Here is a 72,089-nt window from a genome sequence, read left to right on the forward strand (position 1 = left end):
TAAATTTCAACATGAATATCCAGAATCATAGCTATCAGTTTTCAGAAAAGATACATGTCAGTCTCTCCCAATCCTAATTTTAAGCTGGTGTGTCCAATATTGGCTAAATCATCCATTGTTTTATGAGGAAGGTTCTCAAAATAGTTTAGATGCTTTTTTTAAGAGACATGCAAAGCAATCCCAAAAGAAAAGTGCTACACAGCCCTGAAGCAGGGATCTACACAGGTGCAAAGGGTGGGAGCAGAGATAAAAGTAATGAGATGAGGACAACCTCCCCCACCACAGCAGAAACAGGCACTTATCCTGGTCTGGCTTTGTGTGTAAGCAGAGCTGCATGACTACCAGAAGAAGGAAACTACAAGAAGAGAGGTGAAATAAAATCAGAAGAAGGAAGATGGGTATCCCGTGCAATTGCCTGGACTTTCCTGATTCTTTTTAATATCATCGTTGCATTAAATGTCTCATGGGCCAAGGATAGTCTGCCAACTTGGAAGAGAAATTGCCCTCAGAAGAACCAAAAGGACAGAAGGGCATCACCTTTTGTCAAAGAAGACAAGAAGAGTTTATTATTGCCCATCCCCAAGCATTCAAAGGTCATGCTCAAGCTCCAAATAATATGAGACTGGCTTGAAACTCACAAGATTGAATGAAAGGTTAGATTTATTATATTTACTACCTGATTTCTGAGCCTGGTAGTAAGAAGGCATTTGTGTTATATTTTCAAATTTCCCAGTGACCATTAGGGTTGGACCTTGTGGCTGTCTTTTTTTCTTTTAACAAAAGGAGCTGAGATTGGCACTGAGTCACCTATCTCCAGAGGTAAATTTCCAGTGATAAACCATAAACTATTGCAAGAATCAATGAGATACTGACAGTTTTCAGCACTGGGTATACTAAAAAGTGGCAGTAATCTGAATTCAGCTTTGCAGAAATAAATAATACAAAGTGCAATTTCAAAGCAAGCAGGACTGGGGGCAAGAAAGGCTTTTGTCGGATTCATGTTTTCATTTCCCTATGGCTCTCTCCCACTGCCGAGATGGCTGCATCTCCAAATGCCTCTCTTAAACTTTTCTACTGGTCACAGGATTTTTAGGGTAGTTTGAAGAATAATATTATCCTTTGTCAGCAAGTTTTTCTTGCCAGGTGTCTTTCGCTGAGGAATTTTTGTAATCTAAAAGTTTCTCTGAGTCTACAGAAGCTATCTTACAGAGGAAGATGTTTGGGCTTAATTTGTTATCTAGTAATACAATAACAATGACATTTCACAGCCTCTAGGACAGAAGGCTGCCCTGACAGTGTGACACTTTTTTCTGTCCCCATTACTTGCCAGATATGGGCCAAGGTCTATTTTCAATGAAGGTGGTCTGAGCCCAAAACAGTTTTGCTGAAGTGAAATGCAGTGATGCGCTGGTGTGAAGGAAGGCATTTCAACTCACTTCCCATTCATCTATTAATGTCTTATTTTTACATTTCTTTGTTTTATTCTTTTTGGATGCTTGTCAAGCATGACTGTGGCCCTCGCAGAGTCCTGCTGATGCACCACAGTGGGAGTTTCACCTGAGCAGTAGCTCTGCATGGTGGAGCCCGGCGAGGCGCCGAGGTCCGCCCGCGTGCCGGCAGCGACACCGGCTGAGCTCCCCTCTGCCCGGCTGCCGCAGATGGGGTCAGTCAAAGGGCAGGGTTGAGACAAAAGGTTTATTAAAGTTTAAACAACCCGGCTGCTGTGAAGATATCTTTAATTTGTTCTGACATCTCCACTGTCAGCAGGAACGACAAAGTGTTCATCACTCACCTGCTTTCTCTAGGGCTGACGGAAATGGAAATCGGGAAGGGTTTAGTTGGGGCATCCGGTCAAGAAGAGCTGCAGGATTTGATGGTGTTATGGCAAATGTTAATGAACAGGTAGGGCAAGGGTTGCCAAGAGGAAGCTTAAAGGACACCAAGACTCCGTCACCACTGATGTCCCCAAGGTGCCCTTGTTAGGGAAACTTTGCGGCATGTGGTGAGGGCCTCCAAGCAAGAATCCTTTTTGGACCTGCAGGAGAGAACGAGCTCTCCAAAAGTCAACCCGGTCCCTAATTCTTTCTGAAACCTGTGGCTCTGAGGATCAAGACATGAATTCTCAGCACTAGGAGAACTTGCAAAAGGCTGACTGCAACTGTGACAGTATAAAACAACATTGTTTTCTTCATGTCCTTTTTATGCTTCCCCAAATTCTCAGTTACCCTGGTGTTACCTCATTCTCATCCAGTTCCTCGCCAATAGGTTTCCTGAGGTGCTCAAACACATTCGTCAAGCTTTCTGAGGCAGAAATATAAAACTGAGTGTCATCAGGATGCCCTTTAGGCCATGTATCCTCTGAACTAAGTTGAGCATTTGTAAAAGAGAAATTAATCTGCCTTTCCATTAAGGTTAGGAGCTGCAGAGGAATTGTCCTGCCTTACCCTCAGGCTTTCTCTCTTCACAGATTTGCAAGTCAGTAAGCACCACATCACTCCTAGCCCCAAAGTTTTTGCTAGATCAAAGCAAGGACATCCAAGGACTAATAGGAGTTTCCTTGTCTCTAGCAAGTGATGCTTCTCACTCCCCGTCACAGAAAGCAGCTGTCAAAAACATGTAGCTTCAGTAGATGGCCATCCAAATGCAGACATCAGAGACTGGGACTTGTAAGGCAGAGATCTTCGTTATGGGCTGCTTTTCTCTTGTTTCTCACTAAATGTCAGGAGTGAAACTACAGCCTTAAATTGATCGATATTTTGCCATCACCTTGAGGAAAGTAAAGATTTCACCTGCAGAGTTTGAGACCTTTCTTCTCTGCTAATGTGTGCAGAGAGGCCAAGGGTAGGCTTCCTGGGGAACCAAAGTGAAGAAAGTCTCTCCGTTAAAAATAAAACAGCTTCATTTTATAAAGCTAATTTTAGTCTGCTGTTTCATACCCTGTCCAGGGAAAGGACAAAGCAGTGACTACTGTCTGCTTAGTGTTGCTAGTTTAGAACTGAAATAACTTTTGTTAGAAGTAAGTGACTGTAGGCAGGGATTTTTCTAGTGATAACAGTGTATGTACTAGTTATTTGGGATGTCTTACAAGTAGATCAGACAAAGTTAGGATAATCTTGGATCTTGACCCTAGTTATTTGGTATTGTAAGAGTTAAAAACTTTAATACTTTTTTTTTTATTCTGTTCTAATAAATAACTAATATTTTGTATTGTGCCGCAGTTACTGTATAAGCATTGTAGATGACCTTTTATTTTTCTTCATTAAGACACTGGTCGTATTTGACTGTAACTTACTTGAGATCAATAAATGCTTGATGTGTTAACTTCTCAGTCTAATTTTATCTGACGCCTTGCTGAGCCAGCAAAAGTAATGGAGGACAGATTGGGATGTGCAGTTATATCTGAGAAGTATTTATATACAACAGCTATGGATTTGTGGCGTGTTTTCTAGGATTATTAAACTATGTTCATGTTGGTAAGTCCTCTAACTACCTGTCCGTAAAATGAAGAAAGGGTCATCTTGCAGTTCAAATGCAGAACTGGGTTTCAATAGATCAGGATTTCATTCCTGTCCATGCCCTAGGTTTTGACTGTGACCTTGGACGAATCACTTATCTCCCTGCCTCTCGCTTCTCTGTAAGCTGAAGTAGGGATAATAACTCCTTAAAGGTGAGAATAAATATGTCAGTGTTCATGTGGCACTCACACTGTTATTCAGCTCAGGGTCCTACCTCTGCCTTGAGCTGAGATGGAGTTGATCAAATTGTATTTCACCAACAGTTTGTTCCCAAGTGGATTTCTTGCTCTTTTAATGTTTAGACACAGTCACAGATGGTGACTGGGCTGAGACTGTTCCCAAAATGTTCAGTCTGTACTCTGATAGATTTGAAGACTTTTGTTCACCCTGTCTTTGGTGCGGAGTCCCTTCTCCTTTCCCAAACATTAAGCCAGATTCTGCCTTGATCTAACTCATTTCAGAAGCTGAAGGCTTTCTGGGTACCCAGCATTGCCACGTAGCCAGTAGTAGGACCTCATTTCATCAATGTAACAAGGCACAGTTGGAAGGGAAAGAAGACCCTGGATAAAGAATTTGTTGTTTTTTCTTCTATGATGTATGTAATTTATACATTGATAATGATATACATAATTCAGCCTGGTCTACAGCATGCTAGGGGGCATGAGTTTCTGCCTATCTGTGCAGCAGTTAGCTAAGGTAGCCAGCAAACATGTAACTCAGTTATGTTTTGTTAACAATGAAGATGTAATCATCTTCCAGAACACTCTGGATGCCCAAAGGTTTGCTGTTGAAAAGATTATCAAAAGGCCTTTGTATAATTGTGGTGTGTTATACATAATCACTAGGATGCATTCAGTGCTGTGGTGTGGTTCTTTGCCATTTAGGGCTGTTGTGGGCTCATCTATCTCCCCTTTACTCAAAGTAATCTTCATGATCTATGCATCTGACACAGGAGTTGTTTAGTGTCAGTATGTCACAGGGCATGGAGGAGACCTAGGAAGGTCATAGCTGTGCCCTTCTCTCCCTTTCTTCCCCCATACTTGACAAATGGCTCATACAGATTGCTTCTTTTTCCTTCCCCAATGGACACGTTCCAAGCGACATTTGGGTAAAATCAGCAACATTTCTCCCTGGCGCCAGAATCCTAAACCCCCACCACATGATAGCTACATGGTATAAGCCACAGGAAAACCCTAGATTTGCCATATGCCATTGCCTATCAGTGATGGTAAGATGCAGTGATAAAGCAAATAATATTAAGTGTTCTACATTTAAAATCCCAGAAAGCATCCAAGGCAGCAGAAAAGATGCTGCTCTGACTATGTGAACAAAGTAATTGGCATCTCCTCTCCATCACAAATGCCAAACCACTCTGGTTACCCATTGGGTCAACCCTCATGCTACCTGAGGTGCTAGCAATTAAAATCACCACACTCTGAACTGAAGTGAAGTTGCCTTTCTCTTAATGCCAGAAAAAAGAAAAAAAAAAAAAGCAAAAGTCATACTGAATCCGCCAGCCAGCCTTTGAATACAAGTACACAGAAAATTCCCAGTAGACATGGGATCAGTGCAGAAAGCAGCACTGGAATTACTGAATAAAGCTTGCAAACTATAAAAAAGAAAAATAGGAACCAGTTCTGTCTGTGTATCTCAGATGAAACCGTCTTTTCTACTGGAGAAACTCACTATCTTAAAATGAAAACAAAGATAAAAAAAGATATATTGCGCAAGAAATGGGCACCATTCTTTTAAGTTTTGTCAAGTGCACTTCATCCTGAAATGGGAACCGTGATAGATAATTGTTTGTTACTGGCAGCTTAAGTTTTTAAATTAGAATAAAAATCCCATTTTGTTGGATTCATAAAGGGAAACAGAGGGCTTAGAGCTGTCCTGAGGCACTGCTGTGGTCTAGAGTGCCTCAGGGGAAGTCTTTAAAAGTGCCCTTAAAATTAAAGAGAAAAATATTTCCACAGAGAGGGGTTTTTATGTAGAAGGGGACAAAGGGCATGTTGAAACTGTTCAGATTTACAGAATGCAGTGTAAAAGAAAAGGTCATGAAAACCAAATATGAACTAATAAGCCCAGCTCACCAAGGGTGAACTAGATGTTTGGTCAGCTCCAGCCTGTGCCAGGACCCTCAGAGAGGCAATCCCTACCTCCTTTTGTGTTTCTGAAGCCGTAACACATAAGGTTGACTTTGCTACTTGCATGTAAGATGTACATTGATGAAATTGCTAATGGTATTAGTAAGAAAAGTCAAAACTGCATCTTCTGAAAAAGTACTCTTCAGAATCAGCCTGTGCCTTACAAAAGCAGACCCAGCATGCACGCTGCGTCAGGCCCCTTTTAGCCCCTCCAGTAAATTTGTGGCTGGAAAAGACTCTGCCCTCATCTGCGAATAGGCTGCCTCAGTTAAGCTTGGAAGAATAGAGATAATGAAGCTCTGCATGCATGTTGTGTCCCCTGAGGGAGAAGGACTGATTCCCATAAGAGGATTAGAGAAACGACTTCAGTGAATTTATGTGGGTTACATTCATCTTTATATTAAACTTTATATTAAGGCCCTAATTCAATCACAGTCACAGGCCTTGGTTCTCATGGGGGACTTCAATCACCCTGATATCTGCTGGGAAGGCTACACAGCCAGGCATGTACAGTCCAGGAGGTTCCTCCAGTGTATTGATGATAATTTCTTGACTCAGGTCGTGGAGGAGCCAACAAGGAGAGGTGTACTGCTGGACCTAGTACTGACGAACAAAGGGGGACTGGTGGAGGACATTGAGGTTAGGGGCAGCCTTGGCTGTAGTGATCATGAGAAGATAGAGTTTAGGATCATGTGCAGTATGCACAACACGACAAGTAGGATTGCAACCTTGGACTTCAGGAGGGCTAACTTTGATCTCCTCAAGGAACTGCTTGGAGAAATCCCATGGGTTAGGGCTCTAGAGGGTAGGGGGGGCTCAAGAGAGCTGAGTGATATTCAAGTCCCACTTCCTCCAAGCTCAGAATTGGTGTATCCCTAAGAGCAAGGAATCAGGCAAGGGAAGCAGGAGACCTGCATGGTTGAGCAGGGAGCTTCCGAAAAAGCTCAAGTGGAAGAAGGTAGTTTACAGTACGTGGAAGAAGGGACTGACCACTTGGGAAGATTACAAGAATGCTGTCAGAGTATGCAGGGATGAAACGAGGAAAGCCAAGGCCTCCTTGGAATTAAACCTGGCAAGGGATGTCAAGGTCAACAGGAAGGGTTTCTTCAAGTACATTGGAGGCAAAAGGAAACCTAGAGAAAATGCGGGCCTGCTGTTGAATGAGACAGGTGCCACAGTGACAGATGATGCAGAGGAGGTGGAGTTACTGAATTCCTTCTTTGCTTCAGTCTTTACTGCTCCAGCCAGCCCTTAGACTTTGGACGTAACAGAGAAAGACTGGAGGAAGAAAGACTTTCCCTTGGTTGAGGAGGATCAAGTTAGAGGACCATTTAAGTAAACTGGACATCCTGAAGTCCATAGGTCCTGATGGGATGCACCTGCGAGTGCTGAGGGAGCTGGCAGAAGTCATTGCTGGGCCACTCTCCATCATCTCTGAAAGGTCCTGGAGAACAGGCGAGGTGCCTGAGGACTGGAGGAAAGCCAATGTCACTCCAGTCTTCAAAAAGGGCATGAAAGAAGACCCAGCAGACTACAGGCCAGTCAGCCTCACCTCTGTCCCTGGAAAGGTGATGGAACCGCTCGTTCTGGGCATCATCTCAAAGCATCTGGAGGAAAAGAAGGTTATCAGAAGTAGTCAACATGGATTCACCAAGGGGAAGTCATGTCTGACCAATCTGATAGCCTTCTGTGATGGCATGGCTGGATGGACAGATGAGGGGAGGGCAGTAGATGTTGTCTACCTTGACTTCAGCAAGGCTTTTGACACCGTCTCCCACATCATCCTCATAGGCAAGCTTTGGAAGTGTGGGTTAGATGAATGGGCAGTGGGGTGGATTGAAAACTGGCTGATAGCTAGAGCTCAGAAGGTTGTGATTAGTGGCACAGAGTCTCGTTGGAGGTCTGTAACAAGTGGTGTTCCCCAGAGGTCAGTGACCCCCTCTACTCTGCCCTGGTGAGGCCACATCTGGAGTACTTTGCCCAGTTCTGGGCTCCCCAGTTCAAGAAGGACAGGGAACTGCTGGAGAGGGTACAGCAAAGGGCTACGAAGATGATTAGGGGACTGGAACATCTTTCTTATGAGGAAAGGCTGAGGGACTTGGGTCTTTTTAGTCTGGAGAAGAGAAGACTGAGGGGGGATCTTATCAATGCTTATAAATACTTCAGGGGTGGGTGCCAGGAGGATGGGGCAGTCTTTTTTCAGTGGTGCCCAGTGACAGGACAAGAGGTAACGGGCACAAACTTGGTCATAGGAAGTTCCATCTAAACATGAGGAGGAACTTCTTTCCTTTGAGGGTAGTAGAGCACTGGAACAGGCTACCCAGAGAGGTTGTGGAGTCTCCTTCTCTGGAGGTATTCAAAACTCTCCTGGACCCATTCCTGTGCAACCTACTCTAGATGAACCTGCTCTGGCAGAGGGGTTGGACTAGATGATCTCCAGAGGTCCCTTCCAACCCCTATCATTCTGTGATTCTGTGATTCTGTAATTTCAGTTCCCAATGAGAATTCATGGGTAAGGTTGGTGTTTGTTGAAAGGCTGTACTCCAAGGTAACAAACATTCATCTTAATCTGTAAAGATCTTAGTGCTAGATGGATATGTCCTGATATAAGATTAAAGAAAATTTTGACACAGGGCCCTAAAGTTCCTGCTGAAATTTCATTATTCTTTAATGGCTGATTCCTTTAGTCAAGGACTTGTTTGTGATTATGATTTCAGACTCCTCAGTACGAGAAAGGCATTCACAGACTGGAGCAATTCCATGGACAGACCACCAAGATGGTCAGGGGCTGGAGCATATGACATAGCAAAAGAGATTGAGTATTGGGTTTGTTCAGCCTGAAGAGGAGATGGCTCAGGGAGATCTTATTGCTGTCTGCAACTGCCTAACAGAGAAGACAGAGTCAGGTCCTTGTTTGAGCTGTGTAGGGACAGGATCAGAGGGCAACAGACCCAATATGAAATTTGGGAAATTCCTCTTTGATATAAAGAAAAGTTTTTCTGTGACAGTGATCAAATATTGGAATAAGTTGCCTGGAGAGGTTGTGCAACATCCATCCTTGGGGAGATCTAAAACTCAACCAGAGTTGAGCAGCCTACTCTAATTAGGCCTGCATTGAGCAGTAGGTTGGACTAGGTGACCTCCACAAGTCCCTTCCAATGTAAATTATTGTGTGAGTTTATGAGTCAGGTCAACAAGATGTTTTCATTGGTTGATTCAATGGCTTGTGGTTTCCACACTTTGAGATACTCTCTTTCTGAAGTGTCCGCAGAGAGAAAATCAGAGGGGGAAGAAGCAAGCCTTACTCCCAGCTTCTTCTACTGTGAGTACCATCATGACCTGCTTGGGTCTTCATAGTCCTGAGCAATACCCAGACCATACTCAGAAGGAAGCACCATTGGTGATGGCTAAATCCAGCATTTGGAGCATAAATGCTTTGTTTCTGTGCTATGGTCCTTAAGGGTTTTTTTTTTTCAAGTGAAAGGATAAGGTCTTTGGAGGTCTTGGGAAATGCCATGTGTTTCAGCTGCAGCTGCTGGTTCAGGCCCTTAAGAGGAGCAGAGAAACTGATTAAGGCCATTTGGTGCAACCATAATAAAATAAAAAATTATAAAAACTCTGCTGTGACCAAGCCTACTTCTTCTGATTTCTGAGGGAAATATATCAGTGAGGTAAATGGGAGTAGATAAGGCCTGAGAGCATTTCATTGGTGTTTTCCTTTAAGAACTAAGTACTACTCTGTTCTTCAGGTTAATCTCAGTGCTTTATCTCATTTCACACTGGCATGCTTGCAGCTGAAGGAAATATTTATACAGCAGAATAATTCACAGCACTCTTTTCCCTCCTATATGAACCTACTTCTTATTTTATTCTTTTTCTCCACACTCCCCATACACATTCACCAGCCCAAATTGTGTTTATTACATAAGCTGCCAAGTTATCTGTGTAACGTGGTGTTAGGGATTTAGCTAGAGAAACAAATTCCCTTGGTGTGTGAGTAAGATTAGAACAGCATGTGTATGTGATGGATTTGTGGACTGAAAACTCATTCAATTTTAGTTTAATTATGAAGGCAAGGTTAAATATGAACAATATTAGCAGAAGTATAGGTCTCACTCTTCAAAAACCCATGAACTTTAAAATCTCTGCAAAACTGTGTTTGGTGCAGCAACATCCCATTAAAATTGGCATGTCCTTCCTCTCTAGTTTCTATTTCTTCTCTTAAGCAACTAAAATTGCTAAATACTTCAGTAATCAGCTTTCCTAGTCCCACTTATTTTTCTTGAAGCCAAATCTTCTGGATGCCCTCACAAGAAGAGTACTGCCACGTTCATGTGCACTTTTTGGAAGACTAGAGAGAGCAAGACAAAACTCTCACTGATGCAACAACTTGGTGTTGGTGATACCATTGCCACAGAATCACATAGAAACATCCCCAGGAGTGTTCCATGCTCTCCTGTCTAGTCTGGACGTGGCAAAAACACAGGCTGGTGCAAGAAGCCCTGCAGTAACAGTGCATCTGAAGCTCACTGAAAATGCCCCCCAGCCCCTGACTCCTCTCTCTGCCTTTGGAGCAGTCAGGAAACACAAGCTAGGGAGGACAGGCTTAATTTCACGTTTCCACTGTGAGATTTGTTACCCACAGCCATCCCCAGACCAAAGGCATCCTGAGCATTGAGAGGCTACTCAGGTCAGCTGTGAATGGGACATGTAAGACTGGGTGAAACACACTTCCCATGCAAATGTCATGTCTATAAAGGAGATCAGTGTAATCATTGAAGCTGCCACACTGTATTTCATGGTGTATTCAGACTCAGAAACAAGTCAGCTGGGGTGGTCTCCTAAGCCTAAATTCCCCATGAGTCTGCTGATGAACTGACTAAAATTAGAGGAAAGTCTGGATTTGATTTCACTGTAGAAAGAAGTAGGTATGGATAGGTCATTTTAAAGAGACCCTTTCACATAACCAGCATGTCTGCCGGCTGTTGTTGCTTAAGTTACTTTCTGCTAGGTATTTACCTCCAAATAGCAGTATGCATTTCTCTGTTGGAGAGCAACACTACCACTGAAATGGACTTCAAACATCTTTCATATATGCCATTACAAGGAAAGTGAGTAAATCAATCAGTGCTTATGACCTGACAGTGGCCCATTGCCTTTCCTGTGTGTACTTCCGTTAATGGTCAACAGAATGACGGAAAAAAATTAGCAAGCAAACTGAGTCTTGAAGTCTTCTCCCTGCAAACCTTCTCCCCTAGGTTTCTGTGAGAACTAGACACACAAACACTGCATTGAGCTCTTCGGCTGTTGGAATAAAAGCCAATATCATTAGCAGTGGCACTTCCAACCACACCAGTCAGAGGAGTCAGAGAAGTTGGCATGACTGCAGTGAAAGGTTATATCTGTTATACCTCTTTTATCTCCGGCTCTTGTGGTGCAAGGAATTGTTTGTAAACTGGAATTGAACATTGGCAGACCCAAAATTTCTGCCCAGTATGCTAAGTTCTTTGCCTCATTATCTGAGGCAGAGATTTCAATCTCCCTCACTCGTCAGAAAGTTCGGTTGTCTGCAGAGAGGGAAAGACATGATGCACACTTCAGTGTGGATTTACTGTTATTTCATGTCACAAAGCGCTGTGTTTTGAAATACCACCTATTGGTCCTGGAGGTTAAGGGCAGATTCGCAGGCTTTCATACTAAAGATTGTGCCTAGGTAAAGCAGCTTTGTTAAACACAATATTTTAGCAGAGAACGTATGATTTGTGACTACTACAGCTGTTCTAGTAAGTGGGGTAAGTGTTAAGCATCAAGGGAGAAAAGCCTGAACTGAAGCAACAGCCTGTCCTCTGGCATCAGTGGGTGCAAGAGATGCAAGTTCCTTCAAGTTCTGTTATTCACTTGGGAGATGCTAAAAGCAAGAGAAAGCTCTGCCTGATGTCTCAGGTACTGGCAATTGCAAGACAGGCAAAACAGATTTTCCAGGTCATCTGACTGAACACTAAAAGGTAGCTTGACACATAACTTGAAGCTTCAGCATCATCAAAAGTGAAGCTACAAAATCATCAGTTAGAGCAAATGAAGATCTAGAACCCAACCTTCCTCATCAGTATGGTTTTTCCTCATTACTAGCAAAACTCAGAGCTAGTTCCTGCTATAAACTGGTCAAAGTTTAAGAAATGTTGAAAACTCAACAGCTATTCAAGATGCTAGTGTATAAATCATAACAAATTGGCCACGACATTTTCAGTCTCTTCTAGTCAGCCTCATATTCTAGTAAGAGTATCAGAATTCAAGGACTCATCAGCAGAGCCTTTTGACGGCACGCCAGGGTTGTTGAATACCTGTATTTTTGAGTAGTATGACAGAACTCAGAGACACAGGCTACTTTTTGTTTAAGAAATAAAAGCAGTATTAGGTTGTGCTTTCTCAGTTTATCAGAGGGTTTCTACACCCCAGAGAATTAAAGGCAGAGGTGTTGCTGGAATGCAGCAGACTTTTGTCCTTATCATTTGTTTTAATATAACAAAGCAAAGCCACAATTTAAGCTAAAACTGCAAGTAAAAAATATCTCCCCCTTATTTAACCAAAGGTGCCTCTTCTGGTACTAGCAATCTTATAATCCTGTTTGTTCTCTGGTGAGTTTACTTTGTAGGTTCTTTCACAGAAAAAGACTTTTCTAAAATAAAACCCAGAGGGAAAAATCCACCTTTTTATTCCCTAAACAAAGAAGATAAAAACCCAGACTTCTCCCCTTTTGCCAATCCTCTTTGAAATAACCCAATGAATTCAAATGGTCTAATGGTTCAAACTGAAAACAAACATATATGCAGTTACTCTTTTGAATGAACATGTAAAACATAGAGCTACAGTGATAAGGTAAGGTTACTGAGGCACTTCGTACTTACCAGAGCTTTAGCCTCTATTACTTGATGGACTCCTACCCAAGTTTGACTTTTCATTGACTTTCCTCACCTTTAATTTAAGACTTCATTGACTTTTCCTGTCACCTTAATCCATTTCTAGCATTAAATTGCTGCACAGCTAGCTATAATGCTACTCAGTATTGATTATATTCTTTCCTCTCAATAATGTTTTGTTACATAAATTGAAAAATAATCAAAGAAGCTTCCTAGTGCTTTGCTGCTTTTTAGTAGTTAATAATTCCACTGATTTTTTAAAAAATGTTTTCTTCAGTGTTTCATTGCTCACTTAACCCAGGTCAGTGTTTTGGAGAAGGGAAATATGTAAATGAGATGTGGTGCAGTGGTTATGCAGAACGTATTTGATCGCAGGGGTTCACTGTAAATGACAGCTACATGAGAAGAAATCCTTACCAGGTCCCGGTGGTGGCTTTCCAAGAAGCTGAAATCTCATTACATAGCTGATGCCCAAGTTATTTCCAAGCATGGCCAGCATGGAAGAGTGGGGTGACAAGGAGGAATGAAAACTGCCTCGGTCTCAGGACTTCCCAACTGTATAACCCACCAACGGGGAAACACAACACCCCTGGGGATTTGGGGTTCATACTTAAGACAGTCTAAGCACCCTCCACTAATGACCACCTACAGATGAGCTCCTCAGGGACACAGCAACACTAGAGAAGCAAGATCTGTCCATGTGTAAGGTTTGCACAGACAGCACCTGGAAAGCCAGGACTACTTTCCTGCATGCCCTTGCCCTAAAATGGTGGCAATAATTCCCTTTCATGCAGCTTTCCCTTGCAGGGAATGTGGGATTTTATGCCAAGGTTCTCAGTAGCGGGTGACCTCCATTACAATAACCCAGGCCTGATTAAAAGGTATTTCTATGTTACAAAAGAATTGGAAATGCAGAAGTGAAAAGGCGAAACAAACTATAGTATTCTACAGGCAAATACTGTATGGAATAACACTGTGTTAGCTGAGGCTTAAAATACTCTGGGGAAATTTAAAAGTTGCTTGAAGAATTACATAAGGAAAGGTAAAATCTTTTTTTCCAGTCTCAGGATTTAAGTTTGAATTTATTGTTCCATGGCAGGGTGTCTCCTCTCACCATTTAGTAGATCAGAAAAAGAAAACATAATTTTTCTTGTTTCTAGTAAAAAAAAGTTACTAGTGCTTGTAGCCCAGGCTCAGTAATGTGCCTGGCTGGCTAGGTCTTCAATACTTTTTTTGGTAGAGAAGGGAAGGTACATATCCATAATAAATATAAGATGTTTTTTATATTGTTTGGATGAAGACAAGTACTGTGCTCATTCCTGTCTGTCTCCTTGACTAACCATGTTGTCCCTATGCGTGCTCACTCCCTTGCTTGGACATTACACAGGAGATGTAACACAGGGCTTATGGAAAGCAAATCTCTTCTCCCCATAAGACTGCCTTATATCCCAAGGCAAAAAGACACACCTTTGGTTGTCCTTGAAGTCAGACTGCTTAAGTGGACACATCACTAAAAAATAAATTATAGAGTTTAAAGAAAATTAAGGTGATGCATTCCAATACGCACTTCTAAGAGCAGCTTTAAAAGAAGCTTTTTATTTGTTTTTTTTTCTCCTTGTGTCTTGTGTTTGGTATCTTTTTTTGTTAAGGATGGATCCTCTCTGATTTTCCTTTCTTCTTTCCCATAATATTAAAGTAGCTATTTAATGCAACGCAGTCTGTACAGGTAAGTGCTAACAGGTGTATTATTGTGTGGCTATTCCTGGCAGGGCATTAAAGCACACACAGAGAAAGCTGGTTTGTGTAACAGCCTCCACCACAGACCTAGATGTGACCTCAGAAAAATCACTCTGATTTTCCCCATCGTGTTACCTCTCCCGACGCTGGTCTGTCCAGTCCTGGTAGAGAAGAGCTTTCCGGAGACAGAGAGCATCTCTTTCCATAGGAACCTGAGCTATGCCTGCTACAAACTCCACGTGCTAGGAGAATACAAATTAATGACATTAAACTACTGTTGTAAAGCCTTATTGACTCATGTCTTTTAGACATTATTAAAGCCTATATAGTTCTTAAGCCTCTCTGTCACAGTTATTACCAGCTTTCAGTCATATCTTTGCAGTTGAAACTCAGCTGGGGACTAATGGATGACCAACTATTTTCTGCTAATATAAAGTAGAAATGAGTGTGCCTGATCAATTCTTAAAAACACTCACAGTGAAGACAGTACTCAGAGAAAGTCAAAACTCTATTCTTTTTAAGAGAACATTTTTTTTAATGATCCCTGATTCTGCATTTAATTCTGTAAGTGTAGTTTAAAGGGCAGAGTGAGTTGTTAAATTTCATTTCACATTCACATGATTCTCCCGTTGGCACTCCTGTGGAATTGTTACTGCTGGTCATGCATATTGAGGGGGGATGCACCCCTTGGCAGGCAGAGTACAGGTCTGCAGCTCATTCCCAGCCATTTCCCAGATGCTCGTCACTGTGATAGCGTTGAAACCCACAGGATTTCCCATTTATGCCCTTATCATTTTTTCTTACTTCCTACAAAGGATCTGCTTTTGCAAAAACTGTCCCTATGGCAGAGGAGGGCTGGATGCGACATCCTCATAAGCTCATCAGCAGTTTCTGCTGCTCCTTCAAAGCACATCACATCCTTGGAAGCACAACACATCCTTCAAAGCACTTTTAAAGCTTGCCTGTCAGCAAATGAGAAAGCAGGGCAGGATCCAAAAGTTAAAGATCCAGGTTGCACACTGCTGATGGGAAGTGCACCGGTTCCAAGTGTTTTGACATCAGAATTACTGCCTAGACCAGGAGCCAGGCCAGAGTGCCTTGCGCCTCTTTGTGGATTAGCAGGTTGTGGCATGATTAATGAATTCCTGCTTTCTCATTTAGACAGAAACTACACAAACTGTTCCAGTCAGCTTCAGTCTCCAAGAAGAAAATTAATACAGAATATAACTACACAGCAGGAAAAAAGAAGTCAGTGCTTCACCAAAGCCTGGATGATCATTCTGCCCATGCAATTCAGGAGGAGTCCCCATAGCTGAGAAGCTTATAGCTATAGCATGCATATGGCATGTGCAGGACACCTTTCACTGCATGCCATGGCAGTTTCTGTGGTGTGCGGTAAGGAGACGCAGCACATCATGGCAGAGCATGTGGCAGTGCAGTTGGGGAGACAAAGCTACAGAGCTCTGCAGTTAGAGAAGAGTGCAAGCCATGGGGTAAAATGCCTCTGACGCCACCAGGAATATTTCACAATACAACCCTTCTAACTTCTGTTCATTCATCTTTTTTTTTTTTAAATCAAAAGGCAAACCCCAAGATTGTAGTGAAAAGCAGACATGTTTCTCATCAACATAACACCTGGGATGGAAAATACTGAATGTGCACTAGTAACCATGTAAAAAACCCCTCTGTTGTGCTTCCATTCCAGCCACTGTTCTCACTGGGCTGCTCTCCAAAGCTTCCTCTGCTGCAGTGCGTCCTTGCTAGACACTGACTGTCTGACACAAAGTCCAAGCAGAGAGAAGTTGAAGGAGGCATTTAAGCAACTGGATGTCTCTAATTCCTTTCTTGCTTAAACTGTGTGTAGTCAGGTGGGAAAGGATTTTATTTTTCTTAGCTGAAAGAGGTTATCAGCAGGCTTGAGAACATGAAAGAGTACCCTAAGCTGGAGCTATCTCAGATAATTTTTTGGCTGTGAAAGTTCTAAATAACTTTAATACAAAGTAAATACATAGCAGTGCTTGACATAGGCCAATATGTGATGTCTGGAATAGCTGCTGTTCTTTGTTTTTATTAAGTCCCTGTGATTGTGCTTACAATAGAGTCAACCAAAAAAAAATGGTTCATTATACTATGTTTTCAACAAACATGGTGCAAAAGGTTGTTTCTTTCTGAGGAGCTTTTATTTAACCACACAGGTTGAAGAGGAATGGGAAGGGCTGTAAGCAGAAAGGATACATGAGAAATATCATGCTGGCATTGAAATTTGAATAGGCAGCCAGTTGAGGCATCGCTGAAAAAAGACAAAGGGGGAAAAATAGAAGACCAGAGACTAGGAGGGGACAACAGTTGAAGGGGATGAAAAAGGAGGAAGAGCACATCTGCTACGGCTGAGGGGAAGGCATGAGGAAGGTGTGTTGGAGCATGCTAGCTTTTACAACAGAGAAAACACTCAAAGCCAAAATGGTTTGATATAACCTCTTGACGCTGGTAAGAATGATATTGCAGACCTACACAGTCCCTGTTGCTTAGGCCACCATTTGCTGCCATGGACAGGACTGGGACATCTTGTTTGGCCTTCCTCTCTTCCTCTAGAGATGGTGAATTACTGTCGTGATGTCTCACACTAGGTGGGCAATATAATCCTCAACTGCATATCCAATTCTCATAATCACTTCACATTTCAGACAGGAGAACACAGAACGATGTCTACAACTATAGTTACAGTAAGGGAATATTCCATTGATGCTAATGACAGATTTGTGCCTTAACTGTTTCCGGTTTGAATAATTATAAATATTTCCGTCATTGTTTGATGGTCATCTTAGCATAACATTGGCACTTAAGACCTTTGTCAGTGCTGAATGAGGGAAGTTTAGCTTTGCACTTACCCATTCCATGGTTTCTACTCCAAAAAGTCTTTAGCTTCTACAAACTCTTTATCCTCAAGCTCTGCTCAATGTGTTAGATTTTGGTTGTGGAAAGTAAAGAAGAGTGCTTTTTGGGTAATGGAGAACTATATAATTTACAAGCTGCAAAATGACTACATTAAAATTTAGAGGAAGATGAATATACTTATGTACATAAAATTTCAGTGCTAGCCAGTAAAGCCATGTACTTGCCTACGTGAACTGAACTCCACCAAAAAACAGTCAGATGTGGAAAACAGACCACTTACATGACAAATACTTTTCTGTTTCACAGTAGTTCCAAGAATGATTTAGAGATAGTGATTTTTTGTCAATTTTCTTATAGTTATCCTGCAGACAATCAAAAGGATGTAAAGTTAATAAAAGCAGAGAAGTCTAGAAATTGTCTCTGAATGTCTCAGCCCTGGCCTCTGTATTTTGCAGTAGCATTTCTGCAGAAATCCTCCCCAGCCAGTCAGACAGTATACTGAAAACAACCTTGTACCAAGATAATATCCCTGAGGATCAGACTAGACAGGGATGAAGAACAAATATACATTTTCCATTCATATACATAGTGGGAGCATTAAAGATTCGGCTCCTTATAGCAATATTCATAACTACAGGTAAATATTTGCTCTAAATTCATCTTCAATCTATCATATTTAGGTTAAATTTCCTTAGGTTTTCATAAGCCATTGTGTTACTTTTGCTACAGTGGTCTGCTAGAGTAAATTCCACAACAGAAAGTCAAGACAATTGCACTGTCTCTAGCTTTTGCTAAAGATATGTGGTTAAATTCTTTCACCTGAAATACAAGGTCTACTGCTGCTTAACAAACCCATACTTCTCCTCTCCCTCCCCATTCCTGCCCTGACCTTTACTACTCACATACCCAGGCTACCATTCTGAGGGTCTGATGCATCATCAGGATTACTGTGGATGGCAGCTGCTACCTCACGTCCTTCTTAAACTTTCTTATTTACAACTTTCCCCCACTCCCTTTCATTAAGGATCATTATTTTGAATTAACTCCTTCTTTCCTCATGTCTCTATATTTCACTGCTCCTTTTTCCAAAATGTAATTAAAGACTTCCCCATCCTTTCAATTCATTTGGACAATAGGCTCATCATTCCTGGTCCCAGCTGCTGAATCTACTCTTTTTCAGCCCCTCTTCTGTTGTTTCCATCTAGCTTTTCCACAGCTATGCTACCCAGCGTAACTTTCTTAGTAGACCATGTCATTTGTCTGTTTAAATTTTTTCCAAGATGAACACTTGCTCTTAAACTTCTGGCCTTTATGTCCATCTCAACCTAAATCTCAGAACTGAATCTGTGGCCTATATGGATGCTTCTGTCACCCACTCATTATCGTTTACATTGTCCTTGACCGTAAAACTGTTGCCCAAAATTCTCTATTATATCCAGGTCTGTGTCCTCATCTTATTCAAAAAGTTTTGAAAGACATTTTTTCCATATGAAGGCCACACTATTAACTTGTCCTCCCCGACTAATGAAAAGGATGGTCAGGTTACTTAACAAGCACAGCTGAGTTGCCTTTGGTAGGAGGCAACTATGCTAAATTATACCAGCAGAGAAACTGGCCAAAATACAAGTTAATTTCTTCATTTAGAGTTTCTTACTGTGCTTTGATTTATCTGTGTCTTATCTTCTGGAGTTTCAGCTGTAAAGGGCAAGAATTGTCTTTATCACTGTGCTGAATACCACTGCTATGTTCTCAGTTCTTTCAAGCCAGTAAATAATGAGATACTCATGAAATTCTTAGTGGGTGTTGTGTTTTAATACCTTATCTGATTTCAGTGGGAGGTTTACCTGGCTAAGGTCTTCTAGGATGCCTCCATAAAGCGGAATAATTTCTTGTTCCCCCTACCAGGTAACAAATGCCAGCTTAATACATCAATCTATCACCACATAGTTATATATTATCCATAGCCAAAAGTCCCTAATAATAAATTCTAATCTCCTTAGGATGATAAAGTAGAAAACTAATGTGAACCTGTTGCAAATAAAACTGAATTCTCTAAAAAGCAAGGCCTCTTTATACCTTAATAACACAGCACTCCTTCCAGCTGTCAGCCTAGAAACTCAGTACCACTCGGTATCGCATACTTTATTCTGTTCTAACACACCTGTTAATAAAAGGAGCCCTACAGCTGTGGGACTGAGGACTGTGGGGTGGGAATACATTACCTCTAGTTCTGCATGGGAAGTAAAGCTGCACTATTATGGCCAAGGGCAAAATTGAAGCTGTTCTGTGAAGAAGCAGTTGAGCATGCATTTTGAAGGGCAACCCTTGTTTTTGCTAACAGGTGAGAGTTTAATTCAGTTGATTGGACAAAAATGGAGGTACTGCAGCAAGATCTGACTCATTGTTCCCAGTTCTGCAGTAAGCATTGCCAGGTATGCAGAAGAGGAAGATTGAACACATCCTGTTAAGGAATCTGGGAATTAGCTGCCTGAAGGAGAGGTATGTCCCTTCCCTGTACAGGGAACGGCTGTGTGATATGCCGAAAGGTTTTTAATTATCTGATATAACTTCAGGGATGTAGCATTACTGGGTAACACGCCACAGGTCATACTATGAAGGACACTAGACGTAATGTTCACAACAGCCCACAGTCTTTCCTTGTCCTAATTATTTTTTCCTTTTCTAGGAGCACCTGGTCTGTTTTATTGTCACGACCCAGTGGTACGTTGTGACACGGGCAACCAAAAATCCACTACAAATCCATCACAACTATCATGATGCAGCCCAATGAGTTGTGGGTTGTCTTGATAGTAGAGAATGCTGCCCATGTCTGGCAGAAAAGAGTTTGGCTGAGGGCTAGCTGAAAATTAGATAGGGCTAGCTAAAAACCTAAGAGCTATTTGCCAAATGTGGGTGGAGTGAATCCTCTTGTGATCCACTCTGCAGAACATGGTGCATATCTGATACTTCCCTTAATATGCAGAAAGAGGAGTGTCTGCCAAAAGGCAGGGAAAGCACATGCCACCATCTCTTTCCTTCTCAGATCTCTTCATCCCTTGTGCTAATTTAAATTTTCTCTTTTATCCTGAGTAAGTGTTGAGCTTTGCTAACACCAAGCTTACATTTTATTACATTTTGTGATAATTGGCCTGCTGGTAATTTGAAGGTTGATTATTTTTTTGTTACCTGTGATTACAAACAGGCACTCTTAAATGTTGCTTTAGTGCCAATCTGCCGCTCTGGTCAAGAATAATTTAGATACTTTCTCTTGTAATTGAAAGTAACCACTGATGGACAGGTAATCTAGCTGATGGATGAACATAATATGTGTTGTCTCCTGGTAGATGGTACCAACAAATAAAGGTCCATGCACTGCTCGCAGTGGCAGAGCTTTTTAGTTCAGTTAATTACCATTTGTTGTTAATCAATTACATACAACCAGCACATATATTCTCCATTGACCTGTAAGAGGGGTGTTTGTTATTTCGCATAGCATACTGCTTCCTTTAATCCCGGGGCTCTTGACAGAAGGTGCAGTCTTGTTTCTGATCATCTCCCGATTCAATCTGAATGGTGATGGAGTGGAAGCTGTAGTGCTCAAATAAGGCTTGAGTGATAGCTCTCAAAATCTTCTGGCTGTCCGCTGTGTCTGCTATAGATAACAAGCAGAAAGTAATCGAAATGCATATAATATAATACTTTAAAGAAAAGGAAGTGTTTATTGACAGAAATGATTTGCAAACTTCTAACAAGAAGTTTGTTTTGAGAAGTGTTTCTTGTCCTTTTTATCCTCCTTTCAGGAACCTGCATGTCAGCAAAAGTTTGTTCGTTCAAATGTGGTTGGAATATGCAATTTTGGCAAGAGCTGAGCTAAGAGTAATCACCAATGAAATTCAGTTTGGCAGAAGACTGGAGGAAAGCAGGAATACTTAATAAAGATTAGTTCATCCTGTCAGGGAGTAGCAACAGTGGCAAGTGATTCAGGTGGCTGATAGACCCACTCTTTTTGGGAAACAGGGACTCCATGGAGGACTTAATCTCTGAACCTGTTCTTGGCCAAACACAGGTGGAATATTTTTCTTAAATAAACCTTAACAAAGCAAACAGATAAACAAGAAAATAGTTCTGGGTAGTGGACAATTTGTCTATAGGGATAAGGACTACATTTAAAAAAATATTTTTAAAGATTAACTGTTCCCCTGGAGTTACCTCTACACTCCAATCTATGTTTTAAAGATTGTTTTACAGCTAGAGATGCATCAGGAATGCAGAATTGCCCTGTACGTTTTTCTTACAGGAATCAATAGTTCTCAAATTTGACAAATGCACTCCAAAATCTATTTGATACTGTGAGAAAAATCCAGCCTGGGTCTAATTCTTCTAATTTATTTAAAATATCTTGTAGTTTACTTCCTTGCTCCACAACCTCTGCAGTTTTCAAGTTTTGGGCTAAGTAGAGGTCCCTGTTGTTTTGGCAAGATTTCTGGGAGGAGGATTTGAGAGCTGCTGTTGTTGTTGTTATTTTTCCAACAAAATGATGACATTTGTTTTAACAAGCAACAGATATACAGTCAGTTGTATCCCAATCAGGAGAGACTGATCTTTACTACGCAGCAGCTGAATACTTGCTCCCTGTTTACAGAAAGTTACTGACCTGTGGCAATATGAGCAGATAGAATAGTTTGATTCATTGTCAGAGACCAAAGATGAAGGTTGTGAACAGACTCCACTTTCTCAACTGCTAGAATTCTTGCTTTCACTGCATCATAAGCAAAACCTTTTGATGTTCCTTAAAAGGAGAAATTGGTGGAAAAAATATATTTTGAAGAGATAAGAATGATGATCATTAGAGGAAAATGCATCACAAACCTTTATTCAGTTAGATGTACGATTTTTATAAAAATATTTAATGCTTTGGAAAGCCAGTCTATTTCAGAGTTCAGTGTGAAATTTAATCCTCTCCCTTGTTTTATACTTCTCCGTGGAAGAATGAGACTTATGCATGTCTTAGGAGATACTCTGAGGGCCCAGTTTACATAGGGAAGTGAGCTGTTTAGCCAGATCATGTCCTAGTTTTGCACCAACACCTTTTGTGAGTGCAGATTTTATGGCATCACCTGAGCAGCTCTGAGGGATTCTGTCCTCAAAACATTTACACAATAGAGAAGCATCTGTTTAGCAGAGAGGGAAAGGCAAACATAAAGATTAAAATGGTTTGACTCAGGAATCTTAGATGAGATTCGATCCTAGGCCTAGTTATTGAGTAGATCAGGGATTGTTTTCCTAGATGGGTCTTCTTACAAAAGATGATGATGGTGATGACCCTCATTCAGAGTGAGGACAATTGTGGTACGGTGAGTTGCAACATGAAATTCAGAGTTTAATCTAAATCCAGATTTGACCAAGGAATTTTACTACAGATTGTCCCTGGAGTGAGACCTGGGAGTTTGGAAATGCACCGCTATGCCCATGTGAACAGCTACGCTCATCATGCTTCACTTGGATCAGTAAACTGAAAAATATTTTTAATGCCACCAGTTATGAAGTATAATAATGATAAGCACAGTATTAGTTAATTTTGTCTTTCATACCATAACTGATAATTATTTGTAATTGTTAATGACCTTGGTGTGGTATGCTTTGTCCTATCTGTTTATTACAAGAATGATATGCTATATGGAGTACTGGCTTAGTAGAATATGATGCTGACATGCACATGCTCTTTAGGGAAAACCATGGACAGTCAGTGCCTGCATGACACAGTCAGTCGCAGGGGCTGTGGGGCTGACAGCCCGGGACAGACTGAATGCATGGGGTAAGAGCCACCTCCAATACCAGCTCCAGCATTCGGTTTCTCTTTAGAAAATGCTGGGCAGAATATGCTACTTAGGAGGTAGGAGATTGGCTTCAGAGACCCCCCCAGGAGGACAGCGTAAAAGGGCCTGCTGCTGCAGAGGGGAACGGAGCATTGCCAATTTTGGCATGTCAGCACTGCTTAGGGAAGCTGGGAATCACTGCTGTGGGAAAGAGACCCCTGAGCGTCAAGGGCTGCCAGGCCTTCCTGGTAGTTTCATTTTTTTTCAGTAATCAAGAGATCTTCTGATTTTTTGGCAGCCAAGATACAGACAGTTGCTGCACTCTGTCTAGGTACACTTCTACACAAATGTATCTCTATCTCACAATCACTAAAAGCAAACCAACCAAATGGCGCTCCACTGTAAAACAATATTGGAAATTGACTATCTTGAAACAGAATTAGGTGCAAAGTGAAAGAGAGGATTAAATAGCCATGCAGACAGTCATACCGAGTAACTCATATCCATTCAAAACCTACACTGTTAGAGTTACTTTTCCCTTTAATCCTTACGTCTTCTTAGCTGAGAAAGAGGCTGCATTATATTCTTCAGTGTAAGGAAGGCAAAAACATGCATCTATGACTGCTCAAGTCATTTGCAAATCAAATGTTCAGGCCCATAGCTGAGTGGATTAAACATTGCTAAGCCTAGCTCTTCTTGCTGCTGATGTGCTGAGAATTGTCTGTTCCCTTGCACCTGAATGCGACTGGAAAGCTCCATCGGCTTGCTTTTCTGGACTGGCACAACTAAAAATCCTTTAAACTTCTGCCTCTTGCACTCAGCCTATTTCACAGACACAGTTCAAAGCACAATCTCTTTTCTTTGGGTTTTTTTTGGCAAAGACTTGTATTTCACATGGGTAAAAGAATTACACAATGAACAAAGTGAGCAGAGAACTCATATGCCAAAGGGGTGATAAAAAGCGATGTTACACATACAACAAACAAAAGCAACTCAGTTTTAGGAACACATTGGGAGTTCATTAGCAAAACACCAGTACACAGATTTTTACGAAAGCTGGCATATGTATAAATCTTCTAGTGCAATGGTAGAAAACAGTTTTGATTAAAATTGTAATTAGGTTTAAAGTATGATTGGAAATGGATACAGAAGTGTGCTATTATACTTTGTCAGCAAGTGTAAGTGTTACGGAGAAAGAGAGAGAAAAATCTCAAAATATAGCTGTATTGATTCTGGAATCAGGTCCTACCTTCCATTAACACAATCAAAATATCCCTTAAAATGGTGATGGTGGTTGCCAAAACAAAGATGGAAAACACAAATGTGCAGATTGGGTCAGCTATTTTGTATTCTGGCTAGAAAAATATGAACACATCACTTTGTTAATTTCATTATTGTTGGTTATTGCCATTTTTAACTAGTTAATCTCAAAGAGTAATATATTCCATCCATCTAGTACAGAATGAGTGCTGACCTCCTTTGCCAGTGAGGGAGCCTCAGCACAGGGAATGAAGGTGCTGCAGTCGAAGAAAGGGAGAGACACCAAAGTATCCTCCTTGCAGTTGAAACGTCAAGAGGCAAGTGTTACACTCTCAAGTCATTTCAGTTCCCAAGAATAAGTATAATTGTCTTTGACTAAATTACAATGTATATCATTAAGACACAGAAAATATTTACATAGTACCTAGTGTCACAGTGCTATGAAAATAATTGTTATCCTTAATTGCAAGGAAGGTAAGTGAACTAATAAAACTAACCTTAAAGAAGATGATAAGTGCGCTAATTAGCACACTAATACTCTGAAATAGGTCTCCGATGGCATGCACAAAGGCTGCCCGCAGACTGGCATTGCTCAGAGCTGCCTTTTCCAGAGGAGCCAACCCATGTTCCCTGGCTTGTGCCCCATGGCTGTGCCCATGGCCGGCCTGGTGCAGAATCAGGCTTAGTCTGCAAGAGATGTAAAGCTGCAAATATCAGTGGTGTTATTGCATCTCTGAAAGCAGTGATGTCACACACATCATCAATCCTCTCACTTCTGAATGCTGAACAGTAAAATCAGACACATTAGGTGAAAATACAGAGTGGCTAAGCAGATAATTCCTAGGTGATTCAGTATTTTTTATACAAACAAGAAAGTCTGTGAACAGGGGAATTAATGAGGCCTCATTTTCTATAGAGTTCTTGAATGTTCTGACACCTAATAAAAAGTGAAATGGAGATTAATCTTTTCCTGGAGTTTGTGCATTTATAATTTCCCTTCCCAGTGTGGCAGCTAACAGAAAGGAGAGAAGCAGGATCTCTCTTCTCTATCCCTTTCCATATTCTCATGAAACTCATAAACACTTAATATTTTTGCGGCAAATATCTCTCTATCATTTTTTACTGAAATACAGCAGCAGGCTCAAGGTTCAAAAGTTATATGAAGAGGAAAACAAAGTAACTTACAGGATGTTGGCGAGCACAGCACAAGCAGAGGTAACAAGCATCACTGTAGCATCAATATCATAATCAGGGTGTAGCAGCCTCATGCTAGCCAAATACGTCAACACACCAGTCACCATCCAAATGACTATCATAGACATCAAAGCTCCCAGAATTTCTAGGAATTAAAAAAAAATCTGAATTTAACAAGAGTCATAATAGAAACACAAGAAATTTTAAGGGATTGATGGTAATGTTTCCAGGTTTGTGAGCTTTACAGCCAGCAGAGTTACTTTTTGTGTATTGGCAGCCTTGGTGCTCACAAAAAACGGGCCAAAACCCTTTCTGGTCATAGCAAATCCAGTGGCTGCCCAGGGCAGCACTGTGCATGTGGTGGCCTAACCCTGTTCTACCTGCTCCTACTTTTGTGCCCATTCCAGTGTTGAGTTCATGCGGAATTTGGAGAAATTGGAGAGATGAAAAAGATAGTTTGGGGAGTTTTGGGAGGAGCAAAAGGAGTTGTAAAGGTAAGGAAGGATAAAAGAGCAATTCTTTTACACCTTACATAGCTGCCTGGCCCTGCCAGTATGGTTTGAATGCCCCAGGAACCAGCCCTCCTCCCCCAACAAGATTATCTTGGTCAGGGGAGCAGAGGTTGGAGGGAAGGAGGGAGGCACGGCTCACCCAAACGCACCGGCAGACATAATCCCCCTTCAATAGGCTCTCTTGTTTCTGCACACCTCTCGTCACTTCACACTTCAGAAAGGCAGCGACAGCCCCCGATGAGGTCCTGCCAGCAAAACCTCTCCTTCCTCTCTCCAGGGACTCATCCTGCCAATGCCACAAAATCATTTTTGTGCCACCAGCGGCGATGAGGACAAAAGAAGTTATTTTTTCCCTGGGGCAGCAAAATTTAATTTTGTCTCTATTGGCTCTGAGTTGGGCTCAAATAAATCCAGTCTCCAAGGCCACCTTTTATTGCACTGCCATAGGCGAGGTCCGGGGATGTTTGTTTGAACGTGCAGCATGGTTTTAATAGGATGTGGGACTAGTAATTGCCACTTGGCTTGAATGGGTAAATATGGCACTTTATGAGCACAACTGAGACACCACCAGGGAAAATGAAAGTTCACAGTAAAGTGAAAGGCAGTAGATAGCCAGAAAGACCACTCGCACGGACCTCCACTGTCAGCTCATGAAAACAGCTGAAACTCAGCTTATGATTTTGAATATATTTTTATGAGGGTCACACGTTTTGCAGCAGTCCAGGCCCCAGACTCTTATCAAAATAACCATTTTGCCTGAAACTGCCAAACAACGAATGAAAGTGCACTGACAGGGAAATCTAGTTTTGAATAAAAGTACATAGACAGAAGCTAACATAAAGCCCGTGGGAAGGACCCACGTTGGAGAAGTTCATGGAGGACTGTCTCCCATGGGAGGGACCCCACGCTGGAGCAGGGGAAGAGTGTGAAGAGGAAGGAGCGGCAGAAACAACGTGTGATGAACTGACCACAACCCCCATTCCCTGTCCCCCTGTGCCACTTGGCAGGAGGAGGCAGAGAAATTGGGAGTGAAGTTGAGCCTGGGAAGAAGGGAGGGGTGGGGGGAAGGTATTTTTAAGATTTGGTTTTATTTCTCATTACCCTACTCTGATTTGATTGGTAATAAATTAAACTAATTTCCCCAAGTCGAGTGTGTTTTGCCCATGACGGTAACTGGTGTGTGATCTCGCTGTCCTTATCTTGACCCACAAGCCTTTCATTACATTTTTCTCTCCCCTGTCCAGCTGAGGAGGGGAGTGACAAAGTGGCTTTGGTGGGCACCTGACATCCAGCCAGGGTCAACCCACCACAGAGCCTTCTAGAGTGGCAGTTGGAGACTTTGTGGAACACATTAGGACGATTCAAATAGCACCAATCCCTTACATATCAGCAAATTGAGCCCGAAGACACCCAGCATGGAATTCATTTCCAGACTGAGGCAACTAAATTAAAATGTCTAGATGTAGGTGTGAGCTATGTGTCTAAGCTCCCATTGAGGACAATGGACATCAAATTAGTGGTGATTCACACAGCTCCCTGCTCCATTGACTGACTGGGAACACAGCCTAGTTTCCTAACTACGAACATCTAGTGGCATTTGAGATGCCCTGGTCTTGTGCTTGGCATCCTGTGCAGTCTCCTGTGGATCTTGTGCCGCAGCTGCCATTCCCATGCTTAAGTCTCAGACACCCTAGGGATATAGCACTAGACCTCTATGTTTAGACAGCTGTACAGACCCCAGATTTCTCTTGGAGGTATTAGAAACTTGGACCCTGTTCTTGTATGTGCTCACTTATGTGTAGACCTTGATATTTAGGTGTCTAAATCTTGAACAGAATCATACCCCCAGAAAATTGTTCTCATAGTTAATATTTTTCTGATGTCTTGTCTTTCGTAAAAGCACTTGTGTTTGATTGTAAGGCTTTTGGTATTAGGTGTCATCTGTAAATATAATGATTTTGATTGAGGACAGAGAACTTTCAAAACCTACCAGTGCTTCTATCTCATAAAAACCAGCAGTGATAAAGAGATATGCAGGGAGAGGATTTAGAAAATGGTAAATGTTAAAGGATCTCACTTTTCTACAAACATAACATTGTTGCCTTTTAAAAATAATTTAATGATTTGCTTTATCATTCTATAAATGGAGTAGACCCTCATTTTTATGGGTATTGCTGCTTTTATAGAAACTTGTGTTTCGTAGCAGATTGAGGACTCAGTCCTCCTCACACTCAAGTCACCGAGGGAAGTTGGTGTTATCTCAGCCAAAGCTAGCACTACCCCAAAACTATATACAATAAGGAACTGAAAGACTCGTTTGTAGATAAGAGATGACTGTGCTTTTTAATTCTTTGAAGCTCACTGGCTTGCTCTGTTTGTCATGTGTCCTGGTGGCTTTGAGAGCATTAGTGCACTATCTCTAAATATCTGCAGACCTATTTTGGACATCAGCCCTTTTCCAGTCCCTGGTTATGATGACTTCCCTTTCCCATTCAACATGTTCATACCGTGACATGTTTGTTACCTGCTCGGTGCCACCCGAAAGTTAGCTGCTTGGTGGGAGGTTTGGAGGCAAGCCACAGCGAGAAGAGGCTGATGAGGAAGCTTGTCAGGTCCACCAGGATGTGTGCTGCGTCGGTGATCACCGCCAGGCTCCCAGCGATCTGTCCACCTGTGTGAAACATGTGTCCGTATCATGGCTCTGGTTGGAAGTTTGAGGTGACCAGATCAAACTCGAGACCTGCTTTGCTGTGAATCAAAGGGAACATTCAATTTTCAGTGATCATACACACAACTCACAATTCTTCAAAGTGACTTTCATTTGTACCTCATTCAGGCAGTGAAAGATATGAATTAATAGAAAGAAATAAGCTAAATTTCTTTGTCTGAGAGAGAGAGAGTTCTAAGGACAAGTTGTGATACATTAGTGCTGTGGTTATACCGCTATTGGACTGTTTTACTGTAACTATTTTAATATCAGATTTCTTGGTGAAAAGCAGTATTAGGGATCACATTTCCAGTATCGTCCCGCTATCTTTTCACAGATCACTAATATTTTTATTTATATACAAATACTCAGACTCTTAGCTTAAGGGATTGATTTCCTATTTGTTATAGGAAAATATGCATGTTCTTCCTGAGTTTTGGAAGGCTGCATGCCCAACTTTTTATTTGTCACTAAAACAGGCAACACTAAAACAGGAGTAAAAGGAAAGGTCCCAGTAGAAGAGCTGTGATAAACAACCAGCCATTTTGGTGAGGACATAGAGAAAAATGTTCTTTTTGCAGGACTAATCTATCATTTTGCATCTGTAATGCATGATTTAATTTTGCTGCTAGAGCTGGAAAAAATGTGGCTGAATGTCATTTTACTTTGGGGGGTTTTGGTTTCATGTGAATACTGAAAATAAAACCCCAACCATTTTAGGTTTTCTTTTACCCAGTAAGCCAAATATCCCTATTTTGCCAAATTCTTCTAACCATGTCTCAGGGCTAAAGGCAAATCCCGAGAAGCTAAAAGATTGCTCTAAACTCTCCCAGCTGCCGGTGGCTGCAGGAAAAGACAAGGATCACAGGCAGGAAGCTGCCCTGCCAACTTGTTATAGCAGGGGAATCTTTTCATCAGAGTGGAAATGTAGAAAAATGGAAATGTGAAATAATAGAGCCAAAACATCTAGTTTCTGCATTCGGCAATACATTTCCATCCTTCTTCAGTCATTCAGTTAATTTCAGTTCACCTGTTTCTCCTGACCACAATCCATATGGGAATCAATGAATCCTGAAAAACATTGGAAAAAGCCTCATTCAAACCTTTGGCAAGATACCACTGTGAAAGGGACATATAGACACATCTTTTGCTTCCTTTTAGATGGAAAGTTTTCATGCCAGCAGGATGGACTGCCTGTTTAATTTCCTCCCATATGCAGATTTTAGACTAAAATACCTAATACTGTATGGTTTGTCGCTGCAGGAGAATGCATATTGCACATATAGGGTGTTGCCTCCCTATACATCCCATTTACAGCTGCCTGAAAGTTAATTCCCAAAAGGGAGCAGACATGACTGCAGAATTTGGGGGCATCTCATTCCTTGTAGTAAAATGAAAAATTCAACAGAATGGGGATTTCCCAGAACATGAGCAGGTGTAAATGCACATATACTTTTTGGTCATGACACAGCTCCTAGACTTTCACTGTTTACAGGGTAGCTGTTTCCCAAGTGGGAAGCAATTTTGCATAGCAGAGGGAAGCAGGCTTGTCTGACAGTGCACAGATGTTAGCAACCAAGGCATCAGCTATCTTTCAGCAAACAAATATGTAGAGCACAAGCTGCCTGCAAAACCCTGTTGCATTTTAGATACTGTATTTCCATGTTCTGTGGGACAGCATTACAAAAGCTTGCTTCTAGTCTGCTGTCTTTGAAAAATATTGGCAAATTATTATTTTATGTATTGCTGGCATAACTAATGACTTGGGTGAGTTTCTGAGATCTCAGTCTGCTTGTCTTAGCAACCTGGTCAAGTTTTTATATTCCTTTTTGACTTGATGACACATGCTGGGTTTGTCTCTCTTTCTAGTGCCCAAATGGAAATAAAGTACTTTGAAATCCTTAGCCACTAAGAATCATTGGAAAGCACTTTTATCAGGGCTGTACATAAGGTGTCATCAGTTTGACTGATACCTCCAAATCTATGGACATCGTGATGGATCTGCATTAGAAGAACAGAAGATAATTGCGTTTCGGAGATGGTTGGTGTATCAGGCTCAGCCAACAGTGCCCCTTTTGGGAGAGCAGTAAGGGGCAGCACAGATGGTTTGAGCAAAAATATCATGCGAAAGATCTAGGGATTCAAAGAAGCACAACTTTTCAATGCTTTGAGAGTGATGCAGCTTTGTTTCTTCTGTTTAGCATAGTAATGCCCACGGAAGCTGTTTGCCCTTAGGAGGAGAAGGAAGGAGAACATGTTCTTTGTTTTCAAGAGTAAAGCCTGTATAATAGTTATAGGCTTTTATTGCTTTGTATCAATACTCCCAACAAGTGGCCTTTATGACTTACTATTACCCATGATGGATGTTTATAGCTTTGTATACCACAAAGCAGTAGAAACTGTCAGTCACTCAATGGTCAATCATCAGGCACAGCCTGTCTAGCCTAACGATTAAAAAAATTAAATGTATGGTTCATAATTACAAAAATCTCCATAGACTGCTGTCTGTAACTGCAGTTAATAACTGGTTTGTCAAAGTTTAATGGTCTGAAGCAAAATGGTCTTCAAGCCTGTTACTTAAGCTGTCACTGCAAAAAAGCTGTATGATTCATTAAGCAAAATGAAACATTTAGTTAACATATCATCTGTCCTTCCAATTATCCTCTAGCATTGCCGCATTCACCAGACTTAAGCCTACTGATTATATGGTTTTGTTAATAATGCATTACTTCTGGCACTGGAAATTACTGCATGGAGATTAGTGGTATGCACCGGTTTTCATGGGGAAATGCACGTGACCTACAAACAACGGGGCTTCGCGGAGATGAAGCGCGTGGGAGGGAAGAGCTGGAGAAGTCCCTGCTGGGTTTGGCAGCCAGGGGAGAAGGCAGAAATGCAGTGGCTCTTTCATTGCCTCCACTTCTTACCTGTGGGGAAGACAAAGCCTTTCTATTTCATTTTCATGGGGCTCCAGAGATGCTGAAACAGGGAAAACACGAGTTTCAGAGGCCTTCCTGGCTGACTTTTTTTACATCCCCTGCAGCACATGTGGCAAAAGCCTGTGGGGTTCCTCATGCCATACCTTAGCTCACCTCACTGCAGAGAAGGGGAAATTAAAGAGCCAGGAACTATCAGGTGGGTATAAATATCACACAAGCCATGCAGAGAGCATATCGGTGGGACAAAACAAAAGCAAATGCTCTATGAGTGACCCAAAAAATTATATTGGATGTTGTAGGGTGGCTCCAGACGTGAAGGCTAATTAGGCAAAGGAATAATCTTCCATTGATCCAGAGACACACCAGCAGGCCAATTTAAAAGATAAACGTGCCCTGGTATAAATACATTGACTAAACTGAAGAAAAGCAGATGGTGAATCTGGCCCTGGATTTCCCTGGATTTTGTAAAGACTGTTGCATTTAATATCAGATCCTTCTGCTAGCAGCCTTCATCAGTGCTGAGGTCTCATTGGCCTGGATAAGCATGTAAAATCTTTTAATCTTTTCCAAAAAATGTAACCCAATTTATTAGAAACCTTTTGTGACATGATGCTAAGACATGCTAGACACTTTTAGCCAAGCTTAAAGACCTGGGAGAAAAGTTTAGACCATTAACTGATCCTTGTATTTTACCCAGATGCAATCCTTAAATGAATGTATGAAACTATTTTGATAATTTCACTTTAAAATACCCCACAATTATTTAAATATTAAGGAGAAAGGAGAGTTATTTCATCCCAGGTGGGTTTACCTCTCTGCATCATGGGTCACTGCACTCAAGAGTAGATGCAAAAGGGCATGAATATGGCTGTGCTGGGCACCAAACTAAGCTCTCTTTGAGCAAACATACTCCCCTGTAATCTCAGCAGTCATGAAGAAGATGCAAATTATTGATGCTACACAGAGCTTCCTCCTGGCTTGATGCTGCTCCCTTTTTCTGTTCTCATAGGCCTGTGAGTAGCCGTGACAGTGATACGCTAGATTAGCTTCAGTATCTTCTGCTTCCTGCTGCTGCCTCTCTTCATTTAAATTCCTCTGATGCCGGCTCATCCTTCAGGATTGAAAGAAACAGAAGGTTAAAAAAGGAAAACCCTGGTTATTTGGGCGCCTAGCCCTGCAGCCCCAGAAACTATGTAATTAATGCTTTTGAAGGATAAAAGCAGCGTTGGGAACAGCAGAGCAGGTCATAGAAGAGGCTTGCTCGCACAAGCAGGGCTCTGCGGGAGGGAGCTGCACATGAAATGACTGCTCTGGCTGTGTTTCCCAGCTCTGTGGGCTCTCCTACATCATTTAGCAGTTTATGAAGCACAGGGTGACTTTCTCAGGCTGTGTATTTTATGCACACGGTATGATTTTCAAAAAATTGTACCTCATGCAAACAGTAACAAAATTCAGCATAGCATGGAGACAATTCTATGGAAAATACCAGGTTTTTATTCCCAACAGCTTTGTCAGGAAGACTATTAAAAAAAAAAAACTTCTGTTTCTCAAATATAATTGACTAAAGATATTTCTCTCCTCTCTTTACATGCAGAGCTATTTTACCTCAAATTTCCACATATGTATAAAAGCTATCAATCTTCCAGCAGGGCCTGAGCATAGAAAATATTAGCCCAAAAGTTTCAAAGGCACTGAAAAAATACAAGAAATCAATTCTTCATAGTATGCTGACGCCTTTGTGCCACTGATTTCATAGAAAGGCGAGAAGTTCAGCAGAAGTGTCTCTTTGAGCATTGCTCCATCACAAGGTCATTTCCCAGCCAAATCTGCTCTGCCACAAAACCTCAGTACCGTCCTTCTTAGGGCTCCTGCATAGGAAATAGGGGATGGGTGTAGAGAGGTCCGGGGGCGAGCACATTGCATTGCAACTGTGGGTGCTCCTGGATGACCATGACGTCCGGTGCTTTCACTAGAGCAGCCCAGAGACTCCCCAAGGTGGTTTGGTAAGCAAGGACATTCCCTCCTCCTTATCTCTTAACTGAGAAGAGCCCAAATGGCAAAAAAACCCCAACCCTAAACCCTGTCCCAGGAGGCTCGACTGAAAACTATTATATGTCTCCAGATAGAAGATTTGTTGCCACAGCTGCTCCTAACATGATAACCCCATTGGTAAAACATCCCCTGCCGCCTGCTGAGACTTGTGGGAGCGCACTGTGGTGTCAAAAGGCAAATTCTGCCCAGATGCACGTACATAATATCCATATAACCACGTGTTACAGCTATTTGAGGTCTGTATGTGCAGGGCCATAGTTCACAAGCCTGTCTGGGAATGCAGCAAACTCCACTGCTATTTCCAAGTCTGAAATTAGCCTGGGGGCATGACGTGGGGTTAGCTGCCCCCAGTAATAACAGCCTCTTTTCCTCATTCTGACTAAGGACTTTCCTCTGGGATCAGGAAGAGTTGTTTCTTCAGTTGCATGAAGGAGACCTGTGCTCGGGGAGGAACATGGATCTTGGCAACTTTCTGTAGTGTTTCTGCACTGTTTATGGAAGTCTCAAGATGCCTAAATCTCGCTGGAAAGAAATCATGCCGGTGGCTGCTAATCTGCAGCAGTTGGTGTCAAGAAGTGGTGGAGTCACCATCACTGGAGGTGTTCAAGGAACGTGTGGATGAGGCATTGTGGGACATGGTTTAATGGGCATGGTGGTGTTTGTTGGTTGACGGTTGGACTCGATGATCTTACTGGTCTTTTCCAACCTTAGGGATTCTATGAAGAAAGAAATTGCACTGAAGTCACAAGCTTTTTCCAGCTGCCTTTTTGGGCAGCCTGAGCGGGCTGCACTGCTCAGCGGGTCTGAAGTCCCGCCAGGTGCCCCGCAGCCTGCACCCCTCCCACGGGCAAGAGGCAAAGGCAGCCGCAGAGCTGCCGATGCCTCGGTCCCTCATTGTCTTCATCAACACCACGGAGGTGCTAGTGAAAGAAGAGCTGAGCCGTCTTGGCAGTCAAGCCCTGCAACTGTAGATAATCAGCACGGATTTGGTTTTGTAAATGTTGTTGAGGTGTTCCAAGGATGCAACATGTTCCCCTGACTCAGCTTGTTTCCCAGCCCGGTTGGCATGTGGCCTGTGTTCGCTCACCGGTTCTCCCTGTACATGAGGCGCTTGTGTGAAGAGTAACTGGTCAGATTTAATGCCTGATGCCTGGGGACAGTTTTCTTAGTCCTTTTGTCAGTGTTTTCTTTTATTTGCCTCATGACAACAAATAAATGGGAGCTGGACTGTCTGGGGAATGGGCAGCCCATCTGGCAGCCGGGACACCCGCTAGCCTGTCCTTCTCCAGTCCTTTAGTTTTACATTCATCAGGCTCCTCATGTGCACTGTGTCACTTATGTACAATATTTTCCTGATGAATTAGACTCAGAAGGTACCATAAATTGATTCCTTCCAGATGGCTGAATAAAATACTGTATTTCTCTCGCTGTCCCCTGGAGATCAGGGCAAGCAAGTTTTTCTTTCTCGTGATCCCTCTCCGGAGTTAACTTCCAATGCTTTTCTATAGTTTGCATGTAAAATTAATTTCTCTTTAACTCAATTTTCATCAGCTGGCATTGAACGTTAAAATCATCTTAACGACATGAGTCATGATCAGCTCAACAGCCTGTCAGGGCAGGGATGCCAAAATTACCCCTGTAGATTTCTGAGCCACCAAATCCTTCCCTTGCTGTTAACAAAATAGGTCGCTTTGTGATCCCCCTCCCTTTTTAAATCTTCAGGTCTCTCCATCAGCTAACAAAACTGCAGAGTACCACTGAGGGGTAGGAAGGCACTGTCCACAGATCTCGTCGAACAGATGCAAAAGCAAACAGAAACAGCGTAAACCCACAAATGTCACATTTTTCTGTCTAAAGGGTGCCTAAATAAAAGTAGCCAGGTTGTCAGAGGTAGTGAGCATTTGCTGCTTCCTTTGAACTCACAGAGCAGCATCTGGCCCCATGAGTTAGGAAGACTCCTGCCAGCTCCCGTGCATAACCATTATTTTTTTCTTCCAAGAGCCACTAATTAAAAGAATCTAAGAGACAGTTTTATAAATGTGTGAGTCAAAAGCTGAAGGTGCAGTGATCAGCTCTGTCAAACCATAAACCCCTTCTGAGTGTGTTAGAGCAAGACGTAGCCTTTGAGCATCAGATCTCTGCACCAGCACACCGCAAGCAGAGTCCCAGATTAAAAAATAATCTTTTCTCCATTTCAAATTCTCTTTCCTTTGTAAAAAAGATAGTCAGGGGAATGTCACAGAAAAGATCCTACTGAGTCATGCCCAGAAGCGGGGAAGGAGAAAATATTAATACATATTTGCAGATTCCACACAAATCATTGGCAAGAGCTTTTGATTACAACTTCCTTTTGTTTGTTTTCACTTGATCTGTTGGGTGCCTTGATCTGCAGGCTGATGGGAGTAATTGCTGTCCTCCTAGACCATTATGAGATCCCCAGTCAAAAGAGCACAATGTGGAATCACTGCACTTCCCACAGGAGATCATCTCCTTCACAAGGGAAAAGAGTAATTTTTTGGTGCCTGAAAGGACAATGAAACTGCCTTCAGAGAAAAATTTATCAAAGCCATAGTCACCTCCCTTATGCTGGCATCACTCCAATTTCAACTGATGTACCAATCTTGAATATTTCCAAGTCAGTGAAGACCCTGTTTATAGCCTGGCTTTCTAGAGTCTCCTTTGCCTTATTGTGGGCATAAACCAAAGGCAAATATTTATATATTTGCATACATTTAGATGTCTAGTAGATGGGGATTTTTCCTATGGTTATTTTATTTAGTCTCTTTTTGAGGGCCTGGCCATGTATGCATGTATTGTCAATAAATTTCCTTCTGCATAACAATATCCACATGGAACGGGCTTCCCAGGGAGGTGGTGGAGTCACCATCACTGGAGGTGTTCAAAAAATGTGTAGACATGGCACTTCGGGACATGGTTTAGCAGGCATGGTGGTGTTGGGTTGATGGTTGGACTTGATGGTCTTACAGGTCTTTTCCAACCTTAATGATTCTGTGATTCTGTGTGATTCTGTGAGTCAGACCAAAGGTGTATGTAGTCAATTATCGAAACTCCATCACAAACACGTGAAAATACATAAGGACAAAGTACCAGAAAGGAACATGTCTAGAGCAGTACTGGTCTCCGGTTGCACAAATCTGAAGGCTGGGAGGTGGCTGAACCAGAGCTTGTGTCTAGTAGCCCTTTACAGACCTTTCTTCCACAAACCTGGTTGACTTGAAAGTGTTGAATTCCATAGTTTAATTACGATTTGTGTAAAAATAATGCACCCTTTGCTACTCCTAAGCTGACTGCCTGATATTTTAATTAATTCTTGTATTTATTAGAAATAATGAATGACCATTCCCTGTTTACCTTCATCACATCATTCATGATTTTATGTATCATTATTATACCCCTGAACCACCAATTTCCTGAACTGGTGTCCTAGTTATTTAATTTCTGTTTCATACCTCTTACTATCTTGATTCTAATTTTCTTTCTGAAATGAAGTGGGCATAACTGAAGTGAGCATGATGGAGACAGCATACGGTTGGCCAGCGTACGGACTGGGCAGACACAGTCCTTTCTACAGGGTCCTCAAGTTACCTAACAAGAGGGCAAAAGTAACAGAATGGGTTTTGCTGAGTCCCCCAAGATACTGCATGCTCCTGGGGCCAGCTGGCAAGCCAGTACAAAGGAGACATAACCACAGGGCCCACAGTTAAAACCCTTCAGAATTCACCAGAAACACCTAAAGTTTTCCTGAACATTGACTTGTGCAAAGCACAAGGAGTGGTGAAAAGCTTTTATTTGATCCCTTAAGAGTTTTCATATCGCCTGCAGGAAGCTAGAAAGAGAAGAAAATATTCCCTATACACTTGTTAAAGAAAACCAATCTCCACCTGAAGAAAACATCTCTCAGGCTCATTTCAAACTTTTCGCCTACTGGTATGAGCCTGGCAGACAGGAATCAATTACAAGCCTAAGGCTTCACTGATAGATAGGAATAACTACAGGTCATGTTAATGCCCTGTGTTAAAAACTCTTACATGAAGACAAGCCCTAAGGTTTTTACACATCTTTCCTGCTTTCAGCATTGCCCCCCCCCCCCCTTTTTTTTTTTCCTTGTCTCTTGTCTCAGAGACAAAATAAATAAAACCAAAAACCTTGAGACTGGAAGCCTTGAGTTTTACTTGTGTGACAGCATTCAAAATCCCACTATAATGACATGTAAAGAACATGATCAGAGATTCAGAAATCCATGCTAGGTCAAGCCAAAATCTAGTTCACAGTGTAGCTGGTACAATTTGATGTAAATCTACTGATTTATAAAGTAACATATAGAATATTCCTGGTCAATATTACATTGATCTATTGTCAGCAAGAAATAAAATAATCTGGCCTGTCTTCATTCATGGAAACGTCAGGAATTTGGTCAAGACATTCCATAGTCTTTGATAAATGGTTATCTAGATCACTAGTTAGGTGATAACAAATAAAAAATAACATAACAAATGATTAATTGTCTGAAGAATTTATCCTCTCCCACCACCACCATTAACTGTAAAAAAACCATAGAAAACTATCTTAGACACCTAATTCAAACCTAAGTTAAAGAGAGATGATATGAATCTCACTTGATATGCCTTACAGATATTTTTGCATAAGGCAGGAGGTTCTGAGTGCTCAGCTTCAGACTCCGTTATGATTATGGTTCATACCCTTCCTGGAGGCTGGTGAGAAGTGGTGTCCTATCCTGGGACCAGTCCTGTGTAATATCTTGTCCATTACCTGGAGGAGGAGGTGGAGTGCACCCTGATCAGGTTGGCAGATGATGCCAAGCCAAGGGTGCAGCTGATACATCGCAGGGCAAGGCTGCCATAGGCAGGCTGGAGGAAGGGGCCAACAGGAGCCTTATGAAATTCAGCAAGGTTGAATGCAAAGTCCTGCACCTGGGACAGACTTCTGAGACCACATCTAGAATATTGTGTCCAGTTTTGGAGTCCCCAGCACAAGAAAGATTAATAAACTGGCACAGGTTCAGCAGAAGGCCACCAGGATGGAGCACTTGCCCTGAGGGAACTGGACTTGTCCAGCCTAGAGAAGAGGTGGCTTTAGGGGCACCTAACAGCAATGTGACAATATTTTTGAGGAGGTTATTGAGAAGATGGAGCTTTACTGCTGTGTGTGGAGGAAGGATGAGGACAATGGTCATAAATTGAAACAAGAGAAGTTCAGACCGAATATAAGGAAAAAAAAATTGACTGTGAGGATAATTCAGTATCAGAGCAGATTGCCTAGATAGGTCATGCAGTCTCCATCCTGAGAGATTTTTTTTCAAGACTAGACCAGATAAAGCCCTGAGCAACCTTGTTTGATCTCTCGGCTGACCCCGCTTCGAGCAGGAGGCTGGACCAGAGACCTCCTGAGGTCCCTTCCAACCTGAATTATCCTACAGGCCTACAGCTGACCTGATTTCAGAGAGCTCAGTTAAAGCCCACCCCCCTTGTAAGCATTTCAGGTTTGGCATGGGAGACCTCAAACCCGCTAGAGGCTACAGACCAGCTTGGCATGTACAAAAGACTCTCCCCCACAGCCTTCTGTGCAGGGAACGGGGCCTGTATTCAGACTTCCTACTCACATGGTTAAGATAAAACCAGTTTTGTTCCCTGTGTATCATAATAATGGCATTTATTAAAAGGAAAGAGGCTGGGGATGGCAAAGAAATAGGCAATCTGTGTGCATAACAAATTCTGTTGAAAGCATTAGAGCTACTCATTAAGCCTACACACAGGGAACGGAAAAATGTGGTAATTTATACCAAAGGCTAAGACGAGCTTATTGCTACTGATCGGCTTAAGTCACCCGAAGCTGTGCATGCAGCTGGTCTGTGCAAGCCCGAGCCCAGCAGGCTGCATCCCCACCGCCATCCAGGCTCTGGCCACCGGCCTGGCTCTGGTCCCCGGGCTGGCACTCTGGGCAGCTGGGCTGCGAGGGGGAGCGGGGCGAGGGCTTCCCCTGAGCCGCCAGCTCTTCCGAATGGGAGGGAGACCCCGGCTCCCAGCCCCCGTTTCTGGTTATTGCTGGAATGGAGTAATTGGGTCGTGCAGTTAATCAAACTTCACCTGGCAAGAAAAGCCAAGAGGAGGTGCAGCACAAAAGCCACACGCCTGGATGACAAGTCCTCCTCCTCCTGGGGAGCTGTGCTGCCACTGCCATAACTCAGCCATCTCAGGACCTCTGCTGTGGAGCCCTCCTGGGACTGGCTCTCAAGCTCTGGGGCTGTTGGGAATATCTGCAGCAATCAACCCAACAATTGCAATTCTTGCAGCGATGTGCCCCGACTAACTTCAATCCCAAACTAAGAAATAATTATGAGAAAGAAACCGACTCCTCCAGAAGGTGAGTCAGCTCTTAGATGAGAGGATCAGCTGCTGGGGGTTACCGCCCCTGATGTGCATCCTGCCCCTCTTCTCTCTGGCGATATTCCCTGTTCCTGGTAATCCAGGGAAACCAAGGGCTTCCTCAAGAGGCAGCCTAACAACTATCCCTGTCTCAAGGCACCCCTTCCCACACTGTGTAAAGGCTTCATCCAGAGATGTCCTGTGTCCAGAGGTGGCAAGGGGCCAAAGGACCTCAACCACTGAAGCTGTGCCCACAAAATTGCAAGCTATCAAAAAAGCTCTGAGATTCTTGCGTAACTAAAATGAATTGCAGAATCATATGGGATCTTTTTAAAATATAAATATTACCACAAAAGTAATTTTGGACAGTGCCATGTATATTTATGGAGACATGTAATAAAATTTAAGTAATAACCCAGACACTCAAATGACTAAAATATGATGGCAGTGACCCCAGTATAAGAACATGGAGAGACAGATTTCCATTTGAACTGACAGTGTTTACGCCAAGTTTCTGTCCCACGCGTTTTAAGAGAGCCAAGCAATAAATAACCTGAAAACCAATGAGATAATGGAAATGTCAAGAGGTGCTAAGCTGTAACTGAGCAGCTATTTTCTTTTAAAAATACTTGCTGATCTGAGTCAAGAGGAAGAATGAAAATAAGTTCAACTGCAAAGCTATTTTGTGACAGACATTTATACTCATTTTTTTAACCCAAGCTACAGCACATGTTTTCGGTCGGTCTTTCCTCACTCAAGCAAGCATTTACTCACAAGACCTCTGGCACATGAGAGGTACATTAGCTTCAAGTCTGATAGGCTATTCACATGAATAAAGTTTTGCAGGATCAAGTCCTTAACAGCATCGCATTTCTTTCACACCAAATAGATTATTTAGACATTCAAGCAAGAAGGAGCCTTGAATCAAACATGGTGTCAATAGCACTATTATCATTCAGCCTAAAATTGCAGCATAATCCCTGAGGTTTTGCATCCTACGATAAATCTACTAAGCTTATAAAATACATAGCAGGAGGCACTTGCTTCAACAGTAGATTGGTTCAATCCATCACAGATGCAGACACATCAGGCTGCTGTCTAGTAAATGCATCAAACATTTAATAAGGAAGTTTGGAAAGGAAGAAATCAAACAAAACATTTTTAAAGCAGTGAAAGATGTTCCCTGTACGCACTGTGAAACTCCCCATACTTGGATTTCAGCAGCCCGTCAGCAGATCAGTGATCTCGTATTGCTCTCAAAGACAAAGCAATGGCAGTGAAGGAAACAGAGCTGTGTTACCTGTCTAGGGCCAAGGAGTACTTCTTGGTGTCCCTCTCACTCACAAGGCAAGCTCTTTCAAGACCCTTTTTGGCAGCCATCAGGAAAGTCGGTGGGGTTTTGCTTTTTCCCCCTTAAACTCTCCTTTCTGTGTTGGAATTGGATGTGGGTAAAGATGTCCTCCCAACTTACGCAGAAGTCTCTGCCAAATGTTTTTAAATGAAAAGGTTTTAGTAATCGTCTCAATAATCCCACTGCGGGAGAAAGCTGCTTTCCTAGTGCTGGTGGCGTCACTAACATGCCAAACAGCAACTTGCTGAGCGTGTCAGATTGGGGCTTTCGGGCCTCCCTCTCTTTTTTTTCTTTTTTCCCCTCCATGTTTGATGCTGTGATACGCTCTTTGGTCACACGGCGGGTGCGTGCTCTCCCGCTTGCTGGCTCGGGGTCAAGCGCAGCAGCGCGCCCACCGACGTGCACGCAGGCGCTCACCCGGGAGCGCTGAAAGGGAGAAGGAAGGTGATTAAAACAGCCTGATTTGCCTGGAAACAGTCAAACCACTGTTTGTCTTTCTGCTTCCTCAGCTTGGAAGGAGAGCACACCTCCCTCACCCCAGCTCGGCACAAGCCTCTTTAATCTAAGTGATTGTTCTAAAGACTTATTTCGACCCCTCGCACGTGTGCTCCTGATGGTTCAAAACAGAAGAGACTGCTTATTATTGCCATTTGCAACACAGGTTACTGAAATCTTCATTTCACCAGGAAGGACCGCAGGTTATTTCTGCTTTATTCAGTCTGTTAGTTCTGTCGACAGCCACTGTCCCTGGAAGGGAGGAGAAGACCTCCAGCCTCACCTCTCTCCCAGCCTGGCCTCAGACACGCACTTCAGCACTAATGGGAAATTTTGCACCAGCGCTGTCTGTGTTTTACCATATTCTCGGTAAGAAGCAGGCTGTGATTGAGATCCCTACCCATGCACTGCCTTCACAGGAGAGTTTAGAAATAGGCAGTGAGAAAATGCTGGGTGCTTCATTTAAATTCTGCAGCCTTTTTTCACCATGGGTAGCCTAATATGTATAGGATGAGCTGGGATCTCCCCTCCCTTCCCCCAGCTTGCAGAACACATACTCTTTCTGAGATTCAAGGGGGCAAGGGGGCACATTTGTACAACATATAAATGCAAAAAATTGGGTTTATGCCATCAGAGATCCACATGTTGCCTCCCACATGTCAGCTGTGCAAACACTTCCCTGGAACCTGTGAACCAAGGAGCTGATAGTACCTCAAACACCTTTCTGAACAGCAAGCGGCAGAAATACATGTTTTTTCCACAATGTGCTGTCACCTCTGCCTCTCTAATGTCCTTTTCTCAAGAGCCTTTTCCCAGGTGCTTATACCCACCTACGCACCCTTATAAGCCCTTTTGGTGCAAGAGATTGATTTTCAGACTCATTCCTGGGAATTCCTAGCTTCTTCTGGACATTAAAAGGTTGATCTTTAATGTTTTTTAAAGTTGCAGCCACTACTGGACCTGACACAAGTGGATGGCTTGCAAGGCTGGTTTGAGAAGAGGCTCAGGTCCAAGGATAAATACTATGGACCCAGGGCACTTTCAGAAATCTTACAAAACAGACGTACCACATTACTTATCATCCCAGAAATGCGATTAAGTAGCAATTCCATTCTGCCTCCAAGAGGGAGGAAGGAAGGACAAGGAAGGTAGCCTTTCCAGCTGTGAACCCTGGAACCTGACACAGGCTTATAATTCATACCCAACAAGGGCTTCTGCTGGCTTCCCATCCCATAAATACCACCATTATTGCAGTGTCCCTGTGTGCTTCTCAACTCATCTTTCCTTTAGAAATTACCAAACACCAACATCCTGTCACAGACTGCGGATGCCTGAAAAATAAACTTGGCCTGGGACCTGATTTACAATGGATCTCAGTCTTTCTAAGGTTCTAAGCTAAAGTATCAGGTCTAAGCACCCTCAATTTAAGGAAAATTTAAAACCCACCTCAGAAGATTACAGATAAAGCCTGTTTCTGTTTCAAATCACTGGAAGCATGTAACTTTTGTTAGTGAGATAGATGAGTTTCCATCATTTTGCAAAAGGGTCTTGAGCCTCAAGTGCACACCAGCAAAACAGAGCCATAGATCATCCCCAGCATTTAATCTAGACCTTTGTTTGTGTTTATTGTTGTCAGTGCTGATGGTTGTGCTTCTCAGGAGACAGGCTGTGAGGCAGAATAGAAAGAAATCTCTTCAGAGCTTTCCACAAAGACTTGGGTTTCCTCTTTATACAGACTCTGAAACTCATTAAGAGAGAGACAGCAGCTGTCTGTGGAATTTCTGCTTCAGAGAAATTATTCAGACCATCTCAATAAATTCATCTTCGGCTTTCAATAATAACACAGTTTGTTCCTGAGTCTACATTAAAAATGTCACCTATCCAATCATACCAGTTCTAATGACCCTCGTCAAGGACATTTCTCAAAATTTGCATCCAGTGCAGACATGTGAGGCATCACACTGGCTTTCGCAAATGAAAGCCCTTCGTCATTATTATCCAAAATCTCCATCAGTAAAAAAAGCATATCCTTGATCCCATTTCAACTTTAATCAGCCACACTTTAAAAATGAAAAAATAAAAACTCTCATCCTGTCATTATGGGAGTAGATACTGACAGCTTAAATGTACAGAGGGAAATGTGTTGCATCTATTAATTGAAAATGCCAGTGAAGTCGGTCAGTTTTACCAGGCATGAGACATCTTAGAGATCATCAGCGAAGTTCTTCTCCACCTTTCTCTGGCATCAGCTTGAGTAGCTCTGTACTGCACTGCCTGCAACCTAGTGATCCAGGTATTTGTGATTTCTGGGGCTTGATTATTACAGTTTTTGCATTTATAGCGAGAAGATGCTTTTTCACCCAATGGAGCTCCAGTGCCTTCGACTGGAACCTCTCCAGCCATCTGTCATTTTGGGATCCAAGGCTGGAGGCAAGACAAATTGAGAGAAAAAGCACTTCCCTCTTCTTGTGAAACTAGTAATGCAGTAACCTTTTCTAAGAGACTGTCAAAAGGAAAATATCTACCCTGATTTAGAGCCAATTTCAAAATCATTAAAAGGATGATAATGTTCAATATTTTAAAATACTGAATTTTTAAGCTTCAATATTTTTATCTTGATATTTTTATCTGTATTTTAAAAGAATGGAGACTTGTGATAGCTACTGACTATGTCTGTACTGAGGGGTAGAATTCCTCTGCAATGTCTTAGATGGGTATCTCAAATTACACAAAGTAATTGGGCAGAAAAAGACTTTTTCCTTTTCAGGCCCTTGTCAAAGAAGTTTGAGCTTGCATTGGGAGTGGGAATCTAGCAGGAACGTAGCATGGTACCATTTTGTGATGTACACCATTACCTCCAACAGTAAAAGTCTATGCTGCTAGCAAGTCAAGTGGGAATTCTATGGACGCTGGAGCCTCAGGTCAGGAGTATCAGACATCTGGTCCCCACGTGGGGAAGTGTCCAAGCTCAGAGTTTCTCTTAGGTTCCTAGTGAAGCCCATGGTGTGAGACAGCCTCTCCCAAAAGAGGCGTCTCTGGAGGAGCTCAAGACCTTGCTATGGATAGTGAGAGAGCCCAGGGTGCCCAGGCTGGGCAGGGAGCACACTGGTAAGTATGTGAGGAGATGTGGGATGAATCTAGACCACAACGTGGGAGTCCTGAAGGACACCACAGACATGAGCCTTGAACAACTACAAACTTCATATGACCCGTGCCAGGTGTCCTGGAGGTTATCTTCCTCCAGGGTGTGATATGCATATGAGTCTAATCTGTATGGTCACAGAAAAAAATAAGGTTTAGTACTTTCTGTCCTTTTTAATCTTATTTATTCTAACTTTTTATTTTATCTTATTTTCTTAGGGCAAACATTTCAGAAGTGCTCTGAATCAGCTTCCCAGCATCCCAGCCCTCATGGTTGAATCCACATTGTCCAAATAACCCGGCTCTTATAAAGTTCCTTGGAGGGACCAGACCTTAAGAAGTAAGTAATGCCAAGAAATGTTATTTTGATACAGCTGCTTTGCTTTTCAGAGAGTCTGGCAAACTACTTTGGTGTCTGAGTGTCCCAAAAGTCCTGTTCAGGAGTAGCACGGGGTCTACCCATAGAAGTTTTTCATTCTAGGCTGTAGCTTAAAAGACAGTACAGTTGAAAAACAAATGCTAATGACTTCTCAAATGTTATTGTCAAAGAGTGTGTCAGCTATTATTATAAAAATACAGTATCCTCCTCTGAACACTTAGTGTTTTTCTGTCTCTTTTCCATTCCTATTGCAAAGGGCTTCTGCTTGTTTTTGTTTTTATGATGTCTGAAGTTGGTTGGGGAATTAAGCCTGTAATTGCACTGCTAAGAAGTATTTCTTAGATACATTTATTTTTCCTTGGGGAAAGAGACTGTTAGGAAGAGAGTACACATATTTTGGCAGCAAAAGAGACAGCTATGACATTTGGTTCCTAAGTTACTACCTGGATATCATTTTAATTGTTTTCTTCTACTAATAAAATATAGTAACTTTATTGCGTTAGTTCCTTTATTACACTTCCAACATACATTTTGTTGTCATGCTCTTCCTAAGTATATTTGGGTCATGAAGATACATTACAATATATATTGAGATCCACTTTGTTAAAGACACAAGGAGTTCTGCATTATTTCTCACCAGTGCAAAACTAATTGGTTTTTCTCAGCTACTGCATATATATTTATTTTCCATTTTATCATCCCTATAATTGTAGTTTGAATTAGGAAAAAGACAGAGCAACCTGGTAAAAGCATTTGCAGGTACATCCTGTGTAAAGGCTTCCCAGCAACCAGGATTTTTCAAGCCGGTCAGATTGCTGTTGGTGTTTAAATAGTGCTAACGTCCTTCTTGCCTGTGCCATGCAGGCACTGGCAATTGCTCAAAGACTTTATTTCCTGCAAGACTTCTAAACTTTTCTTTGCAATAATGTGTAATATTACTGGGAGGTAGGAAACCAGGGCTCACAAATTCAAATGTTCAAGAACCGCGAGGCTTTGAAAAAGTGAGCTGTTTTTGCTTACTCCCTTCCCAGTTGCGGAGTATGTACAAGGTGCTCAGGCAGCAGAGCCGGGTGCACCCCAGCTGCAGTGAGGGGGCTCCCAGCCGCACGAGCACACCTGCGTCATCGCACAGGGATGACATGCCTAAAACTTCTTGGTGAAACGCAGCCCACGTTGCTCTGTCTCCTGCAAATTCTTACCCGGCTAAGATTTTCGCTGCAGCCACATATTTTCCCTCTTTTCTGCTAAAGAAATAGTGGAAAGTCCAGTATAAGTCCAGGGCTGGGACTTCAAAGACCGCCGCTCCTGCACTGTATTACGGCATGCAGCGATGTACCCGTGTAAGGGATCAAATGGATCACACAGGCTGTGTTTCAAGGCAGACAACACCACAGGATCCTGGATCCGGCATCTCAGAGATGCAGTACATATGTGATTCCCAGGCAGTGCCCACCTGGACTCCCAGCCAAGATGAAGGGACATCAACCTTGCAGCCTGAAGCTCAACCTAAGGAAACAGTTGAAAGGCTTCTAGTTTAGGGAAGCAAAACACACTAGACAAGCTGTAATTTCAATGGCATTTTCCACACATGCATACCTCCGAGCTGCCTACCATAAGCCTGTTTCCTGCCCAAGTTCTCTGGATACCTTTTATATGGTGCATATACAGCATCTGGAAATTAAATGAAGAGTTAAATAATGGCTCTCCTGTGAACGGAGCACAGTAAAAAATATGCAGTGAGCTTTTATAACTTTTTTAATATAATAAAGTTAAAGAGACCGAATGCTGGTTTTATGATATGAGATTTCCAGATTGCTCCCAAGTCAGCAACAAGCTATTCATAATCTTTTATTACAGCATTGTCATGATGACTGTAATCAAGTCCCTGAGCTACCTGATGATACCAGGGGTAGCATGAAGCTGGTAAATACTGATAAGTTTGCATTTAATATGACATTTAAAGAGTCTGGCTCTTGCTTTTTCTAATATTAAAAGCCTGTTGATAAATTCAGATCTAGTTTCCTCTTTTAAAAGTATCTGAGTTTTGTAGATATCTTTAGGATACCAACATATGAGCTGATTTGGTAAAATATGAGTTAGTGTTCCTACTATAAAAAAACTTCTTCGCCAGCCTACCTCCTCACTCCCCCACTGTCTAGAGTTTTCAAACACCAATTAAAAATTTGATCTAAGCAAAATCTGGCAGGAAGGCATCTAAGTAAGAGCATGCTGATTATTACAAAGGTTGGTGGCACTCTCCTGCTAGGCTTTTTTCTGTATGTGAATACTAGTACATTGCAGCGTCAGCTGGACCCCAATTCCTGCAGAGCATCTGGGCTAACCTCATACCAAGGGGTGAATCAGAGGGTTTGCTTTGATGCCCTGTTCCGTGTGTTCCTAACATTTTGAGGTGCCATCTGTAAAAACAAGCCGTCTATTGGGGTTTGCACACATCAATAAATGAAGTGCTCACTCTAGGTCACCTGTGTGCTAGTGCTACACAGACAACAGCATACCACAGCCATGAGATTTGCGTTTAGAAAATGTAAATCCTTTTCACTTGCTAGCACCAAAATCAGCACAGCTCTTCCCCCTTTCCAGCCTCATGGCTGGACTGCCCGTTCCTGTACAGCTTACAGACACTTTTCTAGCCTCCTTTTAAAAGCCTTCAATGATGGATATTCCTCAGGCAGTCTATTTCTGTGCTTAATTACTCTTGCTATTAGAAAGCTTTTCCTAATGCCTAACTTAAACCTCACTGTAATTTAAGCCATTATTTCATAATGGAGAATTAATTCCTTCCCTCTCTGCAGCTACCTTTTATGTCTTAGAAGCCACAGTCATGCCTCTCTGTTCTTTTCCTTTTAGCAAACAGCTCCAGTTCCTTCGGGCTGTGGTTTTGGACCGTTCTCCCCTGGAAGCTCACCAGCAGCTGCATCGCTTCTGCGCCGTGGTGGCTGGGCACGTGCTCCAGCTGGGGCCATGCCAGCGCTGAAAAAAGAAAGATTTCCACTATGTGTCACATAGCCAAAATCCTGCTTATGTGTCTCATGGCAATAGATACTTCTCTGGAAACAGTATAATGTTACTGACTTTGGTTCACCTTGTGATTTACTAAGTGCCCCCCCTCCCCCCATCAGCCAAAGCTTCTCCTGTTACACTGGTGCTTACCTGACCTTGGCTATTGCATCTTTGAGTACATGATTGTCACCACCTGGGTAAAAAAACCTTTTGCTTGGTCTGATTGAATTGAATCTTCTTTTTTTGTTTTAATCATTTATTCAATTTGTCAAAAGTATTGTGAATTCTAATCCTATTTTTCAGTCCTCCAGGTAACCCTTTCCAGATTGGGGTCGTCTGAAAAATTAATAAACATATTTTCTATGCTTCTGTCCATAGCAATAATGAGAATACCAAATAATGCTGGTGAAGGACAGACCACAACGAAACCCTGACTTAATGAATTAAAGCGCATTAAAGTATACAATTTGCAGTTGATTTAGCATTGAACTCACAGGTGTGGATACCTACCTGCATCTCCTGTGATTGCTATGGCAATGCTGTAATATGGTAATATACGGCTGCAAGTCTGGCAGAAACAGTGATAGCACAGTGAAAAACTTTGGAAATTATCCTTATTTTCTACCGGGAGTATAAATGCTTTGTGGAAGCATGTTTTGACCAGGATAGTAGATGGTGTACTGGGAAAAGTCCTGAGGATTTTCTTTAACACCTGTGCCCAGGAACATGGGGAAACGTTGGCCTGTATCAGATATTTTTCTGAAACTTTGCCCTTCACATTTGCCACATGGAAAACTTTGGTCAAGGCCTCAAGACTGGATTAATTGTGGGGATCCGGTGGCTGCAGCTCCCCATCAGAAACCTGCCCAGTAGTGAGCACACGTTCCTGCTCTCAGGGCTCTGCAGGGTCCCCATTTACATCAGAATTCCTTCTGCCCTGAAACTCACAGGTTCTGTCACCTTTTCTGTTGGGCCTGCAACGAGGTTTATTTGTTTCAAAAGAATTATAGTTTAAACTGACATTAAAAATCCATTATTTATTTTTGCATATCATTAATTATGCAAAATTAAGGAAAAAATCTCTCCTATGCGTTGAAGAACTTTTTCTGTTGAAAGAAGTGAAAGAGAAAAAAAAGAATGAAAAATTGCTATGAAAATGACATCTGTTTTGGTTGCAAGGTTATTTTTCTTTGGAAAAAAATGTTTCTGAAAAATATTTCAAGTGGTTCTATGCAACGTCATGTCATCTGCCTCTGAAATCCCTGTAATGACCTTTGCTGTGGCAGTTCTTGATCAGCCAACAGCACATAATGGCTTAATATATGAACTGAAGCAGATTCAAAATCAAAGAGCAATCATCTTTGGAAGGCAAATTGTCACAAGGAAGGCATCAATCAATGGGAGTGAGTTCAGCGGAGGGCCACTGAGATGCTCAGGGCAGGAGTACCTGCCCTGTGAGGAGGGGCTGAGGGAGCTGCACTGGTTCAGCCTGGAGAAGAGGCAGTTTGGGGGGGAACCTAACAGCAGCCCCCAGTGCCCACGAGTTGGCCATTGAGGAGATGGAGCCAGGCTCTCCACAGCTCTGCCTGGTGGGACGATGAGAGACAACAAGCATAAAATGAAAAAAAAGGGAAATTCAGGCTGGATACAAGGAGAATCTTTTTCCCCATGAGGACATTCGGGCACTGGAGCAGGTTGCCCAGCAAGGTTGGACCATCTCCATCCTTGAAGTGTTTCAAGCCCTGACGGGATACAACCCTGAGCAACCTGTCTGACCTCAGAGCTGACCCTGCTTTGAGCAGGAAGCTGGGCTAGAGACCTTCTGAGGTCCCTTCCAGCGTGAATTTTCCATGATCCTGTGATTCCTACACTGACCAGGACAGGCCATGGCAGTGATTTTAACTTCCATTTTTGATTTACTCATGCCTTTAGCTCTGGAATGCACATGTAGTCACATACGTTATTTAGTGTTTCTCACGGTGTAAATAAGCTTAACAGCACCTGTGTCACCCAGTGAGGAGACACTGGTTGTAATGTAGAATTAAACAGCCTGCTTTAAGAGAGAGAAATATGTCATGCAGTCTGAGGAAACATCTGCAATTAAAATAACGGTTGTGCTGGAATATGGCATTTATTCAGGAAGAGCCATAGGTAGGTAGAAACAGTCATAATGTATTGTTTTCCTAGCACCAAAATCTACCGTAATTTTACATCACAGATTTGCAGTTTAAAACTTTCAAATGCAGTGAACGATGATTTATCTGATCTATATGGCACAGTTCAAATGTTCTGTGATAAAAATGAGCTATTGATCTCAGGAGATTCTAATTTAGATCAGTTCACTTAAAAAGAGTAATAAACTGAAACAGTCTGGGAAGCTTATGTTTCAAATGACTTATCAAGGAGTTAAAAAATTTAGTAATCTGAGCCAGCAATAACTTTAACAGTAGCCAGAGTCCCTGATTTTACTGAGCCAAACTTTTTTGAACTATTCACACAAGTATGTGGATAACAGTTCTTTCTATTACACTGGTGTCCAGAAAGATGCTCACTTGTAGTAGACCTTACAAAAATAAATAAAAAGTAAAAGACATTCTGGAGAGCTCAAAACATAACCTTAGCAGTGATACTGAGTAATGGCTTTTTGGGCATAAAGTTTTGTATGTAAAGTATGAGGAGGTCAGTCCTATTTTCCCATATATTTTCCATCGCTGAAACTTGAGGTTTTGCCAAAGATTTGGGGAGATTTCTAGAAAAAGCTTGATTACTGTTTTATTGCTGAAAATCTGACTAAATGGGTACTTTGGCCATCCAGTTCCTCACAACCACAGTTTGGTTTTAACTGCCTAGCCTGCATAGCTCTGTTTTTTTAATGAAGTTTATGAAATAAGCATGAATTGAGTGAATTAAAACACTATAAAGGTGAATGCACAAATTGCTGTAAGATTGCACTTGATTTTCAATAACTCAGAACAGGCTGTGTCCCGCACAATTAGGTGTACTGTCCGATATCCCCATTAATGACCCGGATAACAGAAAAGCATGGACCTCCTCAAATGTGAAAATAATGAGCAATGGGGGACTGAAATCACTTGAGAGGGTTAGAATTTAAAACAATACATTGGAGAAATGATCTGAAGTCGGGAAGATGAAGCACAGCACAGACAAGTGCAAAAAGTGCTACACTTGGAAAGAGGAACAAATTGAAAAAGGAAAAAGAACTGGGCAGCAGCACAGCAGAAAAGATGGCTGTAGGGAATCATAATCTAAACATGATATAACCGATGTCATGCTGTTGCCAGAAATGCAGCTTCTATCCTGGAAAATGGACAGTAGTTCTCTCATCAGCACTTCTGAAGCTTTGACGAGTGTCATCTCCTTGTTTAGATGTTACATATCCACAGAGATGAAGACCCTCTGCTTGATGTTAAGAAAAGTGGCACTTAGAAATATTTTTTGTAGGGGATGACTGAAATAAAATGGGTTTGACTTAGCAGACTGGTGGGAAGGCAGAAGAAAGGTGATATTGCAGACGTTGTACAGAGAGATGGAGGACAAGAAGGACAAGCAGCAGATTAGGATACTTTGCAGCAAAGGAGAAAGCTGGGCAAGAAAACTGTCTAGTTAGAAGAACAGTTAATCAATGGAACAAGTAACCAAGGGCACAAAACCTCTGTCGCTAAAGGTTTTGAGAAACGTTTAAAACAGGTATGAATTGCTCCTTCAGAAATGCGCCCTATAAAGGAAGCCATGAGTTCCTAGCTCTTAAGTAGACTCCCAGCAGTAGGTAAGTAGTAGGCCAAGCAAGATGGCAGAGGAGATTGCAGGCGGTCTTACTCAAAGTTCCAATAGACTCCTGGGATATGAAGCACCCATGTTTAATTATCCATTAAAAGATTTTATTCAATTCTCCCTGTCAGGAAACTGTCTGATCACCACATCATACCTATAAGATGGCAGAAGATCTTTGTTAAAGACATCCCACTTTCAGTAAAATAATAAAATATGCATTAGCACAAGAGCTGAAGTCCAAAACAGGAGTTTCAAGAGTAAGATACAGGCTCTATTTGCTTTCTACACCAAAGGAGGGCTGCTCCAATGGAGGTGAGATCATGTTTCTCTTTTCCCTGTGTTGAGTGTGTCGGGGACTGCTGCTATGTATGTTCTCTCAGTGCCCCAGGAGCATTGCACCACTAGTACAGTTGTTGCACGGACACTCACAGACAGAGCATTTGTTAAAAAGAAATAGATTTGAGGGGTTGTTTCCATAGGGTAATGCTCCAATCCCTCAAACAGCATGGTCGGTTACTGCCCAGATGGTGATGGGAGTCTCTGTTGTGAGGGTCCTTGCAGCAGCATCGTTGGCTGGACCTCGTGAGACTTACCAAACCTCTGCTCACTTGTTACGATCCAGCTGGGCCGTGGTTCTGCATGACCACTCCAGCACATGCATGGTCTGTTTCTATCGATAGTATTAGATCATGCACAAAACATCTGACTATCTTGACTGTGTACAAAAGGCTGCGCTATGTGCCCATTTCTCCATCTGCAACAACAGTTTCCACTATTTGCAAGTATCTTAGCTATGTGCAGTCTGGTCAGTTCTGTAACAGAAACTGCCTGGGTGAGTCCCTTGGACAGCCAGGTTCTCGGCCAGGTTAGTCAACACATCTAACACATAAATAGTGCCTGTCAGTCCATCCAGACACCTGGAGGGCTGCTGCAGCAGTTGCCAAACAGCTTTGCTGTGCAGGGGTTGGGATCTCAGGCAACCACCTTGTCACAAGGCAGTCTCTCGTCTTGGGCAGATCCCTTGTTTCATGCGTGCAGAGACTACCTGGGAGCTACAGTTACAGCTATAGGACAACTTGAATTTCAACCTTAGATCTCACTTATGACTGAAATTCCATGGCTTTTGCTCCACACACATTCACAAAGCAAAGGGCACACGCGAAGCTCCAGAGGGGAGCCCTGCATCTGCCAAGCATCCTCTGCACCAGTTATCACCTTATTAGTTTCCATGGCAGTGCTTTTACTCTTTTGCAAAAGAACGCATCGTCTATGCTTTCACCACTTGTCAACATAGAACTGAAGCTCTTTGTTAAAAGCTTTGCTTGCTGGACAAATTTAGAAGCACATAAGCCTGATGAGATAGCAAACTAATAATGGCCTGCCTGCATCAGGCAGTAATAGAGATGTTGTACTTTAAATGACTGTTTCAGGGTTGGTAGATAAGACTTTTCATCTCCTGTATGCAAACTAAACTTCCTGACCCAACAATAATGGCTGTCTGCAATAAGCACAAAGCCCTGCTATATTTAATCCTGATAGGCATTTCCCAGACTGGGGAAACTGTGCATTTTACTAAATCGTTGAAGGTTCTTTCCCCTTGACTTTTCCTACATATTTAGTGTAGAGAACACAATAACGGTACAAAAATCAGTTCAAAACATTGCAGCTCTTGATTTGCATCTCCACCAGCCTCATGAGACCTTTGATACTTCTCTTAGTATTACCTGTGAAATTAATTTAAATGAATTTATGATATAGTTACACATTGATATGTTATATTGATATGATATAGTTACACATGGTGACTGGTAGTTTCAAAATAAATGGCCACACTGTGTTTTGGAGGTTCTGATGGGGAAAAAAAAAAAGATGAAAGATATTTCAAGGTGGGGCAAAGAAGAAATGTGCCTATTATAAAAGCAAATATAGAAATGTATACTCCAAGGAGGTAACAATAGATTTTTGCATCTGTGATCACCCTCTTCTTCCAGTTCTTGGCTAGACACAGAGTGGAACCTCTGAATGAAGGAAAGAGATCGACACTGAGGAAAATTCAGGGAATCAAAGATCGAGTAATGCTTTGCTTTGGACATAAAATAAGCCATAGCTAATTTCTTCATTATTTTTTCCTAGTTAGACAGCAAGCTAAATAGTGGCTATGACTTCCCTGGGATTAATTTTTCACTTACAAGCATGGATACAACACCCCACCACTACAGTGTGAACCTACTAAGAGTTTGAGGCCAGATATCACATCACCAAGGACATCAGCGACAGCTCTTCTGAAAAGATAAAGCACCCAAAGGAATTAATTTCATAAGCATCCACTGGGAACCTTGGTGAGACAAGGGTGTACAGCTAAGAACTTTTCAAACTGAAATATAGTAGGGCCAGGGATAGCCCATGGGGATGAAGTTCTGAGGATTTTGGTTTCTCTAGCTATAAAAGCAGAATAATAGCACTGGTCTTCTCTGGAAAACATTTTGACATAAAAGGAACCTGATAGCATTGTAGGAGAAAAAACAGTTGGGAATCATGAAGTTGCCATACTGAAGTGGATAATCCATCAATATAAATATCCATTGACTGCTGAGAAGCTGTTTTTAAATAAACAGAAATAATGCATTTTTGGAGTATTTTAAGGAAAAAAAATTTCCTTTTTACCGAACAGCCTTACTCTTTATATGAGCCTAGGGGATTTCTACAGCTTTCAGCATCACAGCATCTGAATGAAGGTTTATGTTTATAGTCATAAACACGAAGAGCCCCACAAACACTACTCTGCTGTACACTCAGGACTTCACAGGCACAACCAGAAGGGAGCTCCAAAGCCTGCTGGAAGTGACTATACTCATTCCAGCTACTTCAGTGTCCTCCAAATCAGACCAGAGGGGCACACACTGCTTGAGCTGAAGCAGATCCCTCTTTTGCTATACCACTGTTTGACCCTCACGTTGATTCTACAGTGCTTATGGTCTCACATGATGCTATTAATAAAAAATGCTGTATGTAGGACTTGTGTAAAGCTATAGCCACAATGCGCAACTGATAGATGCTTATAGTTCCAATAAGGATGGGCAGAGAAATGGATTAACGACCTGCATGAAAGCACCTGAAGGTAATAATGTGCCTCCAGCCACACAGGCATCTGTCTTTCAACCCATCAGGAGTGGTCACAGCAGAAGGATTTAGTACTAGAGACAGAGACTAAAATGTTAGATTTTTTGAGCTATATTCATTAGCTGTCACTTTTGTGGATTTTCAGAGTATTTTGAATGCCAGGTTTAGATATCCAGCATCTTTTCTGCACATATAAAACTGTTACATTTTTGTAAGTGCACAAATACCAGTGTTGGTATTTACATAGCAGAAAAAAAGCCATGTTGCTTTCCCCAGTTATCAGAGTTTGAGAGGGGAAATAACTCCCCATGGATAGCAACCAGATTTCCAGATTTAAAGAGGATTTTGGCCACTTCATGCATGCAGGATATGTGCAGGAGATCCATGCACTCATGGCTGGGTGTCTAAAGCAGACTGAATTGTTGCAAATGATTCCTGGTAGGAAGGGACTCAAATTCAGTATAGAGGTTATTTGAACTTTGTTATGCTGGAGCAGGTAGCCTGTCCCATGTCCTGCAGTTCCCACCTGTTTGCATTTGTGACCTGTATCAACACCACTCTCTGTTACTTGCTTTGCCATATTTTGTCAGATGGCATTTCCCCTGTGCTTTGCTTTCTTGTTGTAGACCAAATTTTACTCTTACTAACAAAATGCTACTCATCTGACATCAGTGCAGTAACACAGGTGCAAGAGGAAACCAGTGGTGTTTATACTCATTTTGCTGCTGACTATTTAGACCTAGTGAAGGAACTTGGGAAAAGACTAGGCAGCCTATCAGCTATTAACTTACAGAGTATTTCACACTTCATATGCCTTTTTTCTGCTTTCAGAACTGTGTTGCTCCAAAAGGCTTGTCAAATTTTATTGACTTTTATAGCTTGTGCTCATGCTGCCTGCATTAGTTCACTGACTATGGTTTTCCAATCTCTCTTTTACATTCTTATAGTTTTTACAATTATGGTTGTCTTCTATCATCATCTGAAATAACAAGATGTCAATTTTATTTTATCCTAATTGCTGCTAATGAGTTACTGATGCAAGCAGTTTCTTTCTGTCTCTTATTGTCTTGGAGGTATTTATGTACGGGTCTTTAATGCAGTATCAGGAGGAATATTTCTTGGTAAGAGCTAAGCTCTGGTATAATTTTCTTGATTCTACTTCAGCCCAGACTTATTGAATACCTCAAAAGATGGTGGAGGTCAGAATACTTAGAATTACTAAGGACAAGATTGTAAATGTATGGAAGCACCTGAAAATGTACATAACTGATTAATGACAGTAAAAAATGCCTAGGCATCTAAGCTAAACTGAAATCAGTGACAATGATCTGTGAAATAGATAGCAAATGAAAAAAGAAAGTGTCAGAGCACAAACAAAATACATGTTCATTGTAGGCTTTTAATTCTAATACTTAAATAATACTAAACAATAAAAAAAGGGAATTACTGTCCCAAGAGGTAGCAAAATAAGGACAATTTTTAAAACAGATTTAAAAGAGATTTCAGAATGACAGTAATTGGATTTGTGCAGGCAACACTTTCACCATCCTGCACAAACTCATATTTCAGACATTTTTCACATTCTGTAAAGCAACTCTAGAAAGACTCTGAAACATTTTTTCCCAAATGACCACAGGTCCATTCCCTTAGTGTGTTTGTTCATAATGAGTAAGCATGTCAATACTAAATGTGCTAAAAATATGTTACACAAGTAATATACATTACTGTATGCTTATGATTTTCACTGCTGGAACTCAGTGTTAATAACAGCATTATAAATGAAACAAGCATAAAATGGGACTCGATTTCATGACCACACATGGCTCCTGTTGTATTGCACAACTCCACTGACTTTACAGAATTCTCCATCAAAAAAGGCAAGAATTGTGCCTGTGATCTCTAAAGCCATTCCTAATCAGGTCACTGACTTGGTGATTTGTAGAAAGCTGTTATCATCTTTCACAGAAGCAAGTTCCTCAGTAGCAGCTTTACAGAAATTGCCACAGCTTCTCACTACTTGCCCACAGTCTCACTGCTGGTGCCATTAGCTGTGTGGGAGGCCCTGATTGCAGGATGATGTCTTGGAAAGCTATGATCAGGCTTCTGGAGGACCCAACTCATCACCACAGAAAATCTCACTTAGGCTATCATAGGAAGAATGAATGCAGAAAGTAAAGCAAGAACCTGGGGCACTCGGAATAATGCTTGGCTGGCCATGTGTACCAGGGAACATTTTGGGTTCTTGTTCTAGACTGCAGAATAATCTGTGATAATTATCTTGATGAATGCAAAAATGACAGGTCAGATAGGGCACAATTTTCTGCCCTTAAAAGGAAGAGAGTGTCTTCTGTTTCCAGGACTGTAGTCCTTAGGAAGGAGCTATTTAGTGATACTTCATGTTATTGGTATGGCAGTGGCTTGGAAAACTGTTTCTAAATAGTTATCTATGCTTCTAAAGAACAGTGCTAAAAATAGATATTAAACAAGTTAACCTCAGTGAGTGGTTAAGAAAGAAAGTGGGATTTTTGGCATGCACAGTTAGCACTTCTTTTGTCAGTTTTCTAAACTATTCAATTTTATGCCTATTTGGATTATTCTCTGGAATTCAGCATCCCACACAACACAGCTTTAATGCAGAATTTGTATTTTAGTAAATTCCAGTTTAATTTTTAGTTTCTGGATGCTATTTTTTTTACTTTTGTATTTCATTAAATGCAAATTCTGATAACAGCTGTTTTTTTCAAGTTATGTTTAATGTTTTAATGCTGATTTAAACAAGGACAGTAGTGGCATCTGTCAGAGAGATGCTGCCAATAAAATTCTGCGTATTTTTTGCAGCAGAGACTATAAAGAACATCTCTTACTATAATGTCATTCAGAAACATGGTTGTAAGAGAGGCTCATATCTTCCTGTTTGCTCTCACCTTGAGATTTATCATAATGGAAGTTCGTGTCATAAGACAATTCAAGGTTGTTTTCTTCTAAGCACCTTGTGCAAATCCCATTGAGCAGCAGAAGAGAATTGTTTCTAATAGTGTAAGAAACTGGAAGGTGAATTTTGGAAGCATTTCAAATATTCTACCATTCAATATTGTCCCTTTCTGTCAAGCATATGGTAGATACTCCTGATTGAAACAGAAGGGCACAATCAAGTTCATATTATTTTCAGTGCAGTGATTGGTGCTTAAGCCAATTGTGTTAATAAAAGATCAGGACAGCTCTGAAAAAAATTATAATAATTTCTGGACTACAGCTGCTCACTGATATAAATCTGAGAATTTCCATAGGGAAGACACTGTTCAATCTCAGACAGCAGAAGGTAAAAAGAGAAAGTTGCCCTTTCATAGTCACCTTTGTTATAGACATAGCATCCACTGCAACATTCAGGGGGAGACTAGTACAAGCTAGTATTTGTATCTGTTGTTGAGTTCCTGATAAAGGCATACACCCAGAGCTTTCCCCCTTTTCACATGTTCTGCCTCCCATTTCTGAATTCATCCTTTGTTACAACAAAGACTCTGTGGTTTGGTCTCAGTTTGGGATAAAGACACCTAAAATTAGGTGTCTGCAAGTAAATGTCTATATGTGATCTTGGTGCCTAAACTATATAGTCAGTACCCTCAGTGGAGGTTAGGGCGATCCAGCTGCCAACCTGGTGAGTGCTGAATCTCTTTACTGACTCTCTCTATGTCCCTCAATCTAATAGTAATTAGGGTTCTATTCAATTAGTAAACATGGGCGTCCAGTGCCATTTGAGATGACCTAAGATATCTAGACAAAGCTGGCAGATACAGCCCAGGACCTACAGGACACCCATGCTCTTCTGGATCTGCAGCTGAAGGCCAAATGAGCATCTCAAAGGGATCACAAGGGCATCTTGAAAAGCCCTAGGCACCTATGTTTAGGCACCTGAATCAAGCCCTTACATTTAGACACCTTAATTTAGGTGTCTCAGTCTTGAGCTGAATGCTTGTACTGCATACAAAGGATTTTTTTATCTGAATTACTTTTAATCACTGAAGAATTCTGCAAGAATCACATGTTTCTCAGTGGGACTACAGGGACTCCCCCTGTAGCACCAGATTATGGGGAGGATCTTTACAGATACTAAATCTTTCCATGTGGAAAGCACTGCTGTTAAGCTTAAGTGGCTAAAGAAATCCAGCCACAGAACTGCGGAATTAGAGTGGCAATATACAGTTTCATCTGCTCATGCAAAGAGAGGTTATTGACTGTTTCTGTTAAACCAGTGATTAGATAAAATATCATTGTCACAGTTATTTTAAACAGTCTTAATAAAGTTTTTAAAAATTAGATGAGTCACTAAGTGGGAAAACAGGTTTGCAGACCACCTTTAGCAGAATATTGTTAGCATAATAATTAACAGCTAACCACCCACATATTCTTAGTGAATAAAGGTTTACTCAAGCAAGACAAATAAAAATAGGAAATGTCTATTCACATTCCAAACAACCATGGGCTCCCTTTTCCCATAGGAACTGAGAGATAATTAGCATCTCGGAAAATTAGTTCATTGATTCTGATGGCTACATACGGATTCAGGTACTTCACTTCAGCCTAAATTGAGTATTTTGTTATCTTTACTGGTTTGCATAAAACACTACGATGGTAATAGTAGAAAGCCATGCCTGGGATTCCTGGAAGTGGCAAGGCAGATGATTATTCTGATTGATAAACATTTTGGCGGTACAATTCAGTACCTAACCTCTACTGGGTCATGGCTCAGATAGACAAGGAAATGCACTGGATTTATTGAATTATTATACCATTCTTACTGCTTTAACAGTATCTTTTCATCTTTAGATTTGTTTCTTCTTCTGAGCTCTGTTGTAAACCTTGGTAAGTCCCCAAAGATGGTGGAGTCCCCATTTTCAGCCTGGTTGTGGTTACAGACTCCACCAGAGCTGAGAAGTTGCAGTCAACCAACTCTCCATTGGCATAGGTTGTTGAGGTTGTCTTGCCCCAAGTCAGAAATCATACTAGTGGCTTCAGCTTTCTCTATCAGCAAAAGAAAGCAGAAGACAGCAACTGCTTCCTTTACTTAACTTGCTGCTTCATTTCTTTCCCAAGAGCAACCACAACCTGAAGGAAGAGGTCCCGCTGACCTATTACAGAATCACAGAATCACTAAGGTTGGAAAAGACCTGTAAGATCATCAAGTCCAACCATAAAAAAAAAAAAAAAAAAAAAAAAAAAAAAAAACACAAACAAAAAAACCACCCACACCACACAGCACCATGCCCATCAAGCCACATCCCACAATGCCACATCCACACGCTCCTTGAATACCTCCAGGGAGGGTGACTCCACCACCTCCCTGGGCAGCCTGTTCCAGTGTGTTACCACTCTCTCAGTAAAGAACTTTTTCCTAATATCCAGTCTGTATCTCCCCTGGCGCAACTTGAGGTCATTTCCTCTAGTCCTGTCACTCGTCACTTGGGAGAAGAGACCAACGCCCACCTCTCTGCAACCTCCTTTCAGGTAGTTGTAGAGAGCGATGAGGTCTCCCCTCAGCCTCCTCTTCTCCAGACTGAACAACCCCAGTTCCCTCAGCCGCTCCTCGTAAGACTTGTGCTCCAGACCCCTCACCAGCTTCGTCGCCCTTCTCTGGACACGCTCCAGCACCTCTATGTCCTTCTTGTAGGGAGGGGCCCAAAACTGAACACAGGATTCGAGGTGCGGCCTCACCAGAGCCGAGTACAGGGGCATGATCACCTCCCTGCTCCTGCTGGCCACACTGTTTCTGATACAGGCCAGGATGGCATTGGCCTTCTTGGCCACCTGGGCACACTGCTGGCTCATCTTCAGACGGCTGTCAATCAACACCCCCAGGTCCTTTTCTGCGGGGGAGCTTTCCAGCCACTCGTCCCCAAGCCTGTAGTGTTGCATGGGGTTGTTGTGGCCAAAGTGCAGGACCCGGCACTTGGCCTTATTGAACTTCATCCAACTGGCCTCAGCCCATCCATCCAGCTTGTCCAGATCCCTCTGCAGAGGCTCCCTACCCTCGAGGAGATCAACACTCCCGCCCAACTTGGTGTTGTCTGCAAACTTGCTGAGGGTGCACTCTATCCCCTCATCCAGGTCATCGATAAAGATATTAAACAAGACCGGCCCCAAAACTGAGCCCTGGGGGACTCCACTTGTGACCGGCCGCCAGCTGGATTTCACCCCATTTACCACCACTCTCTGGGCTCGGCCATCCAGCCAGTTTTTTACCCAGTGAAGAGTGTACCTGTCTAAACCACGAGTCGCCAGCTTCTGCAGGAGAATACTGTGGGGGACAGTGTCGAAGGCTTTGCTGAAGTCCAGGTAGACAACGTCAACAGCCTTCCCTTCATCCACTAGGCGGGTCACCTGGTCATAGAAGGAGATCAGGTTGGTCAAGCAGGACCTGCCTTTCATGAACCCGTGCCTTTCATTCTCCCACACCTAGGGCAGGAAGAACAGCTGAAGGAAAGATCTTCCCACCCTTTCTTCCCAGAACATTTTTGTGGTAGGAGCATCGAAACCAGTATCTCAGAAGTCATCTGTCTCAGTGTATGAATGAATTTCCAGAAGAAATGGCCTCTCGCCTCTGAGCCTCCCATGCAAGTATGTTTCTCCTTAATGTAGTGGTGAGCCAATGTGTACGTTTACACAATTTGTGCTTAAAGCACTCCTGGTTTGGTAAGCAGCAAATCTCCAGTGACAGCAATGGTTGCTCCATGAATCAGGAAAAGCAAGGTCATGCAGAGCTCACTGCCTTCTCTTCCATTTCCAGAAGATGGAGAGTAGCCAAAGATAGAAAAACATGTTGTGTAGGAGTGCAGAGCAATTTCAGGTCATGTTCACAGGTCTCTTGGCCATGGCATGACTGACATGAGCTTCACACACCCACATTGTGGAGCTCTTTTGTTGTCTGAGGAACACTGTCTGCCCTCCATCGTATGTATTGATGGGGACCTGGTGAACCTGCTTCATGGTCCTGCTTAGCTCTGATCCTTTCAATAGCAAGGATTTGAAACTTCAGTCATTTTCAGAGGCCCAAGGGACAGACAGGCTCGGCGCAGTTTTGACATCAGACCTTAGGAGGACAGTTGTTTCTAGTGTGTGAGGGGGTGGTGAGCCATTTTAAGTAAGCAGACAGATGTATTCCTGTCTTCTTGAACCTGCACAATGACAGTAGAAGAAAGAGTGTGTTAGAAGTATGCTTGAAAGGGAAAGACAAGTTTTTAAAAACTCTCATAGAAAACAGTCCATAAGGAATTCTGAAAGTTAAAAAGAATTCGGAGGGAAACTGTAGGAAGGATTTGTGACCTGGAGAGAGAAAACCAAAGGAGTTGAACTTACTTAGCCTTTGAAAGCCAAAGAATATTGCAGAATGGTTAAAAGTATCTGTAAGAGAAAGATGCCAGATAATAGCAAGATTTCTAAAGAAATAGCAGGTCATTCCTTAACAACCATATTGAATGGCTGGAGGCCAAGTTTGAAAATAAATTGAAGAATTAATTAAACTGCCAGTTAAAATAATTGAAAATAGAGCAATTCCATTTGTTTTCTAAATAAATGACTTTGCAAACAAAGTTTTCTCTGTGGAAATGTTAATGTTTTCTAGCAAGAATTATCTAGTACTCCAAATACTCAATTTTCATCCAAAGACTAATTTTCAGTACAAATATGCTGTTCAATGCCTTTGTGGTTCAACTTACTAGCATGTTGCCCTGTTGTCATGAAGATTACCTCTCTCATCAGGCTCCTTTGCAAAAAGGTCTCATGATATATATAGTTTCTCAATAAATAGGGAGAGACGAGTGTAACAAGAAAGATGTGAATTAAGCAGATTTGATTACGGTGAGTTTGAGCAAATCACACCTCTTATGTTGGGAGCTGCTTTCAGAAGCATTCTGAGAAGAAATTACACTGATTTCAGGATTCAAAATAATTTAAGGGGGGGGGAACATTTTCTAAACAGTTCTAAGTAGTACGTGCTATGATTAAGTACTTGTTGCTCCGACCCTTCTTGATCAAGACCTGTTATCTTTTTAAAATATAAACTTCAGTTAAAAAACAAACTGTGTTTCTTCAATATACATGAAATTCTGGTTGAAACTATAACCATGCTCTTGAAAACTAGGTGAGTAGTCCATCTGGCCTTCCTTTAATTAAACTATAAAAATACTGGAAAATTGTAGAGCCTAAGAAATAGAAAACTATTGCAGAACTGACTAGGTTTTTTTTATCTACTTATCCATACCAACTATTCCATCCAGTGAATATAATAAAAGAAGTTTGTATGTTTGATGACATTTCAGAAAGGCAGAAATAAAGAGTGTGAAGACAGGTCAGATGAACTTTATGGAGTATAGGTCAATTTGCAAAATGAAAAAGAAAAAAGAGAAAGAAAAAGAAAAAAAAAAGAAAAAGAAAAAGAAAACTTCCAAAGAGAGAAGATACCAGTTACATGGATACCTTGTTAGGTCTTACTTTGTACTGTGCTGAAATTCCTTCCTTTGCACTATTTAGGTGCCTTCTTTGACTTAGCTCCTAGTAATGCTCTAGGGAAAAGTTACACAGATGGCAGAAACTTGCTACAAGAAGAATTTACTGTCATTCCTCCCATTAATAGATGGGAATGTAATATTCATTAAAAAGATTCCAAACTTCAGTCATCCCCTAATGATCATGCAAATTCCCTCATCAATGCATAATAGAACAAAAGAGATCTGTGCATTAAGAATTGCTTCTACCTCTTTCTATGGCACTTCATTAAAATGTCTTATTTCAAACAACCTTTTGCAGAAGCTACTTATCAGATTTGCTTATGGGACACATTGGAATAAGGGGGAAATGGCAGGTGCTTCCCTGCAGTTCCGTTTTGTTTTGCTTGTCCTGGCCAGACTTCGATGTGCCACAGGTAATTTTACCAACATAAAAGCTTTACGCTTGGTGTTGATTTTTGTTTCTGCAATACAAATGAAACATCAGGACCATTGTTCCCTTCATGATGTGGGAGGATTTTGTGAAACTCTTTGCAGACCCAACAACAACAAACAAGCAATAAGAAACTCTATGCTACTCATGCCCACCGTCTTGATGAGTAATGACAGGAAGGTATCTTTGATTGGGATGCTGGTTGGAAGTGATTTCTCTGTCTTTAGGTTGCTTTACATAATATTTTCACTCAACAGTGCAGATCCCTCAAAAACAAAAAAAAATATCAGGAATTATATGCATCACAAGCACTGTCGTCTTCCCAGAGTTACGGACAGTGGTGAGAAAAAACTGCAGTGAGTTACACTCAAGAAGTAGATGTTGACAGGGAGATTTTCAAGTCAGAATTAGTCTGGGAAACTGGGCTGCCAGTAGGAGGGAAGGGTAAGAAGGATGGACATCCTAAATTTAGTACATTTTAGGTTCCTGCTCTGAATTGCTCTCAGGATGCCCTTTCCCTTGATTACCTGGGGGGTCCACAGATAACCTTGTAGCTTAGATAAGTTGTCTTAAAACTCCTCACATTGACCAAGACCTCTTCTTTCAAGCACATTTCAGCCATTACATGCCTGGAATAGCTGCGGGAAGATCACGTATTATTGCTGCTTTCCTTCTGCTAGAAAAACCTAGAATTTAATTCCCCATGAAATAAGACCATGTTCTTAAACAACAGCTAAAATGACTGTGAAGCTGTTCAAGCTTTGTGAGCTCCGAAAAACCATGAAATGCCTGAGGAGATTAGCAAAAACACTAGGCCCCTGATGGTGCATCCTTCTGGTCAGCGTACCATGCTCAGGGGTTAAGAGAGCATCACTTGGGTCACATCACAGTGGGAACAACCCACCACTTAGACAGGGCTGATCTGATCGCTGTAAGAAGGTGTCTAGAACAGTTCAGTGAACAGCAATAATATTTTTTAGGTGAGAAACGCAACTTAAACCCCTTGACCTTGGTGTCCTTATCCGCCTTTGAGGATACGAATTCCATTTTATCTTTGTCTGTAACAGCATGCTGGAAAATAACAAGGCAAGGCTTTGGATTCATCTCAGGTGAGGTTCATTTATCAGGTACCAAGTTGCTCTAAAAACAATTCAACTTCTACATAACAGAGAGTCAGTAAGCATTAGGTTTTTTGCTAAATTTCTGCCAAAGTCTGTGAGTACAAGAACATTTCAATATCAGGGTTTTTCTTTATCTGATGATGACACTATTCAAAAGGGAGTGGGGTTGAAGCAAGAAATATAAAATCATGCTTGAGTAACTTTAATCATTAATAACTTGCTCGTGTATAATTGGCTAAAAAGCCTCCCAGGTTTCAGTTGTTAGTTCAATGGGTTAACAACACAAGGACACTGACCTGTAGTGTCTTTGCAGGAGGAACTTGCTGAGTGGAGATGCAGGAGCAACGAGCTCATTATGGATCCTGGGCAGCGGAGGATCAATCCTACTTCAGAGAGGGAAGACAGAGAGCAGCAAACGTGGTAGAATTAATGGAAAAGCTTTAGGGGGTTTTTTGTGCTATGCTTTCTCTAAAATGTGAAAAAAAAAGGTCTGCAAGCAGGACCAGGTGTAAAACCAGCTTGAACCATTTTAAGTGAAAAACATCACTTGAAGAATTTTTTTGGCTTGTCAAAAATGTCAGGCAGAAAAGAGGGCACAACTGAACAAGCAATGGATTTAAACCATATCAGATTTGGGGAAAGAAAAGATCACTGCAAGAGTTCTCCAAGAAAGGAGATGCTTTGCTGACTAAATTATTTACCTCCTGGTTTCCATAAGTAATAAAAGAAATCTGATTTTCACCATCTTCTTGCTACAGTTTAGATAAGTGACAGATTGTGGCAAGGTGTTTGCTGTGGGGCACCAACATAGCTCTTGTGGATCAGCACACTCCTGTTCTCTGAACCACAAGCTAAAGTTGAGCAAATAGATTGCCCTAATCCTGTCATTACCACTGCAGGGCTCAAAGAAGTCAGGCTGGTTACTGACTTCCATCAGCCAGGACCCTGGCCCAGAGATTAATGACCCTACAAAAATTTAAGCTAGAGAAAGAGTTTGACCAAAGATCTGCAACTCTAACCCAGTTAGATTGCCATCAATTTTTACTATTCCTATTGGCAGGATCAGAGTCCTTAAGCTAGAGCCAGCTGATGGATCAGTTCTTCAACTGGAAAATGCAGTTGTATTAAATTTTGAGAGTACAATTTGATTGCATTTTTCAAAGGGAAAAAGTCCAGCTAGCTTGTTCTGACAGTGTCAAAATGCTTTTTGTATTTATGTTCCAATTTTATTCAATAAATAAGGTATTGTTCATTGGAGGAAATGTTTTTTCGAATACATTACATTATCACAATGAATTGATTTTGTTGTTTGTTTTGACTCAAACTTTCTGAACTTTTACTGAATGGGAAGTTTCACCATGCTTGCTCTAAGTTTTTGTTTAGAATTGAGAATAATGCTAGGAAAGTCACTATTTCCTAGAGAACAACAACAAAAACACTGTTTTCAGTCCAGGTCTACCACTGACAATGACTGGAGAGAAACTGGGGAGAAAATAGAAAAGATCTGGAAAAAGAAGGCAACATTCTCAAAGCAACAATATTTATGACATGTTTCTATTAGTATGATAGCTCATTCTGCTCTGTCAGATGTTAGGTTGATAATTTACTGGAAAGTTGCTGCCTAGTAATGAATAAATTTTCTTATCTAGCATATACAGATGTTTTCATCCCTACTGGGTTTATAGCTTGCCCTACTCTCACATCTGAGCAATGCCCACACAAATCAAGCCTCAAAGTGAATTCCCCATTGGAATTCAATTTTGGTACTTTGCCCCATCGGAGTCCCTGGTGTAAAGAGTGCAGTGGTGTTCTGCCTTGATTTTGGCATCCAAAAGTTACATGGCTGAATCTAACCTCATCAGACTAAGCATCACTGTCACTGGAGGCAAACGGGTTCAAAGGATCTACGGAAGGTAGACATTTGTATCCCTAAGAGCAAGAAATCAGGCAAGGGAAGCAGGAGACCTGCATGGTTGAGCAGGGAGCTTCTGAAAAAGCTCAAGTGGAAGAAGGAAGTTTACAGTACGTGGAAGAAGGGACTGACCACTTGGGAAGATTACAAGAATGCTGTCAGAGTATGCAGGGACGAAACGAGGAAAGCCAAGGCCTCCTTGGAATTAGACCTGGCAAGGGATGTCAAGGTCAACAGGAAGGGTTTCTTCAAGTACCTTGGAGGCAAAAGGAAACCTAGAGGTTGTCCAAGCAATGCTGCACCCAGTATTTATCTGATTATTCAGGGCTTTTCATAAAAATAAAAATAAAAATAAAAATAAAAATAAAAATAAAAATTAAAAAAAAATAAAAATAAAAATAAAAATAAAAATAAAAACAAATACCAGAGGGTGAAACATAAGCTGAAGGCTGTGAGGCCACTGGAGATGGTCAGAACTGACAGTGATTTTCTACAGCACAAGAGGGACCTATATCGCTTCTGTGGGACAGCAGCTAAAAAGGGATGAATGGCAGCCAATGAACTTTCTCTCAAGTATATTTGCCATGTGAGCATATAACAGGGCCTTGCCCCTGAGGCAGAACTTGCAGCTGTATTTCTAGCTGTGATTTGCAGCCAGTCCATTTTTCGCTTGTGTAAGAACAGCAGAATGATGAATATTTCCGAGTCTGTGTCACACCAAGAAGAAACAAATGTGTATTTATATTTATATTTATCTTGCTTTGTATTTATGGATAAAAGTCCTAGGGACCCCCCTCTGTAACAGACAGCTGCAGGTATACACAGGAACCTGGCAGAGAAGATGCTTTCCTAACTTTGAAGGTGTGCTGTAACAGCATCTATTTCATTGCAGGGCAGTGATGCTGTGGCAATGGGTGTGTCCCACCAGTATGCAGTGACAGAGATGCTCAGAAAAATGAGGAACAGCATCCAAACGGCATTTAGGGACTTTCAGAAGTGTTTGCACTGATCAGACATTACTGATCAGGAGATACCCCGCAGGAATACAGGAGTCCATAGCCAACAGGTCATATTTCACATAAGAAATTATTTTCACAGAATCACACAGAATCACTAAGGTTGGAAAAGACCTGTAAGATCATCAAGTCCAACCATAAAAAAAAAAAAAAAAAAAAAAAAACCCTTCCTCCAGCCCTGTCAAAGCACGAAACAATAGAGAGGATGGAATTACACATGACCTTAATAAAGTTCGGTTTTGGCTGGGGAAAACCACGGTGAGCAGTAATAAGGGCCGATGTCGGAAAGCCCCCTGTAAGCTCTGGGGACGGGATTTTCAGGGGCAGAGCCACAGCCCACCGCATTGCAGAGGCTCCAGGCAGCCTTCACCTGGCCGTGCCGCTCCAAGGGCTCTCCAGCTCTGTTCGGATGATTTCCTCGTGCTATTTAATTGCAAGATCTTTCTGGCTCCTTATGAACTCCCACACTGGAGATTCATTATCTGAGCCCTCTATTTCCCCAAATTCTCTGCTCTGAGTGGTCCCACACAAAACACACACTAAACCATCAGAGCTTTTCTTATACTTGAGCCAACAAGCACCCTGTAAAAAAGTCACACATAAATACAGCACACACAAAATCTAGTTATAACCAGGAAGTTGTGAAATAGGTGTAGTATGAAGAGAAAGGAAGGGACCTGATTTTATGAGTACTTTAGCAGGGAGAAACACCAAACAAGGAACCCTCCACAGCAGTGACATTTGGAGCCTAAATCAAGATGACATCCACGAAGAGACAACAGAGAGATCTTGCTGCTCCTGTGATTGCTGCGACTGCTATTAGGAGTCCTGCCATTCAGCAAAGCAACTGCTGTTGTCTTTGGGAGCACCAATTCAGGATCCGCTTCAGTGGCTGTAATTTAATAGTAAAGGCATCAGAGGTTGAAACCAGGAACTTGGCAGGCATGCCTGGGAGAAAAGGGCTTTTTGTGTGCGAATCACTAAACCTTCAAATTCCTGCTGCAGCTCTGCTTCCCTCATTCATTTTTTTCCAGGAAATGTACAGCCTCAGCATGTCAAAAATGAGAAGTGTGGATAACCAGACAGTGTTAAAATCACAGAGGTTTATACTGAGCTGCAAAGTCAATTTGAGGAATTTAGGGAGCTGAAGGAAGCAGAGCCCTCCCTTCTGTCCTTTCCATGGATGCTGCTGTCGAGCCAGACCCCGGACTGCAGGCTGTGCACTCACAAGCCCAACTCCAGATTCAGGCAGCAAACTTCAAGCTTGGGCAGTTTGCTGAAACTCATGGCCTCTTATCCAGGGCTCGAGCAGATGCTGTGCCTCCGCTGAGCCACAGCCTGTTTGCATTCCCTGAGCCCATGGCGAGTAGGAGCCAGCGCAGGTCAGCTCCACCAACAAAGCATGAGGCTGTGCAGAGTGAGAGCAAAGCCTTTAGCACCTGCGAGGGACCTATCCAGACTGCCCATTACCTATGCCAACAGGAGCTGAGAGAGCCAAGCAGGGTCCAAACAAACCAGCACCGGTCTGGGTGCTGTATAGGTCACTACTAAATGCCACACGGACAGCAGCAGCAATCTCTTCTTCATCATCCCCCAGTTGGATTTGACATATTTTGTATACGGCATATTTTCATTCTATACAGGCTACCACTCTGCCCACCTATTTTTCCTTGCTGACCCAGCTTTGGGTGTAACTTTCGTTTGCCTGTGGACTATTTGCGTCACCCACGGACTCCAGGCAGCTTGGCCGACCACTGAGCCCACAGCAAAGCCCAGTGCAGTGAGCTCTGCCTGGTGCCAGGGAGCATCTCCCTCTTACACTCATGCTCTTCCAGTTGTCATTTAAATAAAAGCTCAGGCAAGCTGAGAAAGCACTAGTGCTGCAGAGCCTTCCCAGGGCTCCTTTGTCAGGCTGACAGTCAGGATGCAATTAATACATTTTTCAAAAAGACAGCATATCCTGTTGGTGTTCAGCTGGTGTTTAATATGTTAGCATGATGTATTTTGCTGGGATGAGAAGAAAGATCGAGCCTTAGCACTTAGGTCTGGTGCCTAAGGTAGCTTTAAGCACTGAGTTGAATGCAGGGTGTGGCCATAGCTGAGCCACCTCACGGTGCTGAGTTTCACCATGAACATAGGAGGCAAAATTCTCCACTCCTGTGGACAACCACATAAATGCATAAATAGAGCTGCTGCTGCTGAATTTTGCTGTGATGGAGTTAAATCCTTGTGACAAAGATGGAGAAAGGGAGAGGCTTGGGTGCCCATGTCCATGTAAGCCTCAAGTCCATCGCAGAGTACCCGCTGCGGGGGCAGGAGGGGGCCAGGCTGGCCACCAGCGGTGCTGGCTGGGGTCTTGAGCAGAGCCCAGCTGATGAAGGACGGGGATGATCTCTTCAGCCAGAACTGGTTTATTCCCCATAAACAACCTGTGTAAAAAAAATCTTTTCTGGAAAACTCACATTTTCCAAAGAACCCAGCCTTCTCTGAAAAAAAAAATCCAAAATTAGCTCTCTGACTGATGCTACTATATATAGAAACAACACAAATGCATCCCCCCCTTTCTCCCAGTTCTCTTCCTGCGCGATCCATGGAGACGAGGCAGAGTTCTGCAATCAGAACTTGCTATCCAGTTTACACAACCTTTAAAATAAAAACAAAGTACCTTCTGGAAGGGCTCTGTAGCACAAGGGTGCCTGCGGCTGATGCTGTACCATACTCTGCTGAGCTTTAGGGAAAAGAAAAGAAAACACAAGTGACTTTGAGTACCACTGCAACTGTAACTGATATTCTATTTGAATTAAACATTTCATTTACTCTGTCACAGTGACTGTGACCTTTTCAACTGCAGTTTGGCTCTAAATGACTGATGTTCTTCACGTTACACACATGAGGCGCAACAGACTTGTTCTGTCAGAGAATGAAAATATGTCTGCGGGTATTTTGTCTCCCTGTTTTGTAGAGATATAACCGTGAATGCAATAAAAAGTAATGGTGTGGCAGAGATCATGCTGCTGCTTTTCAAGGGTCATGTCTATATGGCTGGTGAGGAGCCCTGGCATTTCCATCGTTTACTGAATTAAAAAACAGTGATGGGCAGCAGCCACCGTGCAACCTGAAAACGTGCTGCACAGGTCCCGCGTCCTCAGAGTCAGCGTGACCTCTGCAGAAAACTCCGGTTATACCCCTAGGGGTGAACTTCCCGAATAAATGTGCTCTGAGCTGGGTGAACTCTTGAAACCCTTGGCTTTATTTATCGCCTAGGGACTGTTACTTACAGGTGGATTGAAATGGTTTTATGGGAAGAATGGCACACTCATCCCCCTGCTCCGAGTCAGAAGGGTGCACCGCCAGAACTCGGAGGGAGTTTCAGGGTCCTTGCCCACACTCTGCTTAGCTGATACCAGTGATTTTATTTCTCCTCTCAGAGAGCTGAGGTGCCTTCCTCCAGAAAAGAGGAAGAGCCCAAGTTTTTTAAGTATCTCTGCATTAGTGAGCCCGAAGGGTTATTAGACTGGTAGGAACAGTAATAAAACCCATTTTCATATTACAGTTTTCTTATTGTTCAGATTATCTCCTTTCCAAAGCACTTTAAGGAGAGAAGCAAGGCCCCTCACTGGATGCCATATGTCCCTGCGGGACAGGGAGAGGTGACACCGCATGCCTCAGGAGGACACAGACATCCCGAAGCGCCTGAGAGAAGAGACCTGGCAGCTGG

At 42.1% G+C, this 72,089-nt stretch overlaps 1 protein-coding gene across 1 annotated transcript; it reads right to left on the minus strand.

Annotated features, from left to right (window-relative positions):
• Positions 1-20,714: 20,714 nt before the first annotated feature.
• SLC30A8 (solute carrier family 30 member 8) lies at positions 20,715-41,472 on the minus strand. Its single transcript, XM_009811226.2, has 8 exons — positions 41,393-41,472; positions 32,543-32,747; positions 28,515-28,653; positions 25,470-25,623; positions 24,782-24,971; positions 24,274-24,379; positions 21,863-21,997; positions 20,715-20,860 (listed from the first exon to the last, which is right to left on the minus strand). The coding sequence occupies exons 1-8, from the start codon at positions 41,470-41,472 to the stop codon at positions 20,715-20,717; spliced, it is 1,155 nt and encodes a 384-aa protein (XP_009809528.2).
• Between the last annotated feature and the right edge of the window lie 30,617 nt (positions 41,473-72,089).

This window comes from Gavia stellata, chromosome 3 (assembly GCF_030936135.1).
Source record: "Gavia stellata isolate bGavSte3 chromosome 3, bGavSte3.hap2, whole genome shotgun sequence".
NCBI lineage: Eukaryota > Metazoa > Chordata > Aves > Gaviiformes > Gaviidae > Gavia > Gavia stellata.

Coding starts and splice junctions, on each gene's coding strand:
- SLC30A8 (XM_009811226.2), bottom strand. CDS start 41,472: ATGGCTGCCAAAAAGGGTCTTGAAAGAGCTTGCCTTGTGAGTGAGAGG. Junction 24,972..25,469: donor GCTGTGCTCGCCAACATCCT/GTAAGTTACTTT, acceptor CATCTCTTGCAG/ACTAAGCCTGATTCTGCACC. Junction 20,861..21,862: donor ATCTGCTCATATTGCCACAG/GTCAGTAACTTT, acceptor TGTTATCTATAG/CAGACACAGCGGACAGCCAG.